Raw genomic sequence first — 72,089 nt, 5'->3', positions numbered from 1 at the left:
TCTTCCAACCTTGATGTTTCTATGATTCTACACATCCAGAAGCTCTGTACAACAAAGCCACAACTGCAGAGTTACTATCTTTACACCTTTGCAAAGCATTGCTCTCTTGCCACAAATAACATTTTTATTTGAGCTCCTAAAAACCATATGAAAATTTAAAAATAGCAGTCTAGTTAAATGCACCTAGTAGGGATTAAAAAGAAAAACAGAACATGCACAGATACAGAAATTGATACAAATGCAGACATCCTAGTGCTTTAGGTTTGTTAATAAACCTTAAAAAATGGAGAGGACAGTAAAACAAGTGGTGCATGAGTGTCACTGGAAAGTTAATTGATTACACACTAGAGTTTATTTAATATGACCAAAGACAACTATTCTCATCAGATTACTCAGACATGTATACGGTTCTACACCTTCCAAAACCTGCTGATTACAAACACACCTCACCCTCCAGTCTTTCAGTAGAGAGACACACAGGAAAGTGTCTTATGTTTCTGTGATTAGAAATAAACTTTCAGAAATGAGTAAGCAGTTACTTTTGATCTAATACCAGCACGTATTTTGTGGCAGTCTTATCTCAGTAGGAAGATTCTTATCTTGAAACTGCATTTGGAACTTCACCTTGCAAGAGCTTTTCTCTTAAGCTTTACTAGTGTACTGCAGACTTACAGAAAAGCTTCTCATTCCACCCACATGTAAAGTGGGGTTTCAAATTGCATTTGCTAGGGTAGATAAGAGATATGACATTCTTGCTTATAGTGTCAGGATCTCTGTTTAGTGACTATGAAAGGGAAAATACAACTAGTGCTAAGAAGACTCACTGGTCTGATGAAAGGTACAGTTAGTCTAGAGTTATAAAAGAGTAACTCTAGGGAAGCAACTGACCAAGTCTTCTAAATTTAAAGACTCAGAATTAAGTGATACACGAAGGCATTTAGAGAAAGTGATGAATATAAGGCAGTAAACAACAGCCTTAAATTTTCAGAGAAGGTGTTTAATGTGTTTGAAAGCGTCTTGCCATTTCTTCTTGCTGTTATTTGGGTGGGCCTGACCATGAGCAAAAAGAAGTAGACCTTTTTATTTCTTTTAGAAACTCTCCCTGATCCTTCAAAGATTTCAGGAGGGTGATGGAAAGGGAGAAGACCTGAAGAGGGTCTTATTGTCTGGGGGAGCAAATCCCATCACCACAAAACAAATTCTCTGAGGTTCATCATCTCATTGAACATCCTTCAAAGAGCTAATACTCAAACTTCAATAAAATTGGATCAGGACTCCATGATGGAGCTTGAGTCTCAAGGCAAGTTTAATTCATAAGAACTACCTCATAAAGTTACATCAGACTAACATGAGAATGACGAGTTAGGCCTGGATGTTTTATCCATAGCCACATACTTACAAATGTTTTATATCCTTAAGAGCCAATTATTTTTTATAAGATATGTTTAGGAGTTCCTGGTAAACACTAGTTTTGTTTTCCCAAAAGCAGTTAAAATTGCTATAATTTCAAGTTTACTATCATGTAAAATCCAAATAAAGTAAATTATTTTGAAATGTCTGCCAAGTAAGGAATTTTCCTTCTCATTGTGTTGCTATCTGTCCCATCAATAGCTCACTTTTTTCAGCATGGTCCAGCTATTTTTCCTGTGCCAGTGTTCAATGACATGAGATTCTGGGCATACAATTGTCACTTGTGGCTTATTAACTTTTGGAAAAAAAAAATTAGTTTATCAACTCTGACTTCAAAAATCAGTACTGAGGCATGGTGGAAAGTACTATAAGAACACAGAAAACATGTCACTTAGCATCCAGCCAATCCATTTGGTTGATCAGAACAGTTGTGTTTTGAGAACATTATTAAATACGAGATTGCTCCAAAAAGAAATAATAAAAAATCAGGACTCTGCAGATAAACAGAACTTGCTGCCTTCCCAAGAGTAGCAAGCTGTTGAGTCAATGTTCACAGGTAAATGGATCCAGAGAGCAGTGATTTTTTAAAAAATGCACTGGCCAAATATTCACAATAGTTTCCAGTGTCTGCCATAGCTGTGCCAACACATATGCTTTTCACCCTTTCTACTACTCAGGAATGGAAATCCCTGGAGGAAAACATCTGAGTGACAGTAACAGCCCTGTCAGGCTGTGGACCCAGTTACTATTCATATGCTTACCCAGTTATCCTCATTTATTTTTCCCAAATGGATGCCTTGCCTGCATTATGTGGCCCTGTTGCCTACAAAGTCTGCGATGATCTGCGCTTGAAACAAGGGTCCTGTGACTTGGAGAAAGAAATAGTGCAGGTGTTATGAAATCTGGCCTTCCTCTGGTAATCAGTGCAGAGACAAGGAGAGCCGATCAGTAGTTAACAGCCAACTGATGTGGCTTTAACAGGTTCAGAAACATCCCAATGTCCTTCCATACTTTTCCAGTTCTCAGAGCCAAGACTCACTTTTAATGCCACTACTTAGAAGGAAACAGCTCATGAAGAGACTCATCTAGTATTCTTCTTAACAAAGACCTCCAAAACACCCTGTTGCTGCTTACAACTTCTAATCATTGCCAGCATGGACACAGGTGTAGAGTTGTTGTTAGTTGACTCACACTAGTAATGATCAAAAGATGCCAGGTCTTCATTTTACGGTTGTGTCTTGTGACCAGTAATAGGTAGATCCCATGGTGGAAGTCACTTGCATGTATTAGGATGTGTTCCTAAAGAACTTCATTTATTAAAGTTGTCAGCTAAAGCTGTGCATAAGCATAAATTTAAATTTAATTTTAATAAAATAAAGATCTAAATCACCACTTTCTTTCACCAGCCACAAGTAGGTACGAAAGAAGAATTTACCCATGAAGAATGAAACCATGCTCAAATTGCTACCTGCTTTATACAGACATTAGTTCTCTTGGTATGAGTGACATATAAATAAACACATTCTGGTTAAACTGCAGTATTAAACCACCTGCATTTTCAGCACTGCTACTTTTAAGGAAATACAATACACATGTTTAAGTGGCTTAATCTATTCTGTTACTTTGAGACACAGATGACAAAAATGTTTGGTTTATAGTGGTTTTATTGAAGCAATATAATTTCTTAGTAACCAATTTTCAAATGCTGAAGCACAACCCATGTTTAATTAAACTAGGTCAAGTATTATTTTTTTAGAAACAAAGAATCACACTTCACCAAACCATGTCCTATGTAAGTACAGTATCTCTCTCTTCCATTTGTCTCAGGGTTTTATCCTCCACCTGATCATGATGGTACCGGAATATTTTCAGATTGAAAATATATGGCAATAGCAAACACTTGGACACCCAACACATGGGATCTCTGCAACTTCAGTTTAGGAAATGTGTGCATGTGTGTGCAAAGGGGCATCAACTTTAAAAAAAAAAGATATTGCAACCATTCCCCCCTTGCACTTTTGAATGTTTGGTTGGTTGTTTCCTTTTTGAGAACTAATCTCTTGATGTAAGTTTTAAAATTATGTAAAATCCCTTTTTCTAAAGTTGTACAGATGTGTTTCATTCAATTCGCTCTGTAATTTTTTATCCAAAATGCTTCTTTCATACCTTTCAAGCACTTCAGACTGAGCTTCTGTGTTCTGCTGTGGAGCACACAACACAGCTCTTGTGGTGGCACCTGCACCCTAATTCAGTCTTTGAGAAAAATGTGGCTTGACCTGATTATCACTCGGAAATTAGGGCTGTGTCATTCAGGTAGCCCTCAATGATGACTGGGAATCCATGAAGAGGCTTTTCCCAGGGTCTCATGAGGAGCTCTTAAAGCAGGGAGGACACCACAAGCCATGTTTTGTCTTTCAAGATTGTTTGAGCTGTAGCTGAATCCAACAACAGAGGGAAAATGATCAGGTTCTCAGACAGGAAGAAATACAAAATTTTGTTCTGAAATTCAGATAAAAGATGTCACCTTGTCATTTGAGACAGAGTCCTGGTCTTAACAGTACTTTATAAAAAATGGAAAACCACTGATGGAAGGAAGCCCAAATTTAGCACATGCTGTTCATCTCATGTTTCTGTGAAAAGCATGGTACCACCACTTGTGAGAGTACTTGTGTAAATTAGCTGACTATTCAAGCAAAAGGTGTAGGTGCTCACCTGGATAATTATTAGTAATTTCAAAAGAAAGGACAAAATTCAAAAGAACAACATACTCTTTTAACTTTTAGTCAATCTATAATTCAATCAACTGCCAGTCTTCCAAGACCATTAGTAATACAATTGGAGAGCTTTCCTGGCCAGTCAAAAGTGGTGGTGTGACCCTGGCTGGATGCCAAGTGCAAAGCAGTTCTTTCATGTCCCTACTCAACAGGGGAGAAAAGATATAACAAAAGGTTCATAAGAGTTAAGAATCACAGAAACATCAAGGTTGGAAGAGACCTTTAAGATCATCAGGTCCAACAATCCACCCAGCACTATCACTGTAACCCTAAACCACTAAACCATCACCCAGCGCCAGGTCCAGACACTCCTGAAACACCTCTAGGGGTGGTGACTCCACCACCTCCTTGGGCAGCCTATTCCAATCCCTGACTACCCAAACAGTGAAAAATTTTTCCTAATGTCTGATTTGAATCTCCCCTGTCCCAGCTTAAGGCCATTTCCTCTGGTCCTCTCACTGCAGGCATGGCAGAAGAGACCAGCTCCCACCTCCTTTCAGGCAGTTGTAGAGATGAATGAGGTCCCTCCGAGGCTCCTCTTCTTGAGACAAAACAAACCCAACTCCCTCAGCCATTCCTCATAAGACATGTTTCCTAGACCTGCCCTTTGCTGAGACATCTATAATCACCAATCATTTTCAGAGATGTTCTTATGGTTTCTAAACAGGGAAAGATCGTCAGCTCTGTGGCGTCAGGATGTTCCATTTATGGGTATCATCTGGCTGCTCTGCCCATGAGGGCTGGTCAGTTGTTTTAGTTGTGTTGCCTTAGTAGAGTTTTCCAAATCCCATGGCATCGTTTGGAGACAGCCCTGCTCTATGCAGTGTCTGTCCTCCAGTGCTGCTAAAAGTGCACAAGGCCACTATTCACCATACAAGCAGTGTTGGCCTTCCACAGCATAGATGAGTTTATGCTGAATCCACAATGAATCTGCAATGAAATGACAATGTTCTACACTGTAGAGCAACCTACAGTAGTGATTCATCTTATCCTACAACAGATATCTAAGAGGGGAAATTTATACTCTGTTATGGATACTTAGCTAGTAATTGTACAGGGATCTAAAGACCTAAGAAGTAGACATGTAACTTGGCAAGAAATAGCTGCAATGAAGAATAAGAGATTCTACCACAGAAGATTGAAACTTATCTATTCGGAGGCTGTAAAGTAAGATAAACCACTGGTCAGTCTCTCTTGACATTTTTCTGTGTCCTTTTTTCCCCCGAACAAAGATTCTTACTCATCTTTATAGAGTCACTTCTCAATTTCACTCTGAAAATCTAAGCAGATTTTGTATTCTGATTCTCTCACTCAAAGATGTTCACTTGACATTTTGAGTATTTGTCATGATTCTTTTCACCTTATCAATACCAAAATTGCAGTCACCATATTAATTCTTATCAACACCTCATCTGGAAGTAAAACCACTTCCTTTTGTTTTCTAGCTAATTTTATATTTAGAAAATCTGAGGACTGTCATTTGATTTTCTCTCCATAAAATCACACTGGAAATTTATGCTGAGTTTTCACTCTGAGGACTTGGTTGGCTTTAGTTATCCCTTTCCAACAATCACTCATTTTTCTGTAGGTCTGAATTCCTTAACTTGGATGTAAAACTTTACACTGGCTGTATTAAAATGCATCTGTCTTAAATTGACCACCATTATTAAAACCAGCTCTATTCATGGCTGCCTGGATTATTTAGTCTGAATAGTAGGCTGGGCATAGGACTACTTTTGCATCTCCTTTAGAAGAAAATTCCTTGTGGACAATCATATTTTAAGTCAGTTCTCTTTCCACTCAGTGAGATTTATTAGTACATTATTGAGCTATTTAAAAAAATTTAAATAGCAAGTGATAGTAAGTAAAAAGCTATGGTTTGCTTAATAGGATCTGTTCTCCATAAACTGATAGGAATTAATCACGTTCTCATTTTTAAAGCTATGTCTGTTGACTCCCTTATGAGCTTTTCAATTATTTTGCTGAGGAAAAGTTACCAGCCAGTTACCTCTTATGTCCTCTGCTTTGTGTGTATTAGCACAATATCGACACTTTACCAGTGTCCAATTGTACTTCACTAGAGTGTTACAATATTTCTCAAAAAATGCTCTCAGTGGCACAGATGTTCAGACAATTTGTTCAGACAACTGCTCTTTGCTCCCATGGGTATTTATGGTCTGGAAAATGCTTCATCATATTCATAGAATCACATGCACCATCTCTTTCGTATTGAAGTGTGTCAGAAAATTTTCTGAGATTTTTCTTTTTAATTTCTAAACACTTTACTATCTCCACCAACTACATTGCCTGGTTTCATATTAATACTTAACCCTTTTCTGTGCTATAGACTTCTCTCTAGCTTCCCTTATTCTCTAAATTTTAATAATTTTAGTTTTTATTGACTGCTACCTGGCTTCCTTTCTCTGTTTGACTAACATATACTTTATTTTCAAGGCTCCTTAGAGAAGCATTACTGAATGCTGAGCCTGTAAATACCTGAAAGTGTTTTGAGATATGATTTAGATGTGAATGGCATTATCAGGAATGTCACTTTTAAAACAGAGTGCAGTAAAAACTGTTTCAGCCCAGTGGAAGCCATGAGGAGCTTTTAGCTGGCTACACTGCAGCATGCAGCTGACACAGGTTATTGTTCCCCAAAAGAGGACAATGCTACCCATCTTCCAGAAGCTGCAGCACTTCATGGTCCTGTGGCACACAGGATGCACTTTTAATTCTTGATGCTAAACCTCACTGCATTAGATTAAGAGAACAGCCTCTGAATGGATGAATATATATGAGCTGGCCTCTGAGATTTCACTTACACAAATTCTTTACCAGAGACACTGTCTTTCTTAGGAAACCCTTTAAATCTGCTCCTGGGTTCATATTTCTGTTTTCATGTGGATAAACATATTGGGAATTGGTGCATTTGTTGCAAGTCTATGGATCTTTCACGCAGGACTAAGCATATCACTTGGTACTGCACCCATCCTGTTTCACAGACAAATATAGAAAAGCTCCAAAATACAAAATCAGAGGGCTCTAATTGTCCTGCACAGCTGCAGGCTCTCAGGTCCCAGATGTGCTGGCAGTGGCACTGGGTGCATGCCTTGTGATGGTGCCCTCTGTGTGAGTGTGAGAAATAGTGGCAACTTTTCACAGTAGCTCCCATCTTGAGCATTGAGTTCCTGACTATAGAAGTTTGTTGCTCCTAGGCAAATACAAGTAACTGTCTGTAAAACATTAGTATCAGAGCTGTCTGACCTTTAAACAGATGCTGGCAAAGTAACTATACGGTCATCTGTAGTTCCTTGAAAACCTACTCTTGTCTCCCCCAAAACACTGTATGTGTTTCCTCACACAAGAAGAGATGCCTCTTCTGAGCAGACACCACTTGGATGGCTCACAAGTTATCTGAAACATAAAGAGATAGTGTAGCACAAGAGAGGATGTATATCACTAGGAAAATCTAACTCATGTTGCACATTTCAAATTTACATAGTTAAAAAAGTGATCAAAGGGACAGAGGTGCAAAATTAACTTTTGATGTAACACAATTAATTAATTACACTGTCTCCATTTCTTTCTTTATTGCCATGAAAAATACACCTGATGTGAGAGTGGTTGTTCTGCCAGTGTTATGATACGTGAGTAAAATCAGTGGTGGTTCACTGGGTAGCATCACTGTCTGCCAGGGAAACAGGGAAATACAGGTGACCAGTGGCTCCTGTGCCACCCAGAACTGTCTCATTTCTCTTAAAAAATCATGATACCCAGAAACAGATTCCTTCAGTTCCAGTGTACAACAAACTTCACAAGGCATGGTTTGCTATTGCTTGCAAAGCCTTTTCTGCCTTTTTTTTTCATTTAGCACTGATAGAAGAGCTTTCGGAAATTTTTAAAAGAAAGGGATTAGCCTCCTGTGAAACATGGACTATTTCCTCTCTTGTTAATATGCACTGCCCTCTTGTGATAAAATATATTTTTGGTGTTCTCTCAATGTTCTGTTCTTGTTTTCATTTTTTGTAGTTTCCTGCTTTTTAAATTTTCTTTTTTGTTTGGGTTCCTCCTCCAGTCCCCAGAGCTTTCTTCAAGGCTTTTTTCCTATGGCAGAAATAATTTATCTTAACATTAGAAGGATAAAAGGAAAACAACACAAAGCTTGATCAAAACATTCTTAGCCAGTATCTCACTCTTTCATGCATTTAACATCTTCCCAGATTATTTTACTGAACATGCAAGAATCAGACAGAGAAGTAGGCTGCAAATACTGTAGCAAAAAGTGTAGACTTGAAAGGATGAGGAAAATACATAGGAGTTCATTGCAAAGGCAGTCTTGGAAGAAAGAGGGCCGGTGTGTGGCAGTATTCTTAATTACATGATCACTGTCCTAACAACCTGAAGTAGTGGCAAGGGAAATCTACTTACTGCTGCAAACTTGATCTCTAAAACTAAACAGAGGAAAAATTCACTTCCGAAAGCTAAGCAGGCAGGCCCTTATTTTTATATTAACAAGTCACGTTAACCAAAACATCCAAGAACACAGATCCCAAGGTGAGCATCACACTCAGGAAAATAATAGCAAAACTGTAACAGTAATTCTCTGAGGGGAAGTATCAGGTTATCACAAATGGAGATCCAGCTGGCTGCCATCAAGAATAAGCAAAGAATCCCATGAAAATCTCTGTGTATCCATGTTTGGACACAGTGCGCTTGGCTGCTTAGTTTAACCAGACTTCTCCAAAGCCAGGTGAATGTTACTGTCCAGCTCATGCCTTTAGATATGGAAGGGCTCAAAATACATTGGGCACTGCCAAGGAGTATGGAGAGGAGCAGCGGCCTGAAATACTTCAGTGCTGTCTATTCCTGATGTGTTCCAGCAATCAGCCTGCTGGGCTAGAGGCTGGGAAGGGGAGCATGAACTTCTGGGAAAATGGCTGTGCACAACACTGCGCTTTGACTCCAGAAGCACCTGAAGTTAGATGACCACACACAGTCAGTATTTTTCTCAACAGGTTTTCTTTTCATTGAGGCATTTCTCCTTCCTCTTTTCTGCATTTCTGGGACAAGATCCTCTCAAGGTATTTGCAGGAGTCACTGTGTGGAAACTCCTTATCACAAATGCTGAGAAAAATAGGGAAGAGACCTATACAGCAAAGACTTGAGCATACCATACCCCATAGTCTGCATATTTCTATCCTTCCTACCAGGGCTTATTCAGGACCTGGGCATTCTAACTGTGCTGAGGAATGCACTTAAGATGAGCCTGGGAGATCTGCTATGTGCTTGGCCCCTTGAATCTCTGATGTTTTAGGACTTGATGTCCTTGCAAATGTGAACATGGATCTAGGTTAATGACATAAGGTGGGAAGAACTAAGAGAAAGAGGCAGCCAACCCCCTGAGCTATAAGGACCTAGCAGTGAGTAAATGACAAATGCTATGGAGTTTCACTCCAATAAAACATTCAAGAAATACTTGAACTGTATGTGAACTTCGTACTTTTGAATCTGTAGAACTGCCCCAGAATGGTCACGAGAACAATCTTGCTCCAGAAATTCCTGTTACTTCCTGCTTTCATCAGTGCAGATTGACTTTCTGTGGTATTTTGGCACATCAGCAGCTTACCTTGAAGTGAATGACTCCTGCTTTTCCTCTAAATCCCCAGCAAAACTGAACTGAAGCAAGATGAAAATAACTATACATGTTTTCCTCCCTAGTTTTCAAGGCACATTGCAAAATAAAACACTCAAACCAGTGAAAGCTCAAAATCTCATTTCTGTGAGGTTCTCGAAGTGGGAGAAAAACAAAACATAAACAAGAATTTCTCATTCAGAAAGGCGCATGTGTGGGCAGCTGGCCACCAGAAACAGCATCAGTGCAAGGAGCACAAGAAGCAACTGCCCCTTTCCCAGTATGCTCAGCCTTTGGACTGCCACTGGCCTTGTTGCTGCCTCCTGAACTCATTGCAAGAGGGGCAGATTTGGCTAGCAGCCAAATCTCTGTGCTGGGGACCTGAGCAGTAGGGCTGGCTTTCCCACAGACCCAGGGGTTTTCCAAGTTCCCCTGCCCTGCCCACACACAGCAAGCTGCTTCCTGTCCCCAAAGCCTGGTGAGGACATGCTGTAATGGGAAGAGATCTTGGGAGAGGTCGGCCATGCCACCTCAGAAACAGCCCCTGGGTATGCAGTGGAGCAGACGGTGCTTCTATTTTAATTTCTCTGACAGCTTATGAAACAAAGCTGCATATCTGGGCAGAAATAAATTCAAGAGAAAATTCCCAACTAGCCTCATCAGAGGCTGCTTGTGATGTAAATGTAGCCTGGAAACATAGAAGTAGGTCCAGGCATTTCCCTAACACACCTGTTTGCAAGACTCCTGGTAGCTTTTTTCAGTGCCAACATTAGCACTGCCTTGGTACCCCTACAATCAGCAGAGAGTCTGTGACTGATGTGATGGGAAAATACCATTTCCTTCTCTAGACTGAGCTAGGAAACACTAATTTCTTCCCCATTAATTCTTGATGGCTTTGTAGGAAAGCGTGTCTCTTAAGAGCTCACTTGAGTTCATTATCCTGAGCAGACCTTCAGCGAGGCAGGGCTGCCTAGTGCCAAGCACAGACCTGCCCTAATTACCCAGGCAGATGTCACCTCACAAGAGGAGCTGGGCAGTGATTATGGCCCTGCAAAGGGCACAGGTGCTTTTGTGGGTCAGTTAGATATACCAACACAGTTAAATAAGTGAGGGAGCAGGGTTGAAATGAGACTCTCCTGACAAAATCACCCAGTCATTTGGCAGCTCAGTGAATAAAAATAGTGAAAAGTCCTCTTCCAAAAGCACAAAAAGAACATCCTGGCTTCAATTCAAGTTTAGGTTCTAGTTTCCGGAAACACTCTAGCTAACATATTTGGAGCGACATCTGGAAGTTGAGGGAGCTGGTGACTCTTTGCTGCTCTTTGCTGTTTTTGCTGGTGGGGCACAAGCCCAGCAACCCCGGGCATCTGCTTGTGTGCATTGATGCCAGCCTTGGTGCTCAGAAAGGGCAGATCCCATTTATTCGAACATCTGAACTACTTGGTCCTCTCTTAAATCTCACCCTCACTTGAGCCATGACACAATCTTGGGGCTGGGCATGGCTATGACCGTGGGGAGGGGTGGACGGATGGCCTCTGGCGGCTGTTCCCACCTGTGTCCCAGAGTGCTGAATCTTGCTCCCCCATGGGTGCTGGCTGCTTTTACAGAGCTCTTCCACTCAACATTTCCCTGCTGCTCTTGTGGTCTGTGCTTTCTCTTGCCTTCAGCACAAGGACACAGATGCACCACACATGGGAGCATCACATCTGGACAAGTGTCCTCTTTTTCCTCCACAAACACCATTTTCCCTCCTTGCTTTCTCTACAGCAAATACCTAGAGCACTGGTGCCTTTGAAGTATAGCAGAGATTGCCATTAGGCAGCTGGTGACATTGCAGCAGTCCATGTCTGAGCATCTGCCATGTGCAGCGTAGATATTGGCTGAACGTTAACCTGCAGGCAGCTTCAGCCAAACGTGCAGGCAGGGGCTGACTCTGATGCAGGGCATGCAGATCAGATGCCAGTGGTGTGTCCAGGGGTCAGTTGTGCCTGTTGGGAATGCCAGTGTCCTGCCAGACTACTATGCCATGCCATGGGGGTGGTTGGCACCTGGCATCCTTGTGCCATGAAGGGTGACATGGAGGCAGCAGTGTGGTGGTGGTTCCCCTGCCCTGCTTGCTGTCCTGAGACTGTTGACTTCTCACACCACCTCAGCCCACTACTTTCTGCCAGGGTGCACAAAATGTTCTGCTTCGACCTGCACAGGCCCCCTGTGCCACCCACTGGCACACGGACAAAGCGCCTATCAGGGGGGTGAGTCACTGCATGGAGTTTCTAGCAAAACTTTTTTGTGGTTGAGGGTATGATGAGACTAACACAGCTGCTGAGGTTTTTCTGATGGAGTCCCCTCCCTGGATTTGTGGGCAGAGGGACGCACACATTTCCCACCACAGCCTCCTCTCTGGCCCCCTCTGCCCTCCCTTGTCACAGGCTCCATGGAGTTCCCATAGGCCTTTCCACCAGCCCCAGGACACAGAGAGTGAAAGATACTTCTTGAGACAGTGTTTCCCTTGCACATTGCAGTGAGCCCTCTGGAGACATACGATCTTCTCTGAAGCATTTTTCTTCTCCCATGACGAGACGAGGCAGAGTGACGTGTGGGTTTGCTCACACCTCTTCCATCATCTTTCCATTTTTTAACACTGCATGTGTTTCCTGGGCTTGTCGGCATTTTCTTATTAGTAGGCTGTTACCACACACACCCGACACATTTTCTGCTTGTGCCCAGAGTGGAAAAGGGGCGCTGAAGCGTTTGGTAACACATGAGTACAGTGGTAGGAAGGTGTGAAAGACGGTTTCTAAAAGCCGTGGTGAAAACTTGCAGGCACTTCGTACGCTCAGAATAGGAGGATTTAGTGAGAAACCCCTGCTGGCCCCGGTGCCGTCTTACCAGTACTGCACCACGTTTGACGCTCTATTCCTATAAACCCCAGTGTCAAATTACGAACTGAGCTTACCCCATCACTACCTATTATCTTCTACTCATTAACCACTTAAAATGTCACATGTTTTTTACACAGTAAAAAGCCATGAGCAATCTTTCTTATAAATAGCTGCCCACAGTCACTCTAGGAACATGTGTTGAGGACACTGTACAGCTTTTAGTGCCCACCTTCACATGGGCATAGTTTCTACTGTGATGACCTCTTCGCTGCTTGTTCTGCTAGAAATCTATGGACTTCAATAAGGACAAGCTAGCACCATTAATAAAAAATGAAACGAGCAGAGCTGGTTTACTGTCAGCTATATTTATACATTTTATTGAAACCTGCAGGATTAAGAATTCTCCCTTAATACATTAGGGGAAGAAAAAAATAGTGATATACCTTTAAAACACAAAAGAGTGACAATCTATGAGCATCTGTGCTATTGTTTCAAAGAAGCAAAAAAAATTTCAAACAAAACCCAACAGCAACAATAAACTGGTTAAATAAGTAGATAACAATTTTTTCCACCACCAGGTGCTCTTACCAGGCAGTGATGATGACACAAAGGTAGCTCAGTTGCCATCAAGGGTTGCCATCATACGTGCAATCAGCGAGAATTTCCATGAAAAACCTTATTCAAGACCAGATTTGGCTAGTACCAGGCACTGTCAGAGGCACACAGATTACCTGCTAAGCAAAACCTGGCAGGCTCCAGCAGGAGCTGATGAACCTGGCTTTTGCACCCTTATGCATCAGGGCAGATTCTGTCCTAAGTGCTGAAGTGAAGAACTTCCACACTCCGTAAGTGTCAGGGTGTCTTATGGTTCAGTTCTGGATAAAGACACCAATAACCATTAATCAGGATAGAAACGGGTTTCCATTAACTTTTAAAAGAGGCAGTGTAACAACAAAAATTATTTTAGGAAAAGTAGTACAGTCTCCTTCTGAAACTACATATGAAAGTCATCAAAGACTGCACTGCTACAACTTCATTCACACACTGCTACAGGCTTGTTGCCCCTCAAGACTGTGGGAGGAGAAAGGAAAAAAATCAGAACAGAAAGTCTTAGAGGCACAATATAATAATTTATATTCTATTTAAACTTGAATTCTGGCCAGAAAGAAGCCATCAAAGGGAGGCTTCTGTAATGGTTTTGCAAACAATGGCTATATCAACCACTTCTTAGATCATGAATAAATCATGGCCAATAAATCAGGTGGATGTGTGCTGAATCGCTGAGGAAACAGGATTATCTTCAGTGGCTACATTTAGGTTAAGAGAGCACAAGCAAGATTTTTCTTTAGTCTCCTTAAACTTTACTAGGTTACCTCTATATATCTTGACAACTTTCTCTGTCCAGATACACTCAATGTAAGAATGTGTAATGCAAGAAAAGACAGGTGAGGTCTGCTTAAGGGTCCACCCGGAGAACATCTTGCTTGTGGAAGTGGCCATCAGCAAAAGTAGAGTACAAAAACAAAATAGAATACAAATAAAGGGAAAGGACAGAAAAATCGCATTTAGCCTCCAGCAGTCAGGGACATGGGACCTCTCCAAGCCAGAGATGCACCCTGGCAATCACATATGGAATCAAAGGTCTGTGAAATTGTCTCACCCCAGAGTGGTATCTTTACGCTCATGGCTCCTGCAGAATCCAGTGGCAGGGATAAAAACCCTATCCCATTTTTTGCACCCCTCATGTCCACAGGCTTCTGTTGTGGCTGCTGCTTTTCTGGACTGAGGAATCTCTGAGGCTTTAGCTCTCCATCAGTGGAAGCCATTCCTTATCTTTGTAGAGCTTGCTTCCAGTCATCCTTCTTTTTTCTTGAGGACACAACCAGAGATGACATAACCAGAGCTGCAAAATGATTTTGAGGTACACGTACACTGTGGACTTACTCACAGGTTAAATGATGAGCCTCATTTGGTTCTCTACACTTTCTTAACAAGTCCTACCGTTCAATTTGCCTTTTAACAGCTTCTGAGTGTTGACAGATATTTTCAGAGAACTTTCCACAGTGATGACAAAGCCGCTTTCCTGAGCAGTAGCAATGAAGGCCTGTCATTTCATACATCTTTTTTTGTCCTAAGCATGTTGTACAGTGCTTATCAGCCTTTTTTTTTTTTTTATTGCTTATCAGCTTTTTCACTTATTGCCCTGTCACTCAACACCATGAAGCAGTTTTGCAGGCCTCCAAAGTTAGCTTCAGGTTTAAGTATCTTGAATAATTTAGGGTCATCTGCAATTTTTGTCACCTACTCACCCCCCGCCCCCACTCCTGCCCCCATCCAGATGGCTTCACCTTTCAGAAACAATGTAGTAAATATCTGTAGGGTCCCACAGATAGGACCATTTCCCAATGGTCTTTCCATTAGGAAAAATAACCACTCTACCTCCTGCCCCCAGTTTATGAAATTCTGGAAGACGAGTTTTTTAGCACTGGGTATGGGTTTTGAGGGCAGTGTCTGGGTTGCCTTTATCGTATGGTGTGACCCAGCTCAGAGGGGGTCCTGAAGGCATGGTGAAATAGCTAACTTTGATTTTTCAGGCAGCTCAAAAAGCCCCATGGTTCTGTTTGAATTGGGGATGGTGAATATGACTGCAGACACATGCCTTTAAAAAGCCAGACTGCCTGCTGCACAGCTCTCCCATGGCTGGGAGAGGCCCGCTTATGCTCCGTCACAGAGACATACGCGCACATGTGCATGTGTTGGTATAAGCAGGGCCCAGAGTCATTGATTTGATTTCGTACAGAGATCTTGAGCACTGGAAAAAATACCTTATCTGAAGTGTCAGGCTGAGTGTTTAAGCAGCAGATTTGCCTGAGTCAGCACAGCAGGCCTGAGTCTTTCATGCACAGCTAAGCAGTTTCTTCTGGTTGCAAATCAATTCTACTCACCTCCAACAGGAACTGGGGATTTCTATCATTTGTTCTCAGGGCCATGGAGAAGTTGTACGCTTTTTTTTTCCTTCTGTTTGATTCAGTGTTTGTCTGTTTCTCAGGAAGATGCCTATAAAAATGAATACTTGCATTTTGAGTTAGTAGCACTTCTGATTGCCTTTCATTTTGTAAAAAAACAGACTTTCTTTGCAAAACATGGGGAAAACCTGTATAAAAAAACAGGAAGTGCTTTCAGACTGCTCACCAAAGCATCACCAGGCAGCGAGGTATCAAGGATCAGACCTTTTCTATCCATTCAAGGCTTTTCCTAATGCTGTGTGTCCAATCTGGTTTTGGAAATCAGATGAATTGTAAGAGTACCTTTTACAAAGTTGTTATTTGCCTGATGACAACAGTCAGAGGAGGCCTTAGGGCTGCCTTGGGTGCCCCTCTGCTGTCTGCTTTCCAAAGACATAAGGGGTTCTGTCTTGCCGTGATGGGTCTGCAGCAGAGGAGACCCATGAGAGGGACAGGTACAAGGTGGCAGAAGGTCCCCACAGAGCTCCAAGAGTGACCTCAGTATTCAAATGGTTCTTCAAATGTGGCATAAACCAAATCTGGCCTCAGGGATTGCAGCACATACACTGCTGGAGGCCAGTTGTGGATTTAGTGCCCTGTTAGCACACTGGGGCAAAGCACAGCACATCCTGGTGGGGTGGTCCACAGGTGGCTGCAAGGTTTCCATGCAGGCAGGGAGCTAAGGACACAAGCATGTGCTGCTAATCCGAGACTGTGAGAGCTTTGTGGACACAGCCTGGGCTGGATGGGAAGCAGCCTTCCTATGGCATCTTGGAAATAACACAGGGTGTTGTTTTGCACGGGGCTGGAAGATGGTTAGTGCTGGGTGGCAGCTCCTGGGCTCACTGCAGTTTATCACCTCGCTCAGTGTGTGCACAGATGCCTTCTCTGTAATGATGCCCTTTGGGCCTCATTTGGTGAGCTGCTTTCACCTCCTCTGACTTCAGTGCCGAGTACCTCTGGAAAAAAAAATCATGCACAATACTATGGCTGTCTTACAGCTGATGTAAAATGTGCTTTTACTTCATCATGTGGAAGACTTCACTCCTGTTCTCCATCCTTCCTCACTGACTTGCCCTGACCACCATACCCTGAGAGAAGAGCTTGTGTACCTCTGGGAGTACACAGACAGCTCTTGCTACACACAGTTCCACAGGGAGTAGAGAGCATCTCACAGAGCACAGGTCTGCTACACCGCTTATACTTCCTTTAGGAGAAAAAAAAATATTGTTGCTGGAGACCCCCTTCAGCTTTTGCTTTATGCTTTCATTTTGATAAAGGAATTGGGAATAATATATGCTGTCACTGGCAGATAAGTTAAAGCATGGGCTGAAACATTAGCTGAGATTAGGTTCCACTGATAGGCAACTGAAAATAAGCATCCTGACAGATGGTGCCAATTGATTTAACTGCAGCTGCGATGCTTAACAGGGTAGAAAATGTGAGTAAAAATCTAATGGGAGGCCTGCCCTAGTTAAATCAGCCTCTTATTTAACTTACCAGTAGTAATCACTGTTAATAAATTCCAGTTAAACCAACGGTAGAAAGAATTATCTGTTTTTGTTAAGCTTTGCAAGCAAAGCTAGTAAAGCTGTGGACCTTAAAAAAATGTAAGCATATATATATATATATATATGTGTGTGTGTGTGTGTGCGCGCACATATATACACACCTAGAATATATATACTGATATGTAATAGATATCAGTATGTTATATATTTAACATTCATGTAGCATGAACCATGCATATCTCATACAACAGACATATACTGCCATTACTGTATTATCAACATGCATTGATATTGATATTGAAAATGAGGTTTGATTTATAGTGATTTAAATGCATGTAAAGGTCTATCCAAAAATGCAAGAGAAAGCAACAGTGCTATTACAAACCACATGGATGAAAAGAGCAGGAAGGATGGTGGAGGAAAGGAGAAAAGGTGGGAAGAGGTAAGAGAGAGCCAAGGTGAAAGCCTGGCATAGATCCTTGCAGCTACTCTTCAGCCTCTGGAAATGATATCACAAAGCTGTTTTCCTCTCTATGCTTCCCTGCTGAAGTCCTCTTTCTGTTGAGGCATGAGTTCAGATCTTTCAGGTCAAATTTAAGGTCCCTGTTGGAGCTCCCAAGGCTTCATGTGCTGCAGCAGCCACTCCAATGTCAGACACCGCCTCTCCAAGCTGCTCTTCTGTCCCACTCACAGCTAACTGTGCTTTGGTGCATCCTTGAAGGTTGTAGATGGATCATGGTCTGGAGGTGCTGTGAAAGCAAGTTAGTTCAGTGTGATGCCACAAAGGGACTGGGTTTTCATCCCCTTGTGCCACAGGGCCACAGTGCCAGTGCTGGGCCTCCACTGCCCTTCTGGGCACAAGCCCAGAGAGGACAGAGCCATTGGCTCCTCAGCAGCCACTATGTCTCCATTGTGTAGTCCAAGGCAAAAACCTCCCACAGCACAGGACTCCATCATGTTGTTTTTCATCGGGATGTGCCTAGCCTTGATGATCCCACTACAGACCGTCTTAAGGCATTTTCATGTAGGTTAGCAAGCTCACATGTGTAGTCATTGGAAATTCATTTATCTACAATTCGTTCAAGAATGTTCTTCTCTGGAACGTTATATGTTTGCAGCTTCCTAAAATCAGCCCAACTTGGCCAGCCACTAATTTACTTTTGATATCAAACTCCCAGGATAGAGGAATTAAGAATATTTTTCCTTTCAGGCAGTTTTGCCTTTCTACACACACAGCTATTTTTCTCTTTGAGTCTGTGATCATGCAAGAAAGATTTCTGATTTCCTGTGAAAAGCATATGAATAGAGTAAACTGGGGGGAAAATCTACCTTCTTGCCATATCATTGGCTTCAATATTTACATACTACTATTGCCAACTAGCAAGATTCATAAAAGGACAGAGCACAGAGAAGAAAACCCACACATGATTGCTCTGGCTTATGGCGTTTCCATAGGAGTTCTGCAAGAGGTGATCTGAAAAGCAAGCAATGGGAGCAGAGTCCGGCTCACATGTGTTTCTGCATGGAGCACACCGGTCTCCTGCGAACAGCAATCCAGAGCCTCTGCTTTGGGTTTTCAGGAGCAAAGCTCCCCAGCCACTCATAATGTCAGGAAGCTGCAATGAAAGTCTAGGGAAAAAATAATTGTTGTTATTAATTGACTGATTTCTATAGCACCTGAAGGGAATCTAATCATGGTGTGTCCAGCAGCGCTCGTCCCAAGCAGGTGTATTTCAGAGGATGATCCATCACCTGCAGCATATCACAGAGTTTGCTTTAATCTACCTCCACCACTGCTCTCACGTAAAATAGGATCCTTTTCAAAAAGAATATAACATAGACATTTCCCTCTGCCTCACCATGCAGTGTGCTTTTGCCCTTAGAAAAACATCACCTGCGGCACAATCGCTTCCCCCTGTGGTGAGAGAACATGGGGTCCTGAGGGGTGTCATGACCTATGGGTTAGTGAAGAGATCATGACCATGGGGTCATAGGATTTCACAGTACTCGAGGACATGGAGGCCTTTTCCTGTCAATCTCTCTGCTTAGTTACAGATGACCACAAATACCACAAGATTTACCACCAGCAAATATACCTATGATTAATAAAAGCAAATATGAATGAATATATATATATATATATATATATGTCTCAAGCTATTATGTATTACTAGCATCAATCAATTACAGTCTCAATCAATAGTATGGTGGCAATCAGTGATAGCACCAATTAGTATTGTAGTACAATCAATAGCAAGCACAACCAAGTAGTCGTGTATTCTTACCTATTACCACCACTTGTCACTAGCAAAACAATGAGTATATACAATGTCAATAAGAAAGCAAATTAGATTTCAGAAGGAAGTCACAAAAGGGGAGGGACCAACCAATCTGAGGTGGGGACTACACACCCGGCCATCCCCAAAAGAGGGGATGACAGACTGAACTGAAAGGATAACAGAGACACTGGCTTCGTGGGGTCAGCCAGGGCTCAGCAAGACTTCTGAGATGACAACCCAAGATCCTGCAGAAAGTTTGTGTGGGATTCAATTGGAAAGCTCTGAGTGAGACAGGAGCTCAGTTTTGGATAAAATAAACACTTTTTTTTTATCACATATGGACATAAGAGGGCGTAGGGCATCCTACCTCAAGCAGTCAATAGATGATGTTAATGTCTGGTTTCACCTGTAACAACAAATATATTATGATGTGTTCCATTCTTTCAGAGCAACTTTATTTTCCCAGACTGTTTTCCACTGGTTTTTTCCCAGACTGTTTTTCTCAGATGATAAGTTGCTCTTACACTCCCTCATTTTTCTGCTTATTTGCAATATTTCAGGATGTCTTCAGTTTCTAGGTACCCTGGCTGCACTTTTCAAGGATGCTTCTAGTCTACAAGCCCCATCCTCGAGGGGATCCCATTCATCAGCAGTCCCAGGCTGGCTGTCCTTTCTCTGTCAGTCCTTTTCAGCAGATGATTTCTTCTCTTCAGTAATTTTCCCCTTCTAACCAGGCCACCTTTATGATTGCTCACATTACAGTGCTGGACTGGGAGAAGACTGAAATGCTTGCCAGGCTGTGAGGTACCTGCCAAGCAAGCTGGACATGGTATAAGAAATACCCTGAGCCATTTCACACCAGCAGCACTACTAATGAAGTCTGGTGGCCAGCATGGCTCTCCCTGATACCCACCTCCTCTTTAGTGGGGCCTAATAGTGTTTCTCTTCTCTTCCAAGCCCCTGTGTTTCACAAAGGTCCTGCCCTCCCTTCAAATCTGGATGAAATTGACCATGAGTGCTAAAATTACTCTGAGACCAAAAATGAGAAACTGAACAATGGGATGGATGTAAGCTTTGTTTCCCTAGGAAAGTGAATTTAGGAATAGAGCAGGAACTATGCCTGACATGCTTAATGGTAGAAAACAGTCTTTAATTTTAAAATTACAATGATGACAAAAATACAGCACTCTGTAATTGAGGCTTCCCTGAATTTCAACAAACCACATCAGCATTTTGTTCTGTGCCTTTTTTTCATGACTTAAATTGTTCCTGGTGGAATGTTGTGAGTTCTGTGTGCTGCAAGATGCCGAAAGATAGGGCTTGAGGCTCTGGGCAAAGAGCTCCATCCTTCATTCCTGGGCTCATTGCAGGCTGTTATTTATCCCCTATGTGTCTGCTCCGTGCTTCTCTGAGCTCAAAATTGTCACCAGACCTGATGCCCAGTGGAAATAAACCTCATTTCTCCATAAGAGATTAGTGTAGGGACCAGGAAAGGCTCTGTGCACACTCCTGAACGGGGAGCATGGGAATGTGTTGCTTACACAGCTTACATGCAAATGCAGCCAGGCTTTGAGTGAGAAGATCATGATCGACCGTTGGATACAGATTAGGAGGAAAATAGCTCCTTTCAAAACAAGGGGATGTCAGGAATGAAGAGCCAGGGAGGGACATGCTAGGCAAAATGCACCCAAATGACCCTTAGGCAGTGCAAGTTACACACATCTCTGATCTGAGGAGCTGAAGATTAGCCTATAGAGATGGTCAATTTATGTTTAGTCAATAAATAATTGCAATGATAAATAGCCTTTCATTATTAATTCCATAAACAAAGTCTTCTCTGTCTGCAGACTGCAATGCTGGCACATCTTAAGCAACCATTGTGTTTATCTCAAGCAGCCAGAGGGAATGAGCTGGGTTTTCTTGTCGTTGTCTTTATCCTAAACCATTTCACACCTTCTCAAACACGTCTGCCCAGAGCTGCCGAGGCTAAGCGAGAGGCCAGCACTCAGGGCAGACTGCTGAAGCACACACTGGCCCAGATTTGGGTAAAATCTAGGGTGAATGCAAATATCTGCAAACTGCCTGTGGGCTAGGCAGCCCAAATGATGGGGACAAACCCACATTTTGCATGTGAACAGGATGAACTGGACATGGAAGTCCATGAGTCTGAACACCTAAGGCACTCAGACTGTCCTCCTCATGGTCATCCCAGTGCTGCAGGACAGGGGGCCATGAAGTCAGTGTCTGTATAATATGCATAATATGCAGCATTTTAATTTCAGATAAGTCTGTGTTTAGTGTGCCCAGAGGATACTGCGTTCAGGCAAATTTTGGGGACTGTAGCTGGAAAACCAGTGATTTACAGTAACTGGACATGGTAGCTCTCAAAGGAAAACATACCTCTCCTCTGAGTTTGTGCTATGGATTTCGGTAAATTAAAAAGCAACACCTGTCTTGCAGACCACCCACTCTCCTACAGCCAGTATTGAAGAAAACTGCATCCCACAGAGCCCATCTCCACTCTGGTACCCATGCAGGTTTCAAGGTACTGTTTCATGTTTTGGACTGTCAGATGTGCAGCCCTTATCAAGATTTTGTGGTGCTCTTGGTTGGGCTTTCAAAAGAATGACACACAGAAAGCCTTACAAATATTTAGAGACTGACTTGGAGTGATGTCTATGGGGTTTCCAGTTCTTAAAAATATTTTGTAGGGGTTTGCTGTAAATGACTTGGGGGGATTTACTCTGACAACTTCCAGTGAGATTTATTCTTTGCAAAGGGCAGACCAAAATATTTCCCGCAAAAGCATTGTTTTTTGAAGATAAACTGGAACTTTATTTAAATGAAATCTTCCAAAAAATACATCTTTTCTTTGAACATTGCTGTTTTTCCTTGAAACAGTGATGCTAGAAAGTCCCCAAATTTCCAGCAGTTTTTGGTGAGGGAGAGTAGTTAGCAGCTGCTAAAAAAACAAATAGCTTTTTAACATTTTGAATGGAGCTTTTCATCAAAAGGCAGTGTTTCCTATAGAAAATTCTAATTAAAGTGATGTTCATTTTTTGTCAGACCAGTCCGCAGAAACTCTCTCTTTCCTAGATGTCGCAATCTCTGTATTCCCCTGCTGGGAGAGTGTGTTAGAAAACCCCAGCCAGCACTTTGCAGAGATCCAGCCTTCACATGGGATTATTCAAGGTGAAGCCTGGCACAGACCTGACAGTTTGTGGTTTTCGTGTGAGTTAGCAGCCTTACAAAACGACACCTTCGACTTCAACAATCTGCCTTATCACCTTGAAGGCGTTTCTGCTAAATGGAGTTGTTATCAGGGTTATCCTACCCCTCTGGTCAACTCCAAGCCAAAGGCTTCAGCCCTGGTACATTCAATAGTCCATTTGTGCCATCTCTGCTTCAATCACTTAATAAAATTAGGAATAATCAATTAATATGTATAAAAGAACCACAGAAATGAACTTCTGCAAATATATAGAGCACCATTTCCTTTCATTTCTTTATTACAGGGGATAGCAATTTGCATGCATTTTGTCTCAAAAATTAATTTGATATTACTGGGACATGTTGCTCATATTTAACAACAATGTATCCATTGACATCTAGCTGTGTCCAGCTCAGCAGACTTCCAAATTGCTGCCATAAATTAAATGGGTGGTAGAATGTATTTTGCAGCTTACAAGGTGAAGATATTTGTTGGCATGAGTCATGGTTCTCATGGAAAAGCACATATAGGAAAGAATGTATATAGTGTGTATAGGAAATAATGAAGAAATGAGTATTCAATTAATATTGAATTTTTAAAAATGCCACTGCTAAGGTTAATACAAACAGTATCATTAAGGTCTGGTAGGATCAAAAGGAGACCTGCCTCCTGGAAACACTCCCAACCCCAGCACTGTTAGGGAGTTAATAGTCTATAATAGAATCTATTCATGCTCCTAGGTTAGTCTGTCAAAGACAATTAATCAAAATACAATAAGATTTTCTTCCCAAAATAAAAATGCATACACAGTTAATGTGACAGTTGTATCACTGAAATTTCACAGGAGTTTTCTTCATGTATTTTACTGATGTTACAGGTTGAGGCCTGGGACATAAGGCCTGGACAGGCAAATTTATGAAGTGTGAAAGGCCACTTGAAGGAAAAAGCCAGAAATCCACTTTTGTATGAACTTATTTAAAACCATATAGTAAAAATACCTATACTTACAGAGGTTGCATTTATTTATACACTTTTTATCCTTTGGAATGTGTTTGACAAATGCAATAAACATGTAGGGCTGTATTCTGCCATCATTCAAACATGTGTAATCTCAATGACTTTAATTGCACTGTATTGCCATTGTTGAGGGCAGAGTTTGCACCATTTAGGAATCTCATTTTTGAAGATAATTGGAAACATCTCTGAAGAGAAGGAAAGGGGATTTTTCACTAGAATCTATTTTTGATATAAAAGTATTACTTCATAGTCTGTAGCTGGTTTTGCTATTGCTTCCTTCTTTATGCAAAGCAAATTTATAGGCACTTTTCATAAAAAGGAACCAGAATGGAGTCCATTTTATAGCAAGAAATAATAGAGATAAATATTTCTTTCCGTGCTGACTCAGAGACAGTATTACCCCATTGGTACTTAACTTACACAAATTTGATAAAGAGAGTTTTAGTTCACCCTCTCTTAAAAGATCAGGTGAATATGAATCACTTATTTGATCACATTGACTCCTGATCATACTTGATTCATTTAACTGGAAAAGACCCCAAAGGCAGGAGTCAGGCTGTGGGATGGTACAGCATGGCTGTGCTTTCCTCCCTGGCACTGAATTTGCAGTTCCATCCTCCTCAGAGTCCCTGCCATTGTGGCAGTGCCTGACATGTGGCTTGGAGCTGGAGGCAAGTGCTGCTTCACATCCCACAGGCAGCTGCATTTCCTGACAGCAGCATTGCCTCCTCCACCTTCTGTTGCTGTCCAACCATGATCTTCTATGGGGGACACCTTGAAAGCCTGAACTTTTTTTTTTGATTTTTTAGTGAAAATGAATGTTGAAGTGTCAGGAACACCTTTGGACTGAAAATCATAGATCCTGGCTCTCTGTGGCAGAGAAGTTGGACTATGAACATAGATGGGCCATGTGCCACTTTCTACACTGATGCACATGCAAATAAATTATATGACTGAAGCATGCTTTTGCAGATGATTTTACATTTAGTTATAGTCCCAGAAGTTCACATTCATTGTCTGAGGGTTTTGGGACGTAAAGAGAGGACTATAATAGAGGGTTTGATCCTGCCAAATTTTTAAGTGCACCTTCTCCTTTTCAAAGGTGCTGCCTTTCCACATGCTTAACATTTTTTTGGTGCTGGTTCTTTGATGACAGGAAGTCTTACTGCCTCTGAATACCTGTCACTGCCATGCAAAGCCATTCGCCATGCAGCTAAATCTCCCCTCTGACTTTTCTTACCCGGCAGGGAAGCACAATGGGAGAGACTTGGAGACAGTACAAAATTGTAGCCAAGGCATTTGTTTCTCATTATATTCGCCCTTCCCAGGAACACAAGTGGCAGCTTGCCATGAATTAGATCTGCTCAATAATTCAGCCCCCTAGTAATCAGAAGACAGCAGTCAGAGCTATGATGGATAACGGCCGGGTGTCAATGTTGGGTCTCCCCAGTCTATCATCAGCCATTGTGATCACCAATCATATTCTACCTGCCTACCTCCACTGACAAGCCACAAGGGGCTTGCATTAAACTGATGGTTAATTTCCTGTTGGTAGATCCTCCATGACCTGGGTTCTGCAGAGATGTGCCATTCGGCTCTCCTTATGCAAGAGCTGACCAAAGGCAATACAGGAGTGTTGGGTCACACTTTCTCAGCTGCAGAAGATTCAACTTCCTTGCAAATGTAAACTGAGAAATTTGGCTAAAACTTAACAAACCTCTGTTGTTTTGATAATAGGTAAAGCTGTTGCATTTTCTGAAAACATCACTATGTTTGTAAGAGTCAGACTTATTCACCAGTGGTCTTCAAAATCCATATCACCCTAGTCACAGTACTTCCTAAGTCAGGATTCCCAGTCTGGGAAAAGAGATTTGTCAGATCATGAATCTACAAGTAACTGGCTTAAGTATTATAGAAGTTTTTTTTTGGTATCTTAAACCTTCTGCTTTTGTTGTGCATGCTTTCTCATTTTATTTATTTAGGAAGAGAGAATACAACCTACAAAGCTAATGAGGGAAGATGCACAGTCAAGTGTATCCCCAAACTCTTTTAAAATGAGCATGGTTGTGGTGGCATGGCTTTTCATGGGTGGTGGGATGCCTTTCAGTGCTAAGGGCGCCAGGCTCTGGTGACTGGGTGTTCAATACCACCCATCAGTGGTACTTTCTTCCTAGGATCAGGAAGATCCCCTTGAGTTTGCTTGCTAACAACTCGTGCACTACACTGGATACTTTCTGACTCCCAAGTGTGGTATATCTCATACTTGAATGCCCTGAAGAGATTACTTTAGAATCTGCCCAAAACCACCACTGGGTAACTACTTGACGAAGGTCAGTTTTGGACATTTCCAAAAACAAAGGATGACAATGTTCAGCCACTCTGAGTCACAGAGACCTGTTTCAAGAACCTATATTGGTGTTCTCTGTGGTAATTTCTTCAGTGCATACTTTTGTTCTAATCTCTCATAGGCTTGAAGCTTTCTGGAGTGGGAGTTGAACAGGTGTCCCAAGAACACTCATACATTTGGCTCTTAGTTGGACTAGCTGGAAATAAGAATTTTAGCTTGCAAAATGTTTTGAGATGTTAGCAGTTATTTTAGTTACACTGATGATTAAAAGGCTGCTGAAATTTTTTAGAAAAAAAAAATCAGGGAAAAGAGAGAAGCTGTTTGTTAAGGCAGTGATGTATTTACTCACGTGGTGAGAGGAATCAAACTCAGGTAATGCTCAGTCCTGTGCATTGAGATTATCAGTCTGTTTGTCTCTTTCTCCATTTGATCAGAAATGTAACTCTGAACCCCAAGATGTTGCTAACAAAAGTTTCAACTACTGTTATATTTCCTTGAATAGTTTTGGTTTCAATGAAACAGCATTTTCTGGTGCAAAACATTTAATTGAAAAGTTCCCATCCAGCTCTTGTGTTTACATCCTCTTCAAGCACTACAGGCTTCTGGGCAGTCAACTGGAAAAAAACAATGCAAGTAAGCATTTTATTTTGTCTTTGATTTTATTCAAGTTACAAAAACCAGTTACATATGACAGTAATTATATATTTTATATATTTGGTTTCATTCTGAACAACAAGCCACAGCTTGGTTATTTAAATGGATTTTTTTTTTGAAAACTTGCTTCATCTGGACTGTTGCTGATCAAAAATCTACTTTACTTTCCCTTTTCTGCATTTTAAATCAATTAAAACAAAACCAAACAGAAAATACTCTGAGAAGCACTGTGATGAAATAAAATAGAAGAAGGTGCTGTTAATGCAGGGTATTTGTGTGTGACAGTGGAGGAGGCATTCCTGCCTGTGCTGCTTCATGCAGAGGGTACAAGTGCCAGGTGCCATGACTCACATGGGTGCAACATCTGCCTGGACATTTTGGTGTGCCACCAGGCCCTGCCTGGCTCAGCAGTGCAGAGGGAGGAGTGACACTGCCCCACAGCTTCACTCTTCCCAGTGCTCACCTCCTGTACAGGCACTGTGGGTTACTTGTACCAGTGGTTTGCGGGTGCTGAGACCTCCTCACTTCAGCCATCTGCAGGGACTGAGCTTGCTGGCACTGCTGGCTCATGAGCCACAGTCCACTTATTGCCTGAGAAGCTACAGGAGGCGCTGGCAGCACATCCTTGGAAGCATGTTTACATGAGACTTTTAATAACATTGTCAGGGAAAAAAGAGGTATCACGGTGAGGCTGCATGGTGGTTGGCAAAAACCTGGAGATTTGATGGTTGTCCATTGATCCATCACTTTTATAAATGGATAAAAAAGAAGGTAACTTGACTCAAACTCACCAATGCCTTTCATGTTTACACCCACTCTCTGGTGCTGGAGTTTTACCTAGCATTTAGCTGAAATCTTTCAGGAATGCAATAATTCAACAGGTTCCTTACTCTAAGTTGGCCATTTCCTTATATTCTTGACCATTTATTTTTCTTCTAAAATATTCTGGCTGCAACACTTTTTCCTAATATTTCATTGAATGAAACAGTGTGAATAAGTAGAATGAGAGGAGATCCCAAGAATTATACCTGCTTTCTTCTGACCAGCCCTGAGCAGATCCTCCTACTGTGGTTTCTTCTTCGTCTTGGGAAATTCCCCTTTTGGGGGGATGCTGGGTGTAGACATTTTCAGAAAATGCTGTCAGCACAACTCCTGCAGAGCTGCAGGAGGAAGGGAGGGGACCGGGGGAGTGTGGTAGGGGCCCAAGCGTTTTTTGGTAAAACAGTCAAAGCATAGAGTTGCGGTATCAGCAGTGAGACGATTGTCAACTACAGGAGAAACATTTCCATTTCCTACCAAAGGTCACAACACTTAATAGCATCATCAATATGAACACCACTAAAGACCAAATCAGCCTAGTATGCAAGGCTAGTCTGGGGTGCTCTACAACAAACTCCACTCACCTGGACCAGCAGAAAGGCCCAGAACTCCATGGGCAAGATTCTTGCACAGAACAAAAGAGGGAGAACTTCTCTACTGAGCAGAATGGATGCAGGAACAAAAATGCTGAGTGTAGTGCTGTGGGGGGTGGCTCTCCCACCACACACAAGTATGGGGAGGTGCAGCAAAGCCTTCTTGTGATGACTGGCTGTGTTATCTGCCACACAGCTGCCTTATGTAAGATTCAGCTCAGGACTGGAGTACCTACGCTGAAGTGCTTGCACAGAGATGTCAACACCTGAGCTCAAAAGGGTGATTCAATTGCCTCCACAGAGACTTCTCATGTTGCCTGAGATGCTACAGGAAATCGGAGACATCTACAAGGAGGTGGCAGATGCAACACAGGACCTCCCAGTACAGCACATTGAGACTTGGAATAACATCCTGAAGCATCCAGTTTGGCACTCAGCACTGTGAGCAGCCTGGCCATGTCCAAGGTTATTTAACTTCTCAATACAGTCAAAAGATTCTAGGAAATAATTTGGTTTGCCAAGAACTAGACTCTTAATGTCATGGCCAGGCTGACTGCACTGATAAGATCTCCATTATGGGGACCATACGTACCCACCTCACATGACGATGACCAAATGTAGATACTTTAGTGTTCCGGTCTTCAACCAAGGAAAGAAAAAATATTGAAAGAAGAAAAATCTTCACATGTCAAAAGCACACTGCCACCTCAAGCTAAGCTATTGATAGTAGCCTCCTCTGCAGCAGCAAGGCCAAAAATGTCCTGAAGTTAACTAGGGTTGATGTTGACTCCATTGTGCCCCACAGGCAGGTTCTTACCAGGGCATTTAAAACTCAAATCAAAGGAATAATCAAGGGAAATTAACTCCCTGCAAACAATAGACCTGGACTGGTCTTCTTGAATGTGCAGAGTTAGTCTTTTTTCAGTAGGCCCCAAGCACTGCATGAGGAGGTCGATAAAAGAGATTGATTTTGGGTGGCTGTAGACCTCCTCCAGCAGGACCCGGTCCCGGTGAACCATCTGAGTGTGTCACAAAGGGGCTCGGTACTGCTCCTAATCCAGTTCTTGTGCTGATTGCAGAAAGCACATGATGGTCTGGGATTCTGTCCATGCCTTGTTGGCCAAAGCACATCTCACTCCAGATGTGTTTTGTGCACACCAACTCTATCAATAAAGTATTTTCTGAAGGACAACTCCCTCCTCTTAGCCTAGGATTTCTGGACATGCTGACTTCCTTCCACTTCAGGAACTAGATTGTATCCTTCTGCTACCCTCAGCTCAGCTACTTCTCACCTTTTCTTCTCTACATGCTTGCCCAGGTGCTGCAGTCTGAACCAGCACAGTGTTTTTTAAAACAAGTCTCTGTTTTGGAAGTACAAGAGAGGATGGAATCCAAGCTGTTCCAGGAAGCATAGGCTTGTTTTGAGTCTGCAATGGCAAAAATCTAGTACCTGATGAAGTAATAAAAGGGTATTTTAAAGAAACTTGTCTTGGCTGGACTGTTAGCTGATTAATGAAGGCAGGTGCCAAGTGACTGTGAAACTGTTGGAGCCATGGCAAAGCAAATTTTTATTGTTGCTTTTGTGTTTTGGTATCTTTTTTCTAAAAATCCCCAAGCTGGTGTAGGCAGAAGTACTGTGCTAGTAGGGGGTTTAAATGGATTGGAGAGGGAGTTCAGGATTTCTGTATAATTCCAAGGCGTGACAAGCCAGAAAACCTGCCAGTTTTATATATTGACTCTGAGAGCCAGTATAAAGTTCAGCAAACAGTGAATATGCTCAGCAAAGGAGAAGAAAAATCCATTTTTAAGCAGTTGCTGCACCTGTTTCAGTGGCATCTTTTCCTTATAATGTTCTTATATTGGCTGGGCCTGTGACTTACGCACATGAAGAAGGGGCATGGTGCCTCTTTCTAAACATTTGCATGGGGTGATGGAGGTCCCTGTGATTGAGGCAGTGAAACCTGACTGTGTTACATTTCCAAATGATGTCTTAGCCCCCTTTGCTAAGGTGAAAACAATTCTGCAAGGAGTAGGGCAACCCAGCAACCAGGCCTAATGTCAGCAATGCCACCTTGTTTATTTATCCTATATGGAGGTTATTTACTACATTTTATGCTACTATAACACATATGCTTTCCTATAGGTGCTCTCCATGTGTTGGGCAAAAATACGACGCTTTCCCCACAGATTCTGCATTCAATGGATGTGTTGTTTACAGCCACATCTGCGCCCTTCTCCAGCCAGGTCAAATGTCTGAGCCAGTTGCAGACAAGTAAAGCTGCTGTTAGTGCATATTGGGGCTGTTCCCTGTGAGGCTCTGTGTCACGCCAAGGGGGACATCCAGTCCTGTGCTGGCAGGCAGAGGTGCTCTGGCTGGGCTTGTACCCACCCACGTAACATAACCTTGGGTGAAAAGCAATCAGGTCATATGTGCTATTCTTCCTTTACAGATCCCTCCCAGTTTCAAATTCCCCATGAACCACATGAGAAAATCAAATCTAAGATGTATTTTGAGAATGGGGAGCCCTTGGAGGGGAGCTGTGTAGGCAGCTGATGGTCACCTGCCTTGTTCACCTGCCTTGATGGTCTTTGCACACAGGGATTGCAGAGAGCTCTGCAAGGAAACACTGCCCAGTGCAGGGTAGTTCAGCCTACTTGCTACCTTAGGGGAAATGAAGTGAGGAGATGTGGGGTGAGGTGAGCTGACTTGCTGTAGGAGGACATTTCTGGCCTTGCTGCCATCCTGCTGTGCAGTTACAGGTTCTACCCACCACTGTGTTGGGAGATAAAACTAGCAGCTTGTGACTTTACAGGAGCATTTCTTAAAGAGGGCAGTTGCTCCTGTCTTAGCAAAACTCATCCTACCACTCCACTGGTCTTTCCAAAAAAACATCTGTAAGACAAGGCTATCAACTATATAAACTGCTGGACTGCTTGCAAAATAAAAAAGCTCTACTTTTTCCTCAGCCCAAGCATAAGCTTTTCCTGCAATTTCTCCCTGCCCTGCAAACCATGAGACACTCCTGCATTTTTTCATCAGGCCTGCAGCCTGCTTTTTAGATCTGCCAGATTAGCATCAGTGACATGAACATTCAGAAATAAACTAGGCAGGTGCTTGGTTTATGACAATCTCAGCTGCAAAATTTCTGGCCCTGTGGCAATGGAATGATCTCGATCCTCAAATCCTCACTATGTTCTGATTGCAGCATTAAATGTGCTCTTTTTTCTTTTTGCAGTGGAGTCTTTTTCAAAGGAATGACTCCATAATAAATAATAAATATATAAATTTAAATATTGCGTGCATGCCTGAAAACTGTAGCACAGAGCACTGAGAGGAAATATTCTGGGTTGGAAAATCTTTTGCTGCACGAGTCAGCTATCCAGATAATGGATCCTTAGAAGTATGTAGGACAAATAGCTCTATGAACCATCTGGGACTCACTCAGCAGTGGGAAAAAGACTGTTAGGCTTGCAAGATCAGCACGCAAGAGTGATTGCTAATCAGTCACTGCTGCTTTGCAGAGAAAACAAAGGCTTTAGCATTTAAGCTATTAATAGTTTCTACCTAGTCCAAGTTTTGAGAGATGCATTCATTTGCCCAGACCATAAATTCAAAATTTTTTAGATACTTTTCCAGACTGAGGTTTCATAATAGACTTAATTTTTATTCACTTGTTCCCATGTCTTTCATGTGCCAGAATTAAGTTCTGTGAAATGCCTGGCTGAGCCACATCTGTTTGAAAACTAACCAGGTATAAAACACAGCAAAACTCCTTTTCAAATCATAATTTCCTGACTCAACTCATCCCACAGCTAAAGGGACACTGCTGCAGGAGTGGGCACAAGGGGCTGGAATCAGGTTTTTTGGTGTCAGCATCCACTAAGGCCATTTCATGCTGATTATGGAAGCTTAATCTAGTTGGGCTGGATGCTTTTCTTCAGTTTTGTATTACAGTGGAATGAAAGAATAGTTAAAAACAGTTACGATTTTAATCAATTACCTGTTTCAGTCTAAATCTAGTTTGTGATTGCTTCTAACTGGAAAATGCCTATTATTTCCAGAGAAAAAACAAAGATGACAAAGAATAATAAAAAAGCTAATGATTTTATAATCAGGCAGGTGACATTTTGTACATTGCCCCCATAAGGTTGCAATTTTTAGTTATGTACTGATACGTTTAACAATGGCTAACTAAATGGCTAACTAAATGGCTAACTAGACGGCTAAAGGCACAGCTCCTCGCAGAGTCTCTTGTGTCCCATGCTAATTTGGCTCAATCTGAGAAGCAGATCAAAGGCATTAAGGTTTGGAAACACTTAATAGAACTCACCTCTGGTAAACTGGGAGTGGGATTCAACTCCAAGTAAAGGAACCTGCTTGTGGGTGTGAGTATGTAGAAGCCTGTCTGAGCACTGCGTGTCCAGGCTGTCTTTCCACCTAGCAGAGATGGATGGTTTGGCTGCAGGAAGGAGTCTGGAATACACAAGGTACAGTGACTTCTCAATGGGACCAGTGGCTCTGACACAGGATCTTCAGGATGTGTACCCTCTGCCGTGTGGGGACTGGGGTTTATGCAGCAAAACTAGAAACCTCTGCTCATATATTTAATCCTTCCACTAGCACACAGCCACCCTGGTTCAGCTGGCTGCCCACCAGAAGCAGGTTCAGCTGCCCATACACTAGTACCTAGTGCTATTCAAAGCACTTTCTAGCACCCAGAACACTGCAGGAGGTTGGCAGATGTGACACAAGACTTCTAGGAGCTGCTCTCTGCTCCTGGGGTAGCAATATGAGGGTAGGTGAGATTTCACATGGTGCTGAATGCCTGCTTTGAGGCAGTAAAGGCAACTCCCAGAATTGGCTTTCCCTCCATTCACAAGCTGCGATGAGAAGACTGTCATGCTAGACTGGGTTTTGGCAATGCAGCTCAAATTGAAGGATGCCTGGCAATGCTTCTGTGGTGTAAGGTGCTTCTTGATGCCAGCCAGGGTATCACAACCAATTTGTTAGGAAATGGTGACATTAATGATATGGTAATGATCAGCACATAAATTAATTGCTGTTTTGCCAGGGTTCAAAATACCAGGCCTTGCTAGGCTCTGATTCTGTTGTCCTGCATGCCAATGTAATGCCTGGACTTGAGCGGGATCATTAGATTGAGTAATGAGGTTCAATGAGAGATCTCACAGTCCTTGAGCCAAACCACCCTCTTCCTGCAGAGGTCAGCGTCTATCCCCAGTGACACACAGTTTTATGCTGAATGATGGTCCTTCCAAAAATATTTCAACAGCTGGAAAAGCTGACCATCTGGCCATGAAAACTGTCCTCTGGAAGCAGTAAAGATGGACCAAAAGTAATGCGAATGCTCTGCTCTCTTTAACGAGTTGCTCTTTCCAAATGATTCATTTTAGAATGAGGTGGTTCCCACTAAGGTCTACTTATGTAAGACACTGAAAGATGGAGAAAATCTTACTGATGTCAAATTTACAAATGCAGATGAACAGCGCTAGTGCGGTGGTGAAAATGCTGTGCAGTGTGTGTGGTGCTGTGTAATCCACTGTGCTCTGAACTGCTCTCTCCAAGGAATGACACAAAAGCTCAGGTCACCTTTGGCAGGAGATGTAATTAGAAGTACATAGTACTGAAAAAAAGGAGAGGGGATAGTTAGCAGAAATACGCCTTTAGCAGGGAAGGCTAATGATTAGCCCACAAATTATTCAAAGTATGTGTAAGTCAACCATGAACCAAAAAACTAAGATGAAAGCACCAAGCAGAGAAATTGGCTGAGCAGAACTGGTCAGCATGTGGGAGTAGGACGTGCTCACAAGCCTAGGAGAACTCTAAGAAAGCAAAGCCCTATGCTATAGAAATTTAATTAGCACAGTCTTTTGATGCTTTCTGACCTTTGCAAAGTGCCTTGAAGACCAATCATGGGATATTCACTTCACCTTAATATAAAAGACAGACCTTTTTTCAGACCCTCTCTTCATGGCGTTGAGGTAGAAGGAGAGGGAAAGCATGACACTGGTGCACAACACAGGAGGTCCTGTGCAGGGATACTCAATGTAGGAGCAGAACTAGCCGTGTTGAAATTTATTGTGAGGCACAGTCACAAAGGACATTTATTTGAGTGTATCATTATTTACATGACATGGGGGGCTCCAGCCAGGATCAGGGGACTGGGCTGCTGCAGTGTCAACCCCAGCATGAGCTGTATCTTGCTTTTCTTCACTGACTTTTAATTGCCGGTGGTTTATTTGGGCGGTAGCAGAATTAACAATGATTCCAATACTGCACTTAAATCCTGAATAATTCACTGCTCCTGTTATTTATTTCTCACTCAACACACAAACATACCTTTTCTCCAAAATTAGGGACTTTAGAATCCAGAGCCTTTTTTTTCCCCTGTGAAATTTTTTACAAATTTATTTGGCTTTTTTTTTCTTCTCTTTTTTTTTTTTTTTTTTTCTGTACTAGTCCTGGTCTGTAGAAGACATGCATGCACAGTTTGCTCAAGAGGGTCCAGACAGATTATTTTATTCTGGGGGAAAAAAGGTAGGCTCAATATATCAGATAGAGAAAATGACCTTCATACCAAATGCTCTAGGAATTGGAGCTCAGCTGATTTGAGATGATTTTATAAACACATTTTCCCAACTGCTCCTGTCTGATGGCTGCAGGCTGACCTCTGCTTTGCACTTGTTCTTGTAGTGTTGAAGCTAATGGGTAATACAATACATTACACAGGATGCTATGAACCCAGATTTCTGAATTCTCTCATGGTAATGGGACACTGTCACTGTCAGATTTACTGAACTGTAAAGAATAGGGAGACAGGTGACAGCCCAGGTACTCTTTGATGGAAAACAGTGCTGGAGCAATGCCGGGGAACATGAAGACCTGGCTGTGGTGCTCTGTTTTAGTACAGCCTGGCACACACTCAGTCTTGATCACGCCCACCTGGACCTTCATTAAAAGCCCTGATTTGGTTTTCATCTTTTTCTGTGTCTGAAATTCCTGTTTTTCTTTTCATCTTGGAAGTAAGATGCAAGCCAACACCAATGGCATGTGACCAGGCAAGGGAAGTACAGAGCCACTGAAACACAGGAAGGACAGCCTGAAGTGCCTCCTTCAGGCTCTGCTTCCTCACAATTTGGGGAGGGAGAGGCTTATCCTGCCACCAGGATGTCTTGTCCTGCCACCAGCTCCAGTAAGCTCAGCAGTGAAGCTGAAATGCTCTTGGTAAGAACTGAACTGTCCTTAGTTGGGAATGATTGTTGCTCTGGTGTAGCATGAAAGGAAAGAAGAGGGATTTATATCTAATATTACCTTGGACTGATACAGATCATCTCCAGAACTGGCTCAATGCTTCTTGCTACTGCTGACTATTTGTGCTGTCTGATGAGCTGCATAGTCACTCCGTGCTTTCCCTCCTGTGACTGGGTAAGAAACATTTATTGGAAGAGAATAACAAATCGTGAATAATTTCATTTCAGGCATGAATTCTTAGATGAATGATCATTCATGCTAAAATTAGTAATGCTCACAAGGGCAAAACAAATGTGCAGGGATTGTCCAAATAGTTTCCAGTAAGAAATATAATGAATTGAAACAGCTAAACTTTGCACTTTTATTGGTTAGAAGTTTATTTTAGGTAATTTTTTTTATGTCATACAACATTACTACCCTAAAATGATTTATGTACTAAGTGATATATATTTCCCTCTTTCTTACAAAAATGATTTATGGTTTGTATAGCAACAACAGCATTATTCCAGGTATTAAAATGTGGGGCTTAGCCCACATGTGCTTTTGATTTGGAATTCATAAATAGCATTTATTGCATCTAGGATAGCAGAATTACATTGTTTTGAAATCACCAGCACATTATATCACACAGAGGACAGTCTGGTAGTTCCTGGAGGCAATTCTTTGCCCCAGGCTGGCTCTGTTATGCACGCTCCCATTATTTTCAGTGGAGTGGCAGCTAAAGGAGACCATGCAGCATGTCCCAAGACCACATGAGGGTCATCCCTTCACAGCACTAAAGTGGTTAAGTATCCATTTATAGCCTACTTTAAACATAAGTATTTCCAGACCAGACATAGTACATTTTTAGCAGGATACTGTATTTCTCTCCACAGATTACTCTCTCTGCTTTTAAATACCTTAGCCTGCATTTTCAGACAGGATCAAATTGTCCTGTAAAACTGTAAGGATGTGAATACACTTACATCCACCTCTTTGCACACCCACAGAAACACACATTCACACATTTTTTCTTGAGTAAGTGCGATGATATTTGCAAACAGGATCTTAATCAGCATCTAGTGGGTCTGCTCTCTCCTTGTCACAGAGGGACCCAAGGAAGATGTTGCTGCTGTGTCAGGTACCTCAGCTGACTGCAGAAGATACCTGGTGTTTAGTTTTCAAATCACATAAAAATAACTTACACATAGAGAGCAGTGAATCTGGATTCTTGCAGAACAAGCACTTAGATGGAACACCTTTGTAGGCTGCTGTACAGAAGAGATAGGAGAGCTAGCCATGGCTTTTATTAATCAAGAATTTTCCTCCTAGATGTTTGACCCCTATGGAATACAGCATGTTCATCCAGAGGGTGTACAATTGCTGCAGGAAAATTCCTTGGCACCCACTGCCATTTAAAGATAAAAAGGCTGTCCTGGATTTGGAAATATGTATGTGTGTAGATCATCCTGCTGGAGCACCAAGGAACCAAAGCTGCAGTGTGTGCAACTCAATTCCTCTTGGCAATGGGCCTGACAGATTTTTGTAGCTCAAGAAGACCATACATTCAGATATGATATTTTAAGAGTCAGTCTTTACTAAGAACTGTGCTGGCACTAACCTCTTGCCTGCAGACGACTCACCCAATCTTGTAGCTGAATTTAGACCAGTGGCTTACTCACTCTGGCATACTTGTCTCTATATTAACACTAGGAACCTGCCTGCATTAAAATACGCCTGCTTCTGTGTGACAGCCTGTTTAGTTAAAGTGATCCACAAAAGATACCTTACCAGGGAATATCTGGTCAAAGTGTATATGAAAGAGGCAGCCCTCTTTGCTTCAGCTGAACTTTTCTACCTCTGCTATGATCTGATAGAGCTAGCTCTTCCTTAGAGCATGCCTATCTCTATAAATCCCAAATTACACAGATGAAATCTAGCAGAAGTCCTTTGGCCATAGGTTGTGAAGACTTCCTTGCAAACTCTTGTGCAGCTTGACCAAAACCCTTCACTTGTGTGGTCCTGCCTGCAGTTACAGAGCTCTTGACTCCCTCGGGCAAAAGGTGGTAGAGTTCCCAGGTCATGTAGGGCTGGAAGGGATGTCCTGACACCCCGTAAGTTCAACTCCACGGAGGAAACATTGCTGACCTAGGCCCAGTGGAAGTGGGGCACTAAAGTCTGTGGCTAAATGGGAGAAAAGGATGGTAAAAGCAAAAGCAGTAGTGCAAAAACTGTGGTTACTTTGGCTAAAGGTATGTTTTACCTTACACTGAAGGTACCTTTTCTCTGGATTAGAGAGTATGTAAAGGATGGGGTTGCAGCCTAGATAAAACTGAAACATCCCGACTTGCATTTCAAGCTTGCAAAAAGGAGGCTCTTTGAGTGCCTGCTCCACCATGATGCCTCACTTTGGGAAAAACATCAAGGCCATATTCTTGTGGCAAACCCTCTTCTGGTCTTCTTGTATGGTCTCTCTAAACTGCCATTTAAGTTAGTATCTTCATCTGTCCGTTTTTATTTGTTTGACTGGGTCTAGTGAAGAGCAGAGACAGGCAGAAGATAAATTACAAAGACTGAACAAGACACCTCTTCGTCTGGTGCCCAGTTTCCCCAGATAACTCCGCCGAATCATTTGCTCAGGATTTTTTCAAAGCAACTTAGACTACTCAAAATAAATTAGACCTTGAAAGCCCTTTAGCCCTTCGTATCTCTGCAAAGCTTTCACATGTTACTAATTTTATTTTTCTCCTTTCAGTTTCAGTGTAATTTATAATCACAAGGAATATACAAATGGGTTCACCATGGTCAGCAGGTTAATAAATAGCTGTTAAGATCTGCACTTCACTTTACTGTGCAACTGCGTATTAAGAACTTCCTGTTAAGAGGCAGAGCACACAAAGTCTCCTGTGTCATTTAACGTAGAATACTGAGCTTAAACTCAGAAAAATCCATCTATGGCAGAGTGTACACTGACGATATTGTTATGGTAGGGATGCCTACAACTTTCCATGAAAACTTTACTTCCAAATTGCCTCTCTGCCTGTTGCTTGGAAAAAGTTGCTTGGGAGATAAACAGCCTATAGTTTGGGATTTTGTTAATTTACTTGTGAAGCTGGAAAATATTCAAGCACTTCCTCTTGTTCACCCAAGAAGAAATGTGTGTAACATGTCTTCTTGTTGAGTTTAATTTTGAGCACAGAGCAATTGCCACAGGATGTCAATGTTGAAAGAACTTAGATGAAGTCGAAGAAGGAAGTTCATCAAGGTCACAATAAACCCAACAAGACTGGCTGAAGCTGCTGGTGACAGAGAGGTGATGACAGAGCTTACAGAGGGGAGGCTGTACCCCTCTCCTCTCACATTGCTGGCATGCTTCCTTACATAGCTCTAACTGGTCACTACTGGAGTCAGCGTTGCAGTTGTGGGAGCTTTTTTTTATGCTGACATGCCTTTCCCATGGGTTTTAGTCAGTGTGAAGGTAGAGCAAAAAGGAGGTAGGAAGAAAAACTGGAGTGATAAGAAGAAAATGCTCCTGAGAAAAGCTCTGTGTTTCTGCATGGGTAGAACTGGTGCTTGTGACTTGCAAACAGGAGCCAGGACAAAGAAGCTGTCATCCCAGGACCACACACAAATGAGCCTATGGCTCTTATTCCCTTGCAGATTTTAGAGGTTTTTCACAATACACCTTTTTGTTAGATTCTAATAACTACCAAAGAGGAATGAGATTTATATGACAGAGGAAACTACACTAGATGAAGAAAACGCACCTGAATTAGAGGCCTTTTGATTAGATCTGGGGTGTACTCAATACGTTTTGTTTGAATTATCTTGTCATGAGAACTCAGCCTGTTTCAAACCATCAAACGTGAGTTTCTTATAATTTTATATCAAAACTATGAATGTTTCTTCATCAGCACACAAAAATCACTGATTGATTAGTTGCTTCACAGAAACTGAAAACTTGTTTTGATAAAAGATGGCTTCATCTTTCATTTTTCTGGGGTTCATGCTTCTCCTTAAAACATTGAATACCTTGCAAATAATGTGAGCTTGCTGATATTTTTCTCTTTTTTTCCATATTAAAAAAAAGGGTTGCTACATAATTTATCTTTGCTTTTCATGCCTGTTTCCTAGAGCATCCTTCCCAGATGGGTTGAAGAGCACGAAGTTTGGCCCAGCATCACTTCAAACCTTTCCTGAAGTGACTCATTCTGTGGAGTCTTCTGAACTCAACTTCATGACCAACTTTGTTTCTCCTTTTCCATTTGTTATATTACTTAGGTCTGACCAATGTTGTTTCTGTTTACATTTTCAAAGGCTTTAGTACACAAAACATAGTGCCCCTAATGAGTTGTAAGCTGTAAGTTGTGTGTTCCCTTCTACCTCTATGTTGAAGACATATAAACAAGCACACACTTGCACATGCGTATACAAGTCCAGTGTATAGCCAGAATAATATCATCCTTAATTATGGCTGTAAGTGAAGCAAAATTCTCAAAGCTGGCCACTGTGTTATTTTCTAATCAAATATTAAACAGCTTAATTTTGAAGAAGAGGGATCGCATTTCAAAATTTGCCTTCTAGAAATGACTCAATAAAATTTTTATAAGCTGTAGGCTTTTCAAGAGAACAGACTCCAAAGACGGGTGTGAATTGCATTTGTGTTTTTGCTGGGTCTGTTTTTCCTGCCAAGTGCAGGTGTCCAGCATTCACTTTTTATTTTGCTTTTATCTGCATTTTGTGCTCATTATCAAAATACACCTTATAGTCTCGCCAAATTTCTTTAAAGCTCCATCCTTTGGGTGTGCCTTCTGAGCCCTCCTCCCTCTCTAATTTAGCTGTTTATAGTGGTGTTCAGCTTGAAATGCAAGTAAATAAATTCTGGGCACTGATCCTATTTGGCATTGGGAAAGACCTTTGGGGCAAATACACACTGGAAATCCCACAGCTGTCACAAGCTGGGCTTTGCACAGGAGCAGCTCCAGTGAGGTGGGGATGCCCTGGGAAGAGAGGCCAGGAGCCTTCTTGGTGGCAGTGTCACCTCTGTCCACCTGTCCCTCAGCCACTGATGGACTGCAAGAATGGCAGCAAGGGCATTACAAGAGCAGTTTGTGCCTTTTGCTGCTTAGCTCCCAAGGGCTCATCCACAGCATGCTGAGGTGCAGAGCCCCCAGCCATGTGGCACAAGTAGGATTCTCCCTGCAAGGCTCCTCACTGTCCTGGGGACACCCCCACTGCCAGAGAAACATGCTGTTTGTAGCCCTTAATGATGAGTTGTGCATCCAGGGTCACACATGGGCACACTTCAGAGCCCCAAAACTTGGCATCACAGGGAGCCCTGGGACCTTACCTCTGGGTTTACTCTGCCTTGGAGTAACTGTGGATAATTTGCAAAGTTCCCCTGGAAGAGAAAGTCTTAAAAATAGTCTGTTCATTGTTAGGAGTGTCTGAGAAAAACTGAAAATTATATCAAATTGAAGTATTCCTTCTGAAAAGAACACACACACACACAAACACACGTGCACACACACACATATATATATATATATATGCCTTTTAACCTTCTAATGAAATTTTTATATGTTTAATAACTTGGAGATGATTTGTTAATGTGCAAGACTTTTAAAAAAATCGTTATGGATAATTTCTGGTTAGTTCAGAGTGGAATAATTTATTTTATTTTCTATATTAAATGTTTCATGCATATTATAGCTGAACAACATTTTAAAGAAAAAATGCAAATAAGCCATTATTAATTTGTTAGTCAAATTTTAAAAGAATTTTCATGTTTTCTCTATGTATTGGAAAACACTATGCTATGTAAAGTAGGTTGTTTTATTCCATGTAAAACAGCAGCTGCTTATAATAATTTTTAAACAACTGAAGTCAGCAGTAAATTATTCAGGTATTTGGACTTAGTTATTATATTATAATAGAATATTGAATTATGCAGTAGTAATTCTGATATCAATAAGTAATATAGAAATAGCAATACAAAGTCTAACATTTGGCTGGAATATGAGAAGCCACAACAACATAGAAATAGTTTAAACTTAAATTTCTTTTTTGTTTTCTTTAAATATATTTATTAATTTAAAAACCAAATGCTTTCATGGAATATCTTTCAAGATTTGTATGATTTTGTGACTAAAACAATAAACAATGTTTTTGTCAAAAGGGCTTTTTCCCAGAGAGCAGCAATGTTGGCAGAACCAGTCAGTCAGGTTTCCCCTGAAGTGCCCAGGAGGGCTGGAGCACCACCAGGCTCAGCTGGTGGTCCTGGCCAGCAAAAGCTGCCAAGAAGCAGTCCCATACACTCATCAGAACCCATACATGCCTCACAGTGCACAGAAACCTCCCCTGAGACAGAATCTTCTTCTGTAAAGATGGTTACAGGCAATGGGTGGACAGTCATAAATTTGGGGAGAGAAGTGGAAGGGTGAACAGATATTTGTGGGTTTCAACTACAATAAAAGTAAGACATAATATAGGGATATTAAAAGCTAACACAGGTCAGTCATCCCCCTCTGCCAGAGACAGGCAAAACTGAGTCATTTATCTGTGTGTGCATTCAAGTCAAGGAATTCATTTCAGATGGGCACGTTTCCACCTGCGCTGAGTGGCTGGTACTGACTCTGCACCACACACACTGCTGTGCCCAGTGACCCATTGTGGGCTGGTACTGGCCAGGCAAATGCACACTGTGGAGTGCATGCACCACAGGGCCTACTTAACATACATCCATCAGTGCCTGCCTTCAGAAAATGTGCACGAGTGTAGTAGTCAAAACCCGACAGGTTAGGTTTATCAGACCCCTGTTCCTTAGCTGTAGTGATGTTGCTGCCATGGCCATGCTTGTGCTTCCAGCTGTTGAGAGCCCCAACATTTGCCAGACTTTAGATGGCTCCCATGGCAAACACTGGAGCGTGCTTTGGCTCCAGCCCTGCTGCCACACTCAAAGTCCTCCTTCCAAAACAGACCCTAGGGATGGCAGGCACAAGCTGGAGATACCCACATGTTATTTTTAATACAAGGATCAGATCAACCTGAGTTCTGGCAATGCAAGGTGAATGGAGAGCCTCTTCCTCCTATCTTTGGCCTTGCATGAACTGCAGCTCAACAAAGACAAACCCCAGGAGTATGACTGACAGGGTGCACCAGTGACTGATACTTACAGATGCACGTTCCTTCCCAGTATGAACAGCTTTTAAAGTGTTTTTGTTAGCTGTGAGAACACAGGCACTGAGCACACTGGGGTAGAGAACTCTGCTGAGCAGCACAATATCAGCTCAGGATTTATTCCACATTTCTGTCTCAAATACACCCACACTACATTGTTAATACTCCTTTCCACAGACATTTGTGCTTATCAGTAGCTAAAAGCTCTTCCTAATTTCTACCATTCTAAAATTATTACTATTCATTAATAATTCAGTTGACTGAAAAAAAAAAGTATATTGTCCTTATCTCTTATTTCTTGAAATTACAGGACCATAGAGCTAATATTCTGGACTTGTTCTACTTCTAACTTGGTAGACACTGAGAAAGTCAAGACGGTAGGTTTCATTTCTGTCACAGAACTTTTTCTAATTCTGAAGAACTGTGAAGTAACAGCCTGGCAATGTCATGTCTCTTACAAAAGCACATGCCCAGCAAGACAGAACTTTAATCTTAGGTCATCATTCATTTACTCTGCAGCATCCACGGTATAAAAGTAGCGTCAGAGAAGATGTTATATATGGTCCTCACCTGGAAGGTAGATAAGCTGTGCAGTGGTTGTCCGTCACAAGTGGAAAGCCTGTTCTCAGGCCTACATAAGATGCTCTTTGGACAGCTCTCCTTCTGGACATCCTCCCAGACCTCCCATCCTCCCAGAGGTGCCTACCCAGTGGCAAGGAGCAGGGCAGCAGCATCTGCAGTTCTCCTGGCTCCCCTGGCTCCTACCTCCCAACATCACTGGGAGAAGGGGACAGCAGAGAGAACTACTGTTATTGGACCCTAACAAATAAAACCATTTTGAAAGCACTGATAGCTAACAGTGATCAGGAGAGGAACATATATTTGCAGGCAGAATATCAGCAGTCCACTCAAGACAGCCAACACTTCCAGTCTCATGGACATTTGTAGCCAGGCTGTAATTTTCTTTTCTATTGCAGCCAGTGGTGAAAGAAAATACAAAGCACAAATACTCCTCTGCAATGACATGTTCAATTCTCATTGGAATGAGAAGGAAAAATGTGGAACCTGTGGCCATTCATGACTGCAGGGGTCTAATTAACCCCAGTGATTAACTGGTTTGCTTTGACACCTAGGCTGCTCTTCTTTGCTGCAGTCACCCAGCACAACACGTGAGATTTTTAAGGTCTGCTTAGAAATGCCCTCTTTTCGCTACAATCAAAGAGGAAGGATGCTTTCTGACACTTTGCCAAGCAGAAGAGTTTTCAGAGACTTTCATCTGCAGCACTGGAAATGCCAGACCTCTCCGTTTCCCTCCCAGCTGTATTAACTGTCCATTTCTTCTCAATTACGGAGAAGGAATCAGTTGGCAGTCTGTTCCCTGTGCAACAGACTGAGAAATATCACATTATTTATTCTGTACTAGCTGAATGAGGCTGGAAAGATTCATTTCTTCTCAGTCTGCTTTGACAATGTAATTTGTTACACAGGATTTAATTCTACAAGCTAGAATTAAGCTAGGAAACTGCAGGGTATCAGAAACTGTCTGCAAGAGAGTTCAGTGCCCGAGAAGGACTCAGTGCCCCAGAGCCCCATGGGGCCTGTGCTAGCCCTGTGCACAGCACCAGTGAGTGGATGAACCAGCAAGCCTGGGACAGCGGGGTGTGAGCTGCGTCCCCTTATTTTGTGAGTGGACATGCATTATCCCTATATGATAATTTTATGGGTCTTTCTGTGGTTGTTGCCACTTGTAGAACCAGTTAGCAGAGATTTCAGTGGTGCAGGCACCTACATACCAAGTGTGAACCGAATTCAATGACAGCTTATACCTCCATTAGTCCAAAGCAATCCATCAACAGGTGAAGCAATAGACAAAAGGTCTGGAGACCTGGCTAATGTTTTGGGCCTTGCCCTCAGGCAGGCTCATTTTCATACTTGTCTGCTTGTCTCTATCTTCTGCATCAACTCTAACAGGTTAGGGGCAGGATTATCCCTAGAAAGGGTCTGTACAGCACCTGAAACACTCTTCTCCTCTCCCCGGTCTCAGTTGTGCAAGTGTTTGTCCTTCCACCATGAATGATGAAAGTAGTCCTTTATATATTTTAGGTACAGCAGAGGAGAAAATTTGGTCAATTTTTTTCTCTGACTTTACTCACCCAATCTATTTTTACGGTATAGAATTGATGCAGAAAAGTCAAGTTCGTGACAGGGAACCGCCCTTTACATAACCTTACTTAAATAATTTCCTAATTCCTTCAGGCTTTACTGGAATATAAAGATCAAAACTGTTTTATCTTTTGTTCTTTCTCTATGCTTGGATTTTCTCTTGGCTAGTGCAGTTGGAGTTAATCCATGCTAAATGCTTTGGGCCAAATTTTGTGTACATCTACATGGCAAAAAACAAGTGACTGTCAAATGGTGCAGGATACACTTCCTGGTCTCTTAAAATTTGCTCTATTTAGGCAATATTACTAGGGGTACTCAAAGAGATTGGCTGCAGTTGCTAGGACCAGACACAGCTCAGGCAAGCACTGAACTGTGCATTCTGCTTTTCCATTTCCTTTGTTTTTTTCCATCCAAAAATATCTTCTTACTGAAAAGAAGAACCTGTGCAGGACACTGGTACATCACCCGGACATCCCTGAAGGCCCCAGTCAACTCACCTCTGCATAAAACATTGCTGGCACATGCTCATCTGACTTTGCACTTCTTACAGAATTGCTTCCTACTTTTTTAGACTATTTCTCCTATTTGTCATGATCATATTAAAGTCCAAGGCTTGCCTTCAAATTGCTTGCAGCTCCTCCTGCACCAGCTACTGATTTGTAACTTTCTCCTTTTTACAGCCTCTCAAATACTGTAGAAAATACTGATGCGCCCTGGACCTTGGACAGACCTCTGGGCCCTCATTTGATATGTTTTCTGTCTTGACATTAAACCTTTGCCAATTATTTCTTGAGAGTGGATTTTCAATACTTCAAGCAGCAACCTTCCAGTTTCTCCAAGAACATATTACTATAGTCTGCTTTTAAAAATATCAGAGGAAATACAGGGTCAAATCCCCTACTGCACTCATGGTATCAGACATCTTTTGCTTTTACCATTTTCATTGGGCTTTTGATACTGTCTGGGAAAAAATAGGGTCACTTGGGTTGTTTAATTCTTTAAAAATAGATATTCATTGTGCCTTCTTTGTGCTTATAGGTAGTTTGTTTCTCCTTTTGCTCTAGAAGGTAAATCTAGGCTGGTAGATCTATAGTTTGTGCAGATTTCCTTTCCTCCTTTAAGTGTATAGAAAAATTTTTCTGCTTTCCAGTTTCAGCAATGAATTCTGTCCACAACAACTTTTCAACGATAACATTAATTCCTCTGAAACCAGCTTGCGCTTTACTGTGTCAGGTTTGGCAGAAAGTGCTGTGAGCAATTCCTGCCTCTCACCACCACTGTACCTAATGCCTTCCCTATCTCTCTCCATTCTGTCTCTTCATCACTTCTCCTAGCCCTGAAACTACCACTTTCCCCTGGTCCCCACCTGTGTAAGTAAAATTGTACAGTAATTTTGTCAGTTAGAAAATAATGTTCTCCCTTTTCATCTTTAAAGGATTATTTCAACCCAAGGTATATCACCAGTCCAGTTCATAGATCATACCTAAGGGGAGGCTCTACAGGGGGGAGAGGTGAGGATGAGTATGCAAGAGATTCTGCCAGTGAGCATCTTCAAAGCCTGACTAAAGTGGAAATACAGCCTCCTCTAAGCACTTTGAGGGCCTGGAGTTGAACACTGACAGGTCAACACAATCTCAAAGAAGCTAATTACGCTAATCTTTTTAAATCCAAGTGCTTCCTCTTTTCTCAGATGGTTTTATTTGTCCTCAAATCACGATTAGTGAAGACTGCTAGATATTTTAATTATTTTCTTCATTCTTGGTCCTCTCTGCTGCAGACCATCTGCTTGTTGGGTGATGAACCCAATTTTCTCCTAACTGCCCTCTTGCCACCAAACAGTTTACAGACTGTTTTGTTCTGAACTTCTATTTCTCTTGCAAGAGAATTTTGGGACTTGATGTTTATTGTTGTTCCTTGTATTAATCTTTCTTAACTTGACTGAGTTTCTCCTTTCTGTGCAACTTCCCTGCCAAATATCCCCAGGGAAGCTCTGAAGGGGAGCCAGGAAAACTAGTGGACAACATTTTCTACATAATAATTCAACAGATTAGGGTCAGAGTGTTGTCCTGGCTCCCCTGGATAGATGAACTTGGTGTACACCTCTGCTAGCCTGCTGAAGGACTGCAAAGGGGTCCAAATCTACCAGTGAATCTATCTCCAAGTTTGCAACCCTACCTGTAACTACAGCTAAAAGCATTTTTAGGAGGAAGAGCGGGCTGCCTTTTAGATGAAAAATAGAATTTGGTGCTGGGAGGGAAGCATGTCAAGGAGAGAAAGAAGATGTCTCTTCCTCCAACCCTGGTCCCCTATCCAGAAGATCACCTGAATATCTAGGAAAGGTTGGCAGCTGGGAGGACAAGTGCTGGGCCACTATAGCCTGTCTGTGAGGCCATTAAAAAACAACTGTGTGTGAAAAGATAAACCTGTAATGCTGCCAAGTTAAGCGAGACTTGTGGCATGATGAATTTCCCAGCCACTTATTTATAAATTATTTTAAAGCTGCCTGTGATGTGACAGCTTTACTCTCTTTTCCGGTGTAGTGAGCCATTACTGATGAGAATATGAATAATCAGCTTTTCTCTTTCTTACCCTTTCCTTCTTTCTAGGACCGGTGAAAATGAAAATCTTGTGACATCGAGGCATTGTGCTAGTCGCTCTCTGGTGCAAACTGTTGCAGTGTGAGCTGGCATCAAATGTGCTGCCTCAGTTTACAGCAGCTGTCAGCTCTCCACTCTCCAGTGTCCGAGGACGGCACATCTCCCACAGCAGGAGACAGGAGTTAGCGCAGCCCGAGGGAGCAACAGTCCAGCACAGATGGCAAGGGGTCAGTAGCCCTGGCAGGTACAGACTGCTTCCAGCAGCAGTGCTGGAGTGGCTCTATATTACAGACCGAACAGTGCAAGCTCTGGCCTGGCTTGTTTATTGAGGTGCAGAACCACCTTGAGTACTCCCACTGCACTGCACCTGGGCTGATAAGTCTCCCAGAGACTGATGTGCAGAAAACAGGAATAACCAGCTTGGAACACACAGAGCCAAGGCACCGTGACAATGAGTTTGATCTTCCTTCCAGACCTGAGCTGACTCCATGCAAAATCAGTTTGCAGAGCACAGTGGAATTACTGTGCAGAGATACGTCCACTGGCACCCCAAAGAGCTGCTTTAAGTCAGCAGAATGTATTAATCTGGGCTAACATGCTTCCAGATAAGTCAAATACCAAATTTATCAGGCAAATATCCATACCACTGGATCTATATCCAGTGTAGCTAGCTCATTCAGAGTAGATTGTACACTGATTTCTGAGAAATCTGAATTAATGGACCTTTAAAAAGCCAAAAACCCAGCAAAAGAAAAAAACTCCCTAAGGTTTTTGGTCTTGTGAAAAGCATAAATATTTTTTTGTTAATTTAAGCTGCATTTTGCTTGCAAGATAATCTCTTTCTCCTTTACTCAGAACTCAATTTTAACAAGGAGATGAATAATGCATATTTTACATTGATGGAACATATTCCATTGGGAATCTCAAAATATTTTGCAAACACTAAAGGATGAATCTTTCCAATAGACGTCAGAAGGAGATAAATTATAAAATCAGAGACATTTTATAGATGGCAAACCAGAGGGACCATTTTTGTTCTAGGACCCACAGGACAATCTGCACAAAGCTGAAAATGCATACAAGTCTCCTCAGATTTCTAGAACTTTCTGCCTTGCTTCGTATTGACACACTACTTCTCTGACATATTTACACTGCCATATAATACTTGGTTTTTCCGGATGATAAAGAGCTAATTCTCATTTAAACAAACAACTTTTCCTATGAATTAGGAAGCAGGCAGCATTTCCTCCAGCTGTCAATCAGCAATTACACCATTTGGAAGTGGTACCCAGTGATTTGTGATAGTGTAATCCCTTTGGAGTATGAAAGTAGCTCCAGAGTCAGGCTTGATTAGAAATGCCCAGCTGACTGCCAGGGACACATTTCAAACAGGCTTATGCTGGATTGCTGGTATAGTTGTACGCATGAATCGAACAGTCAAACAAACAAATGACCCAATCTGCATTTGCAAAACTAAACTGTGAAGCTCTAAATCCATTTTCTGGACTAAAGAGTGCTACATGTCAAGTACATAACCAGAAAAACAGTTCCCCATGTGCCCTCAAAACAGTGAGCAATATTAATCCATGGAGATAATCTATATTTGCAGACTGTCAGCTCTAAACTCAGGGCATTATTCTACCAGGAGCATGTCTCAAACATTTTGAAACTTACAGACATGAAGCTTTTTGCATATCTGCAACATAAACTCATTCAGAGGACAAAACTAGTATTTAAAACCTGCGCCAGAGCACCTCAAAGTCTTTTCACTGACTTGAAATCAGGCTTTGAAGTACAGGGCTTTTATTCGACCCTTGTTTAACATGAGACAAAGCCCAACCAGACCGAGAAAATGACAACAGAAGAATCTCCTCGCATTGTCACTCAAAATCTTACCTGTCATATAGCCATTTTCTTCTTAGACAGAGAATCCTGAGAGGTATTTTTAAGGCTGAAATCAAAATTGTTGCATATGTGAGCAGCTGAGAAATGAAGCATATTCCTAGTCAGACAATTGGCCTGGGGAGGCTGAACCTGATGAGTGTGATTTCTCTCCTGAGTTGAACTCTGCTTTCCCAGGTGCTCTCCAGCAGAAAATCACACCAGGTGCCTTCCAAAAATCTGTGTGCAGCTGATGTAAAACCCTCTGGCCAGACACCAAAGAATGCAGCTTGCCAAAAAGTAAACCAGTTATAAGCTGCTGCTCTATGCTGGCAAGCAGATACCCTAGAAACCCCTCTGCAGAGCTATAAAATTGATTGAATGTGTTTGGAGAGCTGGAGAAAGAGGACAGTAAACTTAACCAAAATCTCACCAAACAGAACATGAGGGAGAGACGGATACAGAAGTATGAATACAACAAAATGCAATTTAGAAATACGTGTTTATTCATTTTACTTGTGTAGACATTACCTTTTTACCTCCATTAGAGGGATCAGTGCAACTGTGGAGCACAGGAGAAAGGAATGCTGGATATCTGGGTCACATGTGAAGTGTGGTTCTGTGCTGTCCAGCAGCGATGCTGATCCAAGGAGCCTGAGCAGACTGTGCCAGTACTGAGGCTCATCTTGATGCCCAGTGTGAGTCTTTCTGCATAGGAAACCAGCTGATTTCAAATAACTCTATGACAGTGCACAGATATCCACAGGCCCTTTGGTTGTGGCACAGCTGTTGCTGCCTGTGCTCTTGGATGACCAGGAAGGGCTTTGATCCCAGGGTCTCAATAGCTATTTTGTGGTGATAAGAAATGCCTTTTAAAAGCAGTGCAGTTCTGCAGCTCTGATAGCAAACTCAGTGGCGAAAAAAAAGGAAGGCTTTTGTTCTGTGTTGTATGGTAAGAAGTGCAATGCATTACTACTACTAATAATGTCTGGATCACATTGAATTATTACCTTATGCCTGGCTCTAATTTCCATTTCAAGTTTTCATTTATTTTTCACTTCACTAAATGTACAATATTAACATGGCATCAGACACATCCATCAGAAAAGAGATTCTGACTCTGAAGGGAAGCGTGACAGGACTTTTGGGAGGGGCAGGTTGAATCTCCTTAACCCTGGTCTACAGGTGTGTAAGTACCCTGTCAACTTTACTTTCAACAGCATTATATGCCTGATGAGCATCATGCTTGCAAATTGCCCCAGCTATCACACTGCCTACTCACACTAACTCAATTTAGAGTAATTTCTTTGGAGAGCTGACTTCTGAGTTGGCAGATATTTCAAAGGGCTGCTTTGATTCAGTTCTCCCTCTTAAAAACTGTGTTATTTTTGTTTAATCATTCTTGGAGGTAGGAGGCAGAGGCAAGTTTTGCCCCTTGAAGGGTGCGTTGCATGTCTGACAGAGCAACGCAAGGGCCCCGGGTTGAGTTATTCCAGGGCAAGTCAGGTTAATCAAAAAAGAAATTTCCATTGTGGAGGTGAAAGAGGTATTTTTAATCCATTAGGATGTTAATTATGATTACTATATGAAACAAGTAATCTCTTCTGCACCGGGCAGCCCAGACCTTAGTCTTGGTAAAGCTAGATGTATTTCTTTGCATGCAAATAAATTTTGTTTCTCTTTTGATGAAGCTCCTCATATTTTCATCTCAAATCCCTTTTCAGAGGTGCAATTATTCAGAGCCTTGTTTACCGTGTTTCTTACCTGAAACAAGCAACAGCTTTGCCAAGAGTGTTCTCCCTCTTGCCTCCACATCAGGAGGATTTGGTCTTCCCCTGCTGAGCTTCAGTGAGTATTCCAGGGGCTTTTCATGGAAGGTGGCACTGGTCCAACCCCAAGGGCATTTCGGTTGAAAATGTGTATTATGTACAACATGAAAGTCACTCATCTTTGAGGAATCCAGCCCAACCCAGCTTCCTCTCAAGCTGCTATTTAGTGATGAACAAAGGTGAAGCTCAGACTTCTCTGCCCCACGGTGAGCAGTTCAGGACCACATACCGCTTCCAGTCCTGCTCAGGCTTGAAACTTGGAGCCGGATGCATCATTTGCACATGTCCCGAAACCACGATAGATAAACATCTTCCTGATACTGCATAGCAGAGGCACTACATCAGGGGGGCCTTGAAACCTCTCAGATTGAAAAAGGGAGAGTGTATTTACTCAGATTGCATGCAGAGAAGGTGTCAGCCCTTTTGCCCATTCCAACTACAAACACATCTCAGCCACTGGATGCAGTGGTATCGCGGCTGCAGGAGTGATCTCTCATATCTCTCCTTGCAAACAAGAGATGTTATACTGCTTTTTTTCTGCTGCTAAAATTTACAGCCCACTTAAACAGAAGAGCTCATCTTCTGAGAACTCTTAGATTGGAGTGAGCACAGATGAAATAAAGAAAGGAATTTTGCTTGTTTGGCAACTAATTTTTTGTTCTGGTTTGCTTTTTTATTTACCTACTTATTCCTGCATTACATTTTCATTCCTTTTCTTTCCTTTTTCATGTGTTTCTCCTCAGTCTTCCTTACCACTTTGGTAGCAGTCCCTTTCTGAAAGATTTTCAAGTTAAATTTCATTCCTTAAACACAAACCCAAGTGACCATAGGTTCCTCCTGGTCTCGATACTACTTGAAGGGTAGGTGGGAGCTGCTGCTTGTGCCAGAGGGTTTTGGCTTCCCTCTGCTTTTCTTGAGCAGGATGTTGGTGAGGAGAAGAACCAGCAGCAGCTGATGGTGGTACTGCTGTGGTCATGGCACGCAGCTGAAGCTATGCTGAAGTAGAGTCAACATGGGAACACTTTTTGGCATGTGCTTCAAGGTGTTTCTAGTCGTAATGTTCAATTAATCTAACTTTATTTATTTTTATTGCTCATTTTGCCTAAAATATATTCTGATAAACTAAGGAAATGACAAGGGCAGACAAAATTACGCCCCTAAATTAAACTCGGCTGATCTTCCCACATAAACCCACACAAAGTAACTTGCCCACCTTGCCTAGGTCTTGCTGAATATGGGCAGCAGCAATCCAAGGGAAAAGAGAAGAGCACACCTCTCACAACTAAAACCTCTTTCTCCTATGCCCTGGGGAGGGAACTGTAGAGCCACAGATAACTGCTCACTGCACAGCACACTGGTTTCCAGAGACTTGATGGCGGCAGTGAGCAAAAAGTTCAGGTACCACGCACTTAGCCGGTACTTAGAGCAAGAAAAAACTCTTTTCCGTGTAACTCTGTTCCCAATGCCTATCCCTCCGGCAAGACCAAAGTGCCACAGGTACACTGGGATTGGTCAGCACGAGGAAAAAGACATGCAGAAGAACAATATTAGCTCAGACACACTTTGCTTCGGGGCACGTGAAGTCAAATGGGAGCACTGGAGGGGACTGGAGACCCCAGCCTGTCCTAGGGCTTCACTCCTGCCTGCCTATCCTGTGCAGCTCCTAAAAGAGCTCAAAGAACAAGATGCTGATGATGCTCAGGTTATTTAGCCCCTAGCATGGCACTTGAGATGTCAGAGCAACAGATCATTGGTGCAGCCCCCAGGTGTGAAGTTTGGTGACAACTGCTCTCCTGCCAGCACACCAGCCCTGTGCCAGACCAGACACCTCTCCCCCTCTCAGCTGGCAGGCAGCAGGGCACTACAGTGCAGCCTGCCATCAGCACTCAGGTGCAGCTGAAACCTTTCTTGTTTCAGTTAACACACCTCACACCTCCAGAAATCTACTTGCCAGTTGGTATAGACTGTTTTTACAGCTTCAAAACTTCAAACTGCAACTGCTCTGAACCTATTGGCTTCAAAGGGTTACCTGATCTCATGTCAAAACCATGTGAAAGTGCTGAACTTCGTCAGAAAAAAAAAAAGAAAAAGCATAACCCAAATTTCTAATTCATGACTGAACAGAGTTTCAACCAAAGTTAATAAATTTTATTGTGAAACTTGAAACCAAGTGACTTTTGCATGGGTTCATTCAAAAATATCTGTACAGCACAAATTACTTGTAGCTGTTCTGTAAAGCATATCTTTATACTTTGGATTTATCCGCTGCTGAGTGAAGGGTATGTGAAATAAAAATGTACTATTAAGACTAGCTTTTTAAGTATCTTCTTAGAAATTTAGCTACTCATTATGGATTTTTGGACAAGTAGGGTAAGGAAGAACAACAACAGCAAAAGAGGCAGCTGGCAGCTGCCGGGGGCGGAGTTGCAAAGCTGGGAAGAGCATTAATGAAAGTTGGGGAGAAGAGTGAAGGGGCAGACTTTACCAGGAGAAGACATGAGAAGATGAAAATACAGGATGGTGTTATACAGTAGCCTTTGACCAGAGAAAAGCCCAAACTCTTCTGCATCTAGCACAAAAGACAGGCTGGAAGATTTTCTTTCTGCTCTTCTAATGAAATCAGTTATTCCTTCATTCAATTGAAAGAAAAGAGACAGCAGGATAAAGAGTGTAAATTAAATGTTATCCTGTGGAAGCTCAGCAGCTTCATTATTCATGGTTTTACACCCTGCTTTCCGCGGAAAACATGGCCAGTGGCTCAATTTTTATTGAAACAACTCTGTAAATGGAGGACAGCACAAGGAGGGAAATCTCCTGATGGAAGCAGAATCATTTTAGATGACAGTATCTTCCTTCATTTTGAGTGAGAGGCATTGTAAAATAGTGGAAGCTTTCTTCTTGCTCCAGTAATACTTGTTGATCCTGTAGTGGAGGGTATCTTGTGCAGCAGTACAACACCAAGGGGTACTATTCAGAGACAAAACAGAAATATTTTGGGAAAAAAGCAGCAAGGGGTTTATGGTGCCTGCTCATTTTCCTGGGCTGACCATGTGCCTCGTTGTGCCATGCTCAAGCTGCCTGGCAGAGAGGCTGCTGTACAGCAATGAATGAGGGAGGAGAGGGCAAGAAGGCATGATGCTGATGTGGAGACCGCTTTCTGAATGGAAGAGCTGGAGCCTGGAGGCAGGGACCAGGACCATGTCCCCACAGGGAACTACACTGGTGCCACCTGGTTACATTGACATGAAAAGAGCCATGCCACTGTGTGCAACTCCCTCTGTAGAGGCAACCCAGGAGAGTTCCCTCATGTGAGAATAGGCAGCAGATTCACCTCAGCAGGCACAACCCTGTCTGTATGTGCTTCTGAGGCCTGAAGGCTGTGCCAGGCTCTCAGCTGCTTTTCCATGCCTTCACAACCAGCTCCGACCAGCAGCTCCATTTACCCAGGTGGCATCTGCTGTGCTGCAGCCCTGCTAGCCAGATGTTGGCTTTTAGGAGGTGTCCTGGAAAACAGTCGTGTTCTGTCTTGCATGCAGTTGAGGGATCAACACGCCTTTCTACAAGTGTGCACAGGGAGTGTGATTTTTCAGGAGATCTGTTCCCTGCCAGCTCGCTCTCTGCCAGCAGCACGGTGCCATGGCCCTCCTCCACTCAGCCTCCAGAGAAAGGCAGGAGACATGAGAAGCTCCCAGAGGATGGGCACAGAAATGCAGGCTCCTTTATGGCTTTATGATGGCACTGACCAGCAGGGGCCATGAGCAAGACTGCTGGGCTGTGCAAAGAGTCCTACAGGTGGGGTAAAGGCAACCCCCAAAGGCCTGGCAGTGCCGCAGCTGAATTTTGGCAATGGTTTCCTGTTTAAACTTGTGTTTCATCTCAGACACAGCCAGCAGATAGGAGACCAAAATGGCAAGTATGTCTAACTCCAAGGAGGTGAGCTCCTCAATTGAGACCTCACACAGACAGACACACACTGACCCGTAGCCCGTAGCCCCTGCTCCTCCGCCAGCATGGCTCATGCCACCACAGGGCACAGCATCTGCTGGGCCACTGCTAAGCATTAGAAATGTTCTTGCATGCATATAATACACCCATGCCACAGGTGTAGAAACCTCCCTCTGACCTGCTCCCAGCTGCTGCAGAGCAAAAACATCCTGTGAACACACAGGATCTGGCTCAGTATGTGCCAGACAATGCAAAGCAGCTCTGTGGGCCCTGTGTCCACATCAGAAGTCACCACCAAGGTGGTTGGATCAGTGCTGAGATGCTCTGTCAGTGGTCTCAAGCATATCCAGGCTTGCTGGACTTGGGCTCTTGGGACTCTACCACCTATGCAGCAGCAGGAACACATTATGTTTCCTTTTGGAGGCAGAGGATCTCTCTGTCTCATTTACAGATGCTGTCCTGAACCCTTGACTGTTCAACAGCTAAACCAGGCTCTTCATTCAGCTACAAACACATGCACTCTGCCCCCGCTCCCCTGATCTCCACTTCTTCTCTTAACTCACACCTTGCAAGTTTAAGGTACTTCTTCTTATCCTCCTGAGCCCATATTTCTCACTCTTTACACTTCCTTACGTTGCAGAGGACATGAGGAAAACATCTGTCACCTGTTCTCTGCCTGATTTGCCTGCCTGGCCAACTTTGACGCAGTCTTAGAGTCATAACATCATAGAATGGTTTGAGTTGGAAAGGACTTTAAAGATCATCTACTTTCAGCCCCTGCCATGGGCAGAGTCACCTTCCACTAGACCAGGTCGCTCACTCTTCTTACTGTCCTCCTGCAAAACCACCTCCCATGGCATTTGGGAAATGCATCAACAAGACTCATTTGGAATAACCAGTGAAGTCTTTATATGGTTCAGCTGCTCCAAAAATAGAAGCTTTCTGGAATAAGCCACTGCCTGAGCTTGATTTGCCATATCCAAGCCATTCTAACTCATTAGCACTGAGCCGATTATGTGCTGAAGGCTAAGCATTAACCACACAAGCCAGCATTCAAACTCACTGATTGCCACATTGAAACATTGAAGCTTTATGGTCTCTAATTGATGAGTGGGAGTTCGCGAAGGATGTCAAGAGTTAACTTTGTTTTAATGTGAGTCACTATCAATGTTGGCAAGCATAACAAAAGCAGAGGAATGTATTAGGCACCAAATATTGTATTAAAAGACACAAATCACTGGGATTGAGATGTTACACTGCCCGTGCAGATGGGTGTCCTGGCAATTTGATCACTTCAGTGCTAAGTGCTGTATCTCATATGTTTCACTTGGTCATGCATTTTTGGGGGCAATATTTAGTATTACAAGTAAGAGAATCATATTGATTTTTCCACTTACATCCAGATGAGGATAGTAAATATACATATATTTTGAAGTATCTGTGTGATCAGAGGTACTACCTCTCTCCTCTACAGTGAGCAAACTGTGGTGGTTTCCTTGTTACAATAGAAAGCCATTCAAAGAACTTACCTCCCTAAAATGCATTACACAACGGAATATGAGCCCTTTCCTACAGCAGTGTTTTGGTCTATGGCATAACTGGATTGGTGGTCTCTGGAGGGATACATAAGGCTTACGCCAAGCTCTCACCTGTGTTCAATGTGACTCCAGCCACGCACAGCTGAACTGGCAAAACTCCTGCAGGCACAAGCCCTGGGCTCATTAGATGTCCTGATTACTGGGGGGGTTAAATCCACGTAACCACAAACAGCATTTCTTCCAAATATCTTTTTTTTTCTCTTTGTGAGCTGAATTTGCCAGACCCCTATTGACTCCAAAGAAGACTCCTTTGCATTCCTTTGCAAACCCTGCTTACAATGAATGTTGTTCTTCCAGGAAGCCTGACCCAACTGTCTCCCTCTGAATAGTCAGTGCTCATGCAAAAGGACTAATCAGTGATTCTGTGAGTGTTTTCCACTGAGTGTCAAAAATCCTGAACAGCTGATTGAGTAGGTTCTGCTTGTAAAAAATTTTTTCCTCACCAATGGAGAGTTTAATAAGTAATAAAGCACTGAAGATAAATCATCTTCAGCCAGAGCATTAATATTTAAGTTAAACTTTTCTTTCAAAAAGGCAATTGAAGTAATCTAGAGGTCTGATGCTTTAAAACTGCTCATTTTTAAAGGAGGAGGAAGTTGCACTCAGAAAAAGAGGTGTTTTGATCAAATCATAGTCAGCTGTCAGGGGCACTTAGGGACATACAAAAGAGTTGAATTTTTTTGTTTTACGTAAGCTACAAAGATTTGACATGAATGAATGAGTTGATTAAAATCCCCACGCTCTCTTTGCACACACTAGTGCTGAGTTGCCAGTACAGTGATAGTAGTTAATCCCCAGTTACATCTATTTTAAAAGTCAATTTTAAACATATGTTCAGTGCTGATATATTTCTCTGTAGGTGGCTTTCTTTTAGCACAGTCTGTAGTTTACAGCATTTCAGCCAATTTCCCTCTGGGATATCAGTTTTCAAGCTTCTTATCTTGGTTGGGAAATTAAAATTCAAGCAAACAGGATGACAATCAGAAAACATGTCTGGATCATTTTTAGTATAACACAAGCCCACGTGAAAGCAGGATCTAGACAAGGAAAAATCAGGTGCAGCCACATCCTACCTAGTTATAAATACCAGGAAAAGAAATTACCTCTATTCCAAATAAGTGCAAACAAGTCTGTCCTTTAGCTACATGCCAGAAGGCATATTTTTTGCAGATCTGGATCCCTTTCTAGTAGTAAATCTCTTTCTGGGCACAGGAAACACCTGCCTGGGGAAAGATGGGAGCTAGCAGCCAAGGGGTCTTTGATTGGCCCCTCTCCATCTTCCCTTCTCTCCCTGCTCCCAATTCTCAGACATTTTGGCATTTGTGTAAGGGTAAGAAGGGGCAGGTCCTGGGCACAGCTCAAGTGCAAGGTCTTTTAAGAGGGGTTGGAGTAGGGGACCAACACAGTAGTGTGGGAGTGGCTGGAGCTGGCTGAGAGATGGCAAGAAGCTCTTCTCCTGGCATGAATTGCTGAGTTTGCAAAGGCCAAAAAGGATGGTGATTGCCAGATTGCAGAATGGACTTTGGAGGAGCTTAGGGGGCTGGAAGTGGGACATACGTGCCCATGAATGGGCAACAAAGTGTTAAAACTGAAAGTACCAAAACCCATGGACTGTTTCTTGAGAACCACCATCCTCATGGAGTCTCCTGCAGAATGAGAGCTGCAGACACCACAGAGAAAGTAGATATTTTGAGCCTCTGTTTCCTGGCACTTAACCCAGACAGTAATAAGGAGAACATTATGCAAGTTCTTAAGTTCTGGATATCCTTAAAGATAGTGATATCAAGACCATGATTTTATCTGAGCATTTCTTAAGCAACCTTTTATCAAGGCAGCTCAGCACCCAGCCCAACTGAACTGTGAACTACTGTTACCTAAAATAATTCTACCACTCATTTTCTATGGGTGTGATGGTTTCTACCACGCCTCTTCATTTTTACACCTTGCTTGTTTGTGTTTTACCCAGCACAACAGTTTTAGGCTGCTGCCATCTCTCTGATTAGGCTTTCATTCACATTATGTTTTGCCTAAGCAGGAGAAGTGTGATTTAATCTCCCATATATACAAGTAAATTAAATTAAAAGGAGGGAATAAATAAGACATCAATTGCAGATGATAAATCATGAATGATTCATGTTCTCAACTGTGCTCTTCAAGAAAGCCATCACAGAAGCTGTCCCATTGTACTTTCAACTGAATGTACTCCAAAGCAGTAAACTGCTTTCCCATTAAAACACATTCATTATAAATTGAAGCCTGGTGCATGAATGCTTTTCTTCACTACTACTATTCACCCTTTAAGAAACAGGAATTATATTTTATACAACCCACACCAAGACAGAGAGACAAGACTGGATAACTTTTTGCTCTTACTCAGATTACTTTTTTTTTTTTTAAGTTTATTTTAAATTAAGTCAGATGAAGATAAGGTAGAAATGAAGAAGAAATGCTGGTAAACCTGATTTTTTCATCAGAAAACTACAGAAACAGGGAAGTACATTTTACTGGGCATGGCCCCAGAGTTGGGTCAGTGCACTTGCCCTGCAAAGGACCTGCCATGTTTGTGATGTTGAGCAAATCCTTCCTTGCCTGCTATGGTTTCCTTGACAGCATCACACTGTCTTGTCTATTCTGTACATCCCCTGGAGCTGGGGCTCTCTCTTGTCATTTGTTTGTACATAGCACTACATTTTTAAGTGCCAATAAGTGCCTTTACTTTTGCTTCAGTTCAGCATTGGATCTCTGCCTGTGAAAGCCTCATGTCAAGGTATAAATTTGCTGCCAAAATTAAAAGATAGGTTTTGCTCATCTCAAAGTTAAGTTCTCCTATCAACCCATCCCACTGTCTTCACTAGGAAAAAGAGATGTATTACTAAAGCTCCTCTAAACTCCTTCTTTTCTTAGCTCTGCCAACAATTGTGTGCGTGACCTTTCCAGGGCTCCTTCCTGGTATGAAGGGAGAGACATGGATTCTGGTGGGCAGTTTATCAGGACACAGTAAAGGACCATGTAGGTGTTGCATGCACTCTACTTTCACTGTCCCTCCGGGAATCAAGTCCGGGGAGGCAGATCCCAATACGATCTACAAATAGCTGTAGAACAACTCTTACCAATGAAACTCTTATCATTAATGGAATCCAGTTTTAATAGCAGGCACTTATTTAGGCAGTACACTCAATTTTCACACCCCCAGGTGGGGGCCCAAGCAGGGAGGCTCTAGCCCCAACAATTTACTCAGGAGTGGGCAATCATCCTGATGTGCAACAGCTTCTGGATGGGTGTTTGAGCAACCCCTCCAGGGCTGCCTACTCATAAAATGTGTATATATGGTCTTTGCACCTTCATGGCGGCGTCCTGAGTGTGGGGTGGCCTTGGACACTGTCAGGCAACTCTGGCTGTCCTGAGTTTCTCAGCTCTCAGAGATTAAGCAGGTCCACCAGTGTCCAGTGTGTTCACACCCTCCTGAGCCCACATTTTTTCTCTCCTAGACCTGCTGTTTTCTGGTGACTATTTCCCCATGCACACCCACAGGTACCTACAGGTTCCACTCACACAAGCTCACACAGAAGAGGTTTTTAGGATGCTTTATGCTTCAGCACTTCCCCAGTTCATACAGCTGTTCAAAACTCTGAGGACCTCTAAAATGAAGTGACACACACTTTTATTTGAAGGAACACTTCTAATTTTAACTCCTTTTCTAGAAGTAGAACATGTCCTAAGGTGGAATTTATAACATATTCATTATTGTATCTTTGCTTTAACTCCTCTGGGAAATGAGATTCTGCCTACAACAGAAAGATGGAGAGAAAAGAGGGACTCTTTTGCTGTAGGAAACAACAAAAAAAGAAATATTATGATTTTTCCTGCCCTTTTGCAAAAAATATGGAGTGAAATTTTATATGCAACAGAGAATATGTTGGGTATTTGCAAAAAAAAAGATTGCTTAGTCACTTGCAATAAGTATTACCAAATGCATTCATATGGGTGTAATTTAAAAAAAAAAAAAAAAAAATTTCCATGTAGAGTTTTCATTCCATTTCAATGAATCCAGTTTCTGAGTACCCTGGCAACCAGAACCCTGGAAATGTGTTATCTGTGTAAATCAAGGGTATGTGATTATAGGGACAAACTTACCAGTTTATTAGCTGTTTGTGATTTTGACTGTGGACTGTGTCTGTGGTCTACCTGCCCTTGTCCAGTCTTTCCCCATCTTGGGCTCCTGGGCAGGTCAGGGAGGACTGGACTGTAATCTCTGCCATGTTCCTGCAAGCCTTGGGTTTATTAAGGAAAGTGCCAATGCAACCAACACATATCTTTTCTGAAGAACAGGTGGAACTGCAAAGCTCTAGAAAATGAAGGCTGCATGCACGGAGCCAGTGCCAGCAACACACACACTCAGCACCCATTTGTGCTAGAAAGAGAAGATACCCACATTGTCTTGATGGCACAGTGAGAGACTACCACAGCACTGCTTAGTCCCCAGGTCTCTGCTTTCCTCTCTGCTTTTTCATTCCCCTGCACTGGCCCTTCTCAGAAGAGCCTCTTTCCACAGACACACAGGGAAGCATAAAGGGGGTGGCGAAAAAGTATTTGTATCAGCCATCCTGACTCTTGTGTTTCATCAGAGGCTTGTTATTCCAAAATGAGGAATGACTAGGAGTAGTATCACACAGGAGTGATCATAAGAAGAATAGAAAGATGTGGAAATTCTCATAGATGGACATTTTTTTATGGACTTCACAATGGGCACTTTTTTCCTCTTTCAGACCTAGTCATGAGGAAAAGAGATATGGCTAACAGTAATGGGGAATTTATTTGTATCAGATTAATTTAGGAAATCATCAGTGACTTGAAAGCATGACTCATAATGATGCCCAGGAACTACTGTCAACAGAAGACCATCATATTCAAAAACAATTGGGTCAAAAAGATACTTATTTTTGCTGGGCAATTTCCCCCAGGCTTTCCCATCTGAAATTCTGAAGTATAAAAGTTTCTACTAAATAATTGAGGAGAAGACCATATGAAACTATATATGCTTATACAGAAAGAGAGAATATGTTACAATGAAAGCAAAAAGAAGGCTACCCAACTTCTCCTAAAAGCTGGAACAGGACTGTAAATTCAAGTGCTTGTTGAGTGTCAACAAAATAATTCATAAGGCTGACAAATTAGCAATAATTAGTGCATGGGGACATCCAGCTACAGAGGTCTTGGTTTCACAAAACTCTTGCTTACATTTAAGAGATAGGCATTATGTAAGGAAAGTATACATAAAGAAAATATAGAAAATGTAAAGAAATTCTGCCAAGATGACTCTTAATACTCAGATGTTTATGGGGCTTTCCAGTAGCATCATGTGACAGGCTGAAGCTATTCATTTGCTTGTACTTAAGCACATGCTTAAGTCCTTGCCAAATGGAGGCCTAAATAGCATCGACTCAATATTGCCTGGAACGTAAAAACGGTTGTCTATGTGGCACACGTTCCTGCACCTCTCTTTCTCCCTTCTCCCTCTTTGTAATGAGTGTTGGCTTTAGTGAGCCCTGATTCCAAAAAATCTATTGGCTGACCACAATAAATAGGCTGTGTGGATCACTGGGTCTCTGCAGGTTTTTATTCATCCCCAGAAAGAGCTTTGCAGCTCAATTGCTATTGATAAGTAATCACCAGACTCACTGATAAATGGGAGGTGGATAGCTTTATAGCCACTGCAAAGCATTACCGTACATAATCTTTCTATAAGCCATTATTTCCTTTTTAATAGCTTGCCCAATATTTTATTGCTATGAAAAGGTTCACCACTCAGCAATAATAAGATCTAACTAACTCTTGTTACTAGTGTGGCATAGACTGTAAGTATTATGTGGCGTCCAGGTGTTTCTAGACAACAAGCAGATTTAGAGATTTGAGCTGGATGAAATACTGTTTCTACCTCTGATTGCATTAAAGTCCTGAAAGATGTATTCCAGATGTGCTATGCTAACAGGATTATTTTATAAAAGTGCAGACAGACTTTAGGAGCAACACCCTGATTAAGCAGCTTGCAGTCTCCATGAAGCTTCTTAAAAATTTCCATCTGAATTAACGGGTCTTTGGTCCTACATTAATTTCATCCAGTTGTCATAGATCACAAGAGAGTTATCATTTAGTGACAAGTGGCCATTTACTCTTCTAGATTTCCGGTCTCCTTACGCTGATTCAAAGGAAACTTGATGAATGCTTTAGGTGGAATCTTGGTACACTCAGTGGGGATTATTTATATGTTAGCATGTCAGAAGTGCCCAATGCAGTTTGAAACTCCCAATTTTCACACATGTGTACACATATATACAAGAAGTACATTTTTATATATTTGTGATTTATTTATGTGTGCATGCATTTTTATGACTGTAAAGAACAGGATAATATTAAAGATTCATAATAAAGTTGAAGAGTGTAAAGGCTGACATTTCTTGTTTATACTTCATTTTAAAGCTGATGGCTGGATGAGCATGATTTTTTCTTTTTAGTTTGTATTTATCCCCAAAGCACATTAAAAGAGTTTGCCTTCATTTCTACTTTGAGTGTATCTGGTGCCCTCAAGTGAAACCACTGACTCATGCTCCTTCAAAAGCCCCCTGGTGATCATTAATTCAGGAAACTAGACATAAGAGAAAATACTTGGCTTTGCTGTCTTGGAACAAGTTAATTTAAAAATCCTCAGCCATAGGACTATCTTCCAAGGACTGACTTTCTTTCATTATTGGTTGGCCTGTAACATGTTGTAGACAAATACCTTTCCCTATGTCTACTTCCTGGAACTATGACAAAGATGCTGTATCTTACACACCACTTCAAACACATCTCAGTGGTGGCTGCTGCAAAGCACTTCTGCAAGGAAGCCAGACAGACCATGTATTCCAAGTCATACTTGCTTTCATAATCCAAGATTACTCTAAGAAAAAAGAAATGACAGGAAATGAAAAATCATAGAATCATAGAACATGCTGAGTTAGAAGAGACCCATCAGGATCATCAAATCCAACCCTTGGCCCTACACATGGCACCCCAAGAGTCACACCATGTGCCCGAGAGCATTGTTCAAATGCTTCTTGGCTTCTATCAGGCTTGGTGCTGTGACCACTTCCCTGAGGAGCCTGTTCCACCCTCTGTTTCACCCTCTGGGTGAAAAACCCTTTACTGATATCCAACCTAAACCTCCCCTGACACAGTTTCATACTGTTTCCTTGAGTTCTATCCCTGGTCACAAGAGTGAGGAGATCAGTACCTGCCCCTCTGTTCCGTTTCATGAGGATGTTAAAGACCACAATGAGGTCTCCCTTCAGTCTCCTCTTCTCCAGGCTCAACAGACCAAATGACCTCAGCTGCTTCTCATATAGCTTCCCCTCAAGGCCCTTCACCATCCTCATGGCCCTCCTTCGGAAGCTCTCTAACAGTTTTATATCTTTTTGATATTGCGGCTCCCAAAACCCCAGGACTCCGGGTGAGGCCGCACCAATGCAGAGCAGAGTGGGACAATCACCTCCCTTGACTGGCTGCTAGGGCACACTGCTGACTCATATGGAAATACAATGAAATTAATTTATTAAATTCCTATTTTTTATACCAGTTGCAATCACGTGGTGGTTTAAGAATTGCAGTGGTTCTCACAGTGACCTGTGGTTTTCAGTTTGTCCTGTCCTCCTGTATGTGAAAAGAAGAGACTAACAAGGAACAACCAAGACTTATCCTTCAAAGTTTTTGCCCATCATTTTCACGAAAGACTTGCTTCAGTGCCAGAAACAGAATTAGAAGAAGTTTTCCCACATGAATTCTGCATCAACTACTACTTACTGGTGACAGAAGCACCTTATCATCTCCTGCTTAGGCTAGTAACATAAAAGTGTCAATTCAGAATTCCCCCATTAAAACGAAAATCCCTGAATATCCCATCCTATGTACTATCACATGAAAGTTTGTTAAAAAAAAACCAGAACAACTTGGATTTTAAAAAGTTTCAAATTCTTCTTTTTTCGTTTTTTTGTTTTCCATTTTTTTTATTGTGCGTATTTGTTGAACTTCAGTACCTAGGTAGTTATGCATATGTTGGCTGATCCTCCAGGGAGAGCTGGTAGAAAACAGCATTTTTAGCTCATCATTTTTAATTCAATTAATACAAACCAGACATCAGGCTTGAATTATCCCTTCTGCCTTCCATCAGGAAGACAAGGGTCTAAAACAGAGATGGGCCATTATATATTCTCTATGTATAGACCAGAATGCCAAAAAATTCCTTGGATAGAGAATCATCATTGGAAAGCCTTATTTCTTTCAGGCTATGTTTGTTTATTGAATAACAACCCTCTCTGTAGAGTAGCTTGCTGGAATAAAATATACACATTCCATAAGCCCTAAAACAAGACCAATAAAAATGAACCTCTGTTGGTTGTCAGTGCATAGACACAGCAGTATGCAGCAAAGGCCTCCAAAATATACACCTTAAATATTTAAGACAAGGGATTTCAGAGAGTGTAAGTAGAATAACCAGCACAGTCATGGCAACAATGCTAATTTCAAAATTTTTTATGCATTTACTCTTTTTACTCAAATAATATTCCAGTTTTCCTTCCTTTATTCCCTCCCTTGTGACAGAGCCTTGAGAAAACCTAAGGTTTTTCTTAAGAAATTGTGTGAGTGGGACTTACACTGCCTGACTTCAGACACTGATAATCAAGATGTGGACAGCTGACTTTCTCAACCTGGCTCCTTCATGCTCCAGTGACAGAAAGAGACACATTTTAGGGAGCTATTCATTAGCCCTATTTTAAGCATTTGCTTTAGGGTACATGAATCAAACATTCACATGGGTGGCAGTTTTTCTCCAGAGGGAACCTAAATGACAAACTCTGATGGAAATGTCTATACTGGATGCAGTTATTTCTCTCTGTTGGCATCCGCTGCTGTGAAAATCCCCAGTCTTGGGTAAGGTCCCCTTAGGTCTGATGCAGAAGGGACATTCCTATCTTTTGGGTGGCATCTGGGCAGGGACCTCAAGCATGGACTCATGACAGAGACACAGCATGTGTTATTTGATCCATTTTCTGCTAACCAGAAAAATGGTTTGGATGGAGAGACGATTAGCTAAAATGAGAGGCAGGGGAGGTGGTGAGTGAAGGAGAAACAAGCTGATGGCGTCTACCTTATGTTTTTCCCTAGAAATTCAGACTTGTCATGTTTGTCTCCCTCTACCCTAGACATGTTAGGCTACCTTCATTGTTGGAGAAGAGATTACAAAATAAATAGTGGAACAACTGGAACTATCCATGAAACAGCCGCAATGACAACAGTGGGCTACTTCCCAAGGGCTGCTTGGGAATTGCATAGGAAAACCTTGCATTGCACTGCCAAATCTAGGAGAACACTTCTGTGAGACTGAAGCCATGATAGCTCACCCCGGTCATATAATCACATCCTTCCCCTCACTTACTCTTATGATACTTGTGGTATGGATTTGATTATTCTGTCAGCAAATACCCTATTTCCTTGAAATGTATGAGTATGACATGTTTGGAAATATGGAGAACCAGTAGGTTAAACATAATTCACATAAAGCTAATAAAAAGAACAAAAATAATTTACATATTAATCACGGAGTTCTAATCTTCCAGAAGACAGTTGGAAAATTGATCTCTCACAAGTATAGACTGAGAAAGTAGGTTGAAGAGGGAATTAAGCCTAAAGACAGGACATGGCACGACTTTCATCACATGCAGCCTGAATTTAAAAGCCACCAATTTGGTAGGGAGAAATCCATTATCCACAGTCCATCAGCTCATGCCGAGTACATGGGGATTCCATAGTTGCTCTGAAGGAATTCACATTGACGGGACAAAGAGCTGCTTATTCCCTGGTAAGCATGAGAAATCCCATATATCCTTAGTGAGACAGACACACACTATGATCATTTTAAAAATTACTAGACAAATTACAGAGTGAGAAGTTAAAGAGGAGCTCAGAAATACTAGTTGATCTTGTTCTTGAGCTTAATGGTTATTGTGGTCTGCTCTTAAAACAGTTGTCACCTCAGATACACAGTTCTGGCAGCTGAACATTTTGCTTGTGTATGTGTGTTTGCACATGTGTAAATACACTGGAAAAGAGATGAGCTGAAATTACAACTTTACTTCCGGAATTAAGACTCCAGGGAGGCTAATTACAGCATACATTGCTAGTAAGAAGGTGTAACACATAGAAGTATACACAGTAGTTAATACACCAACACAAACTGATATGTGCAGTGCATGACTCTGCAGATTATTTAGGTTTGATTGTGGAGAGATTCAGTCTATCGGTAAAATATTAATTGTACCATCATTTCAAGAAAAAAAAAAGGAGGAATCCTTCATTCACAAAAGACTGGACGTTGACCATGGAATCTGCCCCACACTAATTCCCCTAACTCCAACAAGTGTCCAGCAATTTGTCTTCTGAAATCTTAACTATTTAATCAGATCCTGCCCTTGAAAACTCATTACTGTAGCATTAGACCATGTGCTCTTACTAGTTTATGAACCTCACCTGGGTTTTTAGCTGAAGTTTTCCATGTAGGTTTGTGTCTCAAACCACACAGCCTCTTGTTTTATAACATCTGCTGAAAACAGTCTGGCTGAAAACTGTGCTGAAAACAGTTTTTGAGAGGAGTGGTTAAAATAGGGACCTTTGCTTATTCCAGAGGGGAAGAAAAAAGATTAGAATGACTTTTTCAAAGTGGGTCCATGCCTTGTAGGAGACTGTGGAATTCAGCAAGGTGATACTTCGTCCCCAGATTTAAGCATATGTAATTAAAAAACTTAGGGGCTTTGTGTGTTTACCACTAAGATTTTTTTGACAGAAGTATGATTCCAGTCTATCATTGAAATGAAAATATCGAAATAAAATAAGTGAACAGTCAGCCAAGGAAAAATTAGTCTGCCTTTGTTTTCCTTTGTCCAAGCATGCACTGCACAAACAAGTGCTCTCTGGGTAGGAGCAGCCAGCACACCAGAAAGCAAAGAAGATGCTGAGAAGAGGCAAGCCCTACAACAAATCTAATACCCTTAGTGTAAACATGTAGATCCTCTGGTATAAGCGATGTACAAAGGTAGAAATTAGAGCTTGTATTTTGCATTGACTAATATAACCAATTATTTTTTTAGCCATCTCAGAGATTTGAGATGCCCAGAGAGCTGGCCTTTTCATCTGAAGGCCAGCTATTTACAATCACAACCTATGATACATGCAATACACATTTTAATTTTTAGCAGACTTTTGAGGCACATCTACCATTGTCCCAGGTCCAGTCATAGTAACAAAGAGGCACTTTAAAACCATTTTAAAAGCCAATCCTTATGACTTCTTCTTTTCTGGTATTTCTTTACCTGATCAAATAACAAGGAATGGGAGAAGGCAGCCTGGAAGGGTCACTTTCTAATTATCACACACAGGTGTAGGCTGGGACCCCACACATAATGAAAGTGGGTTTTAGAAGGTCTACAGACCTTGACATGTACAGATGGAGGTTAGAAAACAACATGTATTTCTTTTGTTGCTTGTACAATGCTTAAGTACATGTATTGGCAGAGATCAAAGGAGACTATTACAGATCCACTTGCTCTGTAATGGGATGTAGTTTACATGAAGCGGTTCAGTAAAGATGTCCAGATTTATCCAGGCTTCCTTGTGCTGAAGAATGTCACACTCTCAGGTTTTCTCCTGTCTCCTTCTGTGGTATGTAATTTGGACCTATAATACAAGATAAGCCATGGTACTTCTGGTTACTGTATTGAAAATAGGTGTTGCTTCAGGCACTGTTGACAGTGCCTGAGATAACTGTGGGGCAGCATGTGCTTTATTTAGTCAAATTAGGTCTGCCTGATGCTGCATAAAATCCTGTTGAGACAGTTTATTCAGCACAAGCCAGGTCAGTGACTTTGGCTAAACATGCATAAGGAAGGTAATAGCAGAAAAGAGCAAAGTGCATCAAAACCAGGGGTTATAGCCAGGACGGGTTGTATGTGGATATTTAGAAAAGAGTTTAAAAACCAGCTTGGCCAAGGTGATCCTTTCACTAAAATATCTTTCAGCCTAAGCAGTCAGCCACTTCTTGAGCCAATATGAGGCTTGAAATCGCAGAACCAAAGTTTGCAACGTTGCACTGCATTTGAGATGTCTAAGAGATCAATGTTCTTCTAAGAAGATGGACACATTTCTGCAGGTGTGGAAATAGCTACATTTCACTACAATTTACTTAGGGTTGGGGCTACCATAGGATTTTACACTACTCCCAAATTAAGCCCCTGAAGTAAATTTTGCTACCACTTAGATCAATTAAAAAGACATGTTCAAATACTTCCTAACTCTATGGTCCCAGTCTTTCAGAAGACCTGAAGATGGGAAGAATTGTGGCTGACCCTAGGAAATATTTTATCTTCCAAAATGTAGACAGTTTGCGTCAACACTGATGCAGCCTAGAAAGGGATGAGGACTATCTTTTTGTGCCTGTGGACCACAAAAAGTGAGGCTATTTAGCATCAAGGGGCAGATGGTGCAGCTCTTTAGGAGATCCCATGATTTCAACACATCTCCAAGGCTAAGCACTGCAAACTGACTCCTCTGTCAGCAAGCTGGTCAGTGAAAGCCAACAGTGCCTCTCATCAGGTCTCTGAAACTCCCCGGGGAGCAGGGAGGTTGTTCCAAAGGAAGAAAGCTTGATGGTGTTTGTGTTATTCCAAAGGAAGAAAGTTCCATGGTGTTTGTGTTGACTCTGTGGGATCTAGTTACTCAGCACCAGCGACACTTCTGGTGTCGAGTCTAGAAGACCTGGTGGTGAGAAGGCAGGAAGATGAATGGACACACTTGACATGTCTCTTGAAAGAGCTGAACTAGAAAGAGATTTGGAATCACATCTCATCCTAAGCAATCCTGTATATTCTTATGCCATCTCTCTGAGCATTTGGCTTATAAACCAATGCAGCCCTCATCCAGGGTCAGCCAAGACAGGTTCTGGTTCTGGAAATGGGAAAGGCATGCTCTGCTTCTCCAAAGACTTCTCTACAGCTGTCACTCATGTTGGATGGAAGGAGCCAACTTGCACCAGGCAGTACAGATTTTTTGAATCGTTTTTGTACTGTCAACAGCTGGTGGTTTCTGTTCACAGTCAGGCTGCCACAGCTGGTCTATTTCAGGTCTTTATTTGCCCCTAGTCTAACTCTGGTGGACCCACAAACAGGGAGTTCAGTTCTGCCTACATGTCTTTGAGGTCAGGAGAAATATATTTCCAAACCACCCAGGAAATGGAGCAAGTAGTCAAACAGAATAGTCTTCCATGTGCACTGCACTTCCCTCAAAACAACCACCTGGAGGTTCCCCAGGGTTGTCTCTGAGCTCTGTCTTGTTTTCAGGACCTGTACTTGGAGCTTGTTTGTTCATGTCTGAAAAACTCAGCAGAATTTAAGTGTTATAAATTTCACCTCAGAAACAAGACTTGACTGAACTTTCCCCTTCCTTTCCACTCTGGTCTGCCAGTGAACTCCCTCCCTGTGATTTTATGTTGGCTTTAGCTGGCAGTAATGACACTGAGCAGACTCAGAGAAGAGATGTGAATGGAGTAGCACTGCAGCATACCCTGCATTATAAAATGACAAGATTTTGTATTAAGGTCACTTTGTCCATAGTAGAAGTATGGAAAACCTTCCTCCAGCCTCACACAACCATATAACGATGTTACCTTCTCAAGAACAAGAGACTTTCCTGTTTTGGAGACCCAGAGACACACACCAAACAGAAAAGGCATGCCCCAGTACAGCCCACATGCTGCCACACGATGAGAAAGCAGGGTTGATGCTCAATCCTTCAAAAACAAGAACTATTCTGACATTTCTGAAAAAGATAAAGCATATCTCTGAGTGATTTTAAACTTGTTTAGTCAGAGACCTGTCTATTTGAGATCTGGTCTTCTCCTTTCAGCTCTGCATGTTTTGAACTCTTGCACTTTTAACAAGCCCTTGTACAGGCAGGAATGAAGCCCAAGCCTGCAGTTTGCACAGAATTACAGTAGACAGCTGCAGCTTGCTTTGGCTGTATGAGCACCTTAAAATCTGAGAGGGGAACATGAAGTAAGTCTCAGGCAGCACACACAGTTGTTCCAGTCTAAACTGGGGTGATTCATTTCCAGAGAGGGATAGGTTTTATTTAATTTGACAAGGCTCTTTTCAATACCAGTGGCTTTATCTTTTTAAACTTAACAGAATGAGACTGACAATGCCTGCACTAGGGTTTTCTGAGAACATCTGGGCCTTTACTTCTATCGTGCTTCCTTGCCAAACAAGAAGCTTTGTTCTGCAAGTAAAGACAGGAACTCTAGCCAAGGGAATAGCAGGTAGGGAGTGGTCAAGCCTCAGCCCAGCCTTGTGGAGCTGCAGAGAAGCCAGATTTCAGCTCTAGCCAGCCATCCCAAGTGCCAGGACCATCCAGGGCTCTGGGGGATGATGGGACCTGTAGGACACAGGTCCTGTTCCTCTCCCCTCAGCTTCCATGGGGCCCTCAGGCAATGCAGACCATGGCCATACTGGGGGCACAGACTCTCAGGTGACCCCCTCCTCTCCTTTTCTGAGCAGGACTCAGCCACAGGCAGATGCTGGGCTTTGGGCCCAGGGACTGGCATGTGTGATATGGTATCAATTACATGTAAGATGTTTTAAGAAGGCAGTCCCCTGTAGGAAGCTTCTCCCCTAGGGCAGGAACACTTTGATTCTGTGTCTCTTCGGTTCACACCATGACACCTATGTATTGTCCTGGGTATGCGGCTATGGAGTACAATGGTTCCCATCTGCTCCCTGTTCCTGAGCCTAACAGCTTTCTCCCTGACCCTCATATCTCTACAGCAGATGCAGCTATGACAGCATAGCTGTGGTGACCAAGCTCCTCCTCTGAAGATGACAACAGATGGACAGAAACATGCAGGCAAGGGGCTTAGAAAGGTGATAAAATGGCTGGTGTCTGCCTACTCTGCTAGCCTTTTTCTGTCTCCCTTTTGCTTGGACAGCTTAGATGGCATTCAATCATTTGTTACTTCACAATTTTCCTGGCTATCAGTATCAAAGAACTGACCCATGTCATGCTCTGCCAGGACTTCTGGGGAAGCACACATCTGAAGATGGGACTTCAAGAAATACAAGTGGGTGCTGCCATTGAGATTTCTAATCCACTCCTGCATAACAAGATGTAGAAAACTGTATTTGTTATACCACAAAGACAGTGAGACAATTCAATCTTTGTGACCCCTGGGGGACAGGAGTCAGAACCTCTGCCAGGTAGGGATGTGGAAGAGGCAAGAAGCTCTGGCCTCAGACCAAGCACCTGCCAGGAAGGAGGTGTCTGAGGACCTAGAAACGGGATTGCCTCCTTTGGTAGCCTAGGAGGCCCAAGAATTGAGTTCAGCTGTTACCTTCTGTTGAGAAGAGGTGCAGGAAGCTTCTGGCCCTTCTCCAGCTGA

The 72,089-nt window shown here is 42.3% G+C and overlaps 2 long non-coding RNA genes across 3 annotated transcripts; one reads left to right on the top strand and one right to left on the bottom strand.

Annotated features, from left to right (window-relative positions):
• Positions 1-15,046: 15,046 nt before the first annotated feature.
• LOC109143226 lies at positions 15,047-49,552 on the bottom strand. 2 transcript variants are annotated; one of them, XR_002043246.2, is made up of 5 exons: positions 49,219-49,552; positions 35,465-35,574; positions 32,466-32,608; positions 26,418-26,682; positions 15,047-17,963 (listed from the first exon to the last, which is right to left on the bottom strand). It is a non-coding gene; the product is annotated as an uncharacterized LOC109143226 (long non-coding RNA). The 2 variants fall into 2 exon arrangements; XR_002043248.2 differs by lacking the exon at positions 49,219-49,552 and adding an exon at positions 43,133-43,336.
• LOC104698368 lies at positions 35,283-41,512 on the top strand. The gene is made up of 3 exons (XR_753311.4): positions 35,283-35,377; positions 35,480-35,578; positions 39,518-41,512. It is a non-coding gene; the product is annotated as an uncharacterized LOC104698368 (long non-coding RNA).
• Positions 49,553-72,089: the final 22,537 nt, after the last annotated feature.

Source organism: Corvus cornix, chromosome 1A, assembly GCF_000738735.6.
Source record: "Corvus cornix cornix isolate S_Up_H32 chromosome 1A, ASM73873v5, whole genome shotgun sequence".
Lineage (NCBI taxonomy): Eukaryota > Metazoa > Chordata > Aves > Passeriformes > Corvidae > Corvus > Corvus cornix.
This window is presented reverse-complemented; position numbering and strand designations above follow the sequence as displayed.